Source organism: Lemur catta, chromosome 20, assembly GCF_020740605.2.
Source record: "Lemur catta isolate mLemCat1 chromosome 20, mLemCat1.pri, whole genome shotgun sequence".
NCBI lineage: Eukaryota > Metazoa > Chordata > Mammalia > Primates > Lemuridae > Lemur > Lemur catta.
This window is the reverse complement of record NC_059147.1, coordinates 19,429,269-19,498,194: the sequence shown is the minus strand read 5'-3', so window position 1 is coordinate 19,498,194 and position 68,926 is coordinate 19,429,269. Positions and strand designations below refer to the sequence as shown.

The following is a 68,926-nucleotide window of genomic DNA, read 5'->3' as shown; positions in this document are numbered from 1 at the left end:
TGGAGTTCCTCCACGCTGTCCCTCTAGGGGGTGACAGACCCCGTGGAGTGCGTGGAGTTTCCTGTTGCTGTCTGCTTTACTTACCTTGGGGACGAGTCCTCAGGTGAAATGTGCCCAGCCAGGTGAAAGGGTGCGTTTGATTTTATGTGAGCAGAAATGCAGTCTGCATGTGTGTAAAACCAAGAACGCTGGGCACGAACAGCTCAAAGCGTCTGTGTGAAACTTTGACCCGTAACACCGTGGCTGCCAACGTTTAATATAAAAAGTGAGTTGGCGACCCATCTTTCGAGTCCTCTCACCAAAGGAGGCGTCCTCTGGCCTTTCTGAACGGCCCCTGACAGCACTCCTGCATAGCGCCTCTGTTCTCTTTCAGGCCACAGGGCATCGGGACCACTGGGAACCCAGGATCTGTTTGGCAGGTTTATTTCTCAAGCCCTAGAGCCGGGTGGCCCGGGCACTTCACTGATCTAGGAATATGAGTGAAGAGAAGAAAGGGGCCTCATCCCATACGTTGAGGGTTCGCAATGGACCAGAGGAGAGGAGGAATGTGCCAGAAAGTTCTGGTATTTCCAATCAGCCTAAGCAACAAGGGCAGCAGCAATCGGACAGTCCACATGGGATGCCCCAGGAGCCTGAGCAGCCCCCAGACCACCTGGACTCCCCGAGGAAGGACCAGCCTGTTTACAAAGAGTTGACCAATGTCACCCAGAAGCAGTGGAAGCGCTGGGCCCTGAGCAGATCTGAGCTCCAGGCCGCTTATTCCTCTGAGGTGGGAGTAGGAGACGTAGCAATGGCTGGCCCAAGGTGGGTCTCGCTTGAATAAGACTGGGTGGGGGCGGCGAGCCGTCCTGGGTGCAGGGGACACTGGCACAGGCCTCATGTGTCACACACTGTCTCCTCCCTCTCCCCTCTGTTCGCCATAGCCGCCTATCACCAGGATCTGAGTTTGGTAAGTACCTGCGGCGGTGTGGGTGGGCGGGGGTGGCAGCCCAAGCTGGGCCACAGGTGCAGGCCTAGGAGTGGCCCCGTGTCAAGACAGCAGCCTTCTCTCTGTACGGTACGGGACGACTCTGCTGCCGGACACCCTCTGAGGCATCAGGTGGGTGTCGCCGTTTTCCTGCAGGCCAGCCTCACTCGCCCCCTCCCAGTGCAGAAGTCTTGTCACTGCTCAGCACAATTGTAAGTGTCTTACTTTGTTCTATTTTATTTTATTTTATTAACACTTAAGAGCCTTTCCCACCTACCCCTACTCAAGAAGCCATGTGTCCGCACTCTCACGCTCGGTCCCACAGGTGAAGGGTGTCCTGGGGTTCCTGCTTCTTTTGAACTAGGCCTCCTCCCCTCATCCTGAGTAGGGCTTCTGCTCGCAGTGTCACTTCTTCAAGAGCTGTGACCTAGGGAACCCAGAGCCAGGCTCTGCTGTTGGATGGATGACTGGTTCGATGGATGGATAGGTGGATGGAAGGATGGGTGGATGATGGATGGATAGATGGATGGGTAGATAGGAGTTGGCTGGAGCACAGGGGCAGGCTGGCCCCGTGGAAGGCAGGGCCATGGCCTCTCATTGCCACCTGCCCCTCCTCCCCAGACCCCTGTTCCAGATAATGTTGTGGTTACACGGAGCGCCCCGCGGAATTCCTGGAAGTTTGGCACACTCTGCCATGGAAGGAGAGTCTTTGCTGTTGCCATCAGTGGTTTGACACGCCGTGTGTACACCTGTGGCACTGGCTACATCAAGGTGTGGGACGAGAGTGCTCTGTATGCCAGGGACAAGGCCCCTCAGGCCCAGCTGGATTTTCAGGTGCGGGGTATTCAAGCAGGCCTTGGGGACCCCAGACAGGGCTGCGGGGGGACATGAGAGTGTGAACCGTTCCTACAGGACCCACATGACTGTGTCTTCACCTGCAAGCTGTTCCCCGATGAGCAGACCCTGATCACAGGGGGTTTGTCTGAGACCCTGACTCTCTGGGACCTGGCACCCACGCCCCGAGTCCGGATACAGCTGCCCACTGCAGGCTCCATGTGCCCTGCCCTGGCTCTTTCCCCTGACGCCCACCTCTGCTTCGCTTGTTTCAAAGGATTTGTGGAGATTTGGGATCCGCACAACCAAATCTTGGTCAGGTATGGCCTGTCTGCAGAGCTGCTCAGGTGCACCCGGGGGGAGGACTTGGCGAGGAGGCCTCACCTTCCCCCCTCTGCAGCAGGGCGAGGCGGGTCGGTGAGGGGGAGACATCTGGGCTACTCCTAGGAGCTTCCTGGCCTTGCAGCTTCCAGGGGGCCCCAACCAACTAGTGAACCTCTGAGTTGTTTTCCCACCAGGAAGCACAACATCCCCAGATACGGGTCTCGAAGGATTGACATTGCAGGCAACACGTTCTGGACGGGAGGCGAAGATACCAACCTGTATTCCTGGGACCTGAGGACCTACCAGATGCTGCAGCAACATCACATGCAGTATGAGGTACCTGGCTGGGCCCTGGGGGAGCTGTGCATGCCAGTTTCCAAGTGGCTGGGCACAAAGGGTGGCGTTGGCAGCTTTGAGTGCTGACCCCAAACATTCTTCCATGCAGATCCTAAGTATTACCCATGACCCCAGTGAGGAATGGATGTTAGTGGGCTTGAGAACGGGCAGTATTTTCATCTTACACACGTATCGGGATGAAAAGTTTATGACTGGCTCAGAAAAATACCTCCAGCACCACAACATCAAGTTCGCCTCCTCTGGTGGGTGAGAAGCCAGGTGACACCTCTGGGTGTCCTGATTTGAACTAACTCGCCTCTCTTCATTCTCTACCCCCATCCCTTTCCTCTTCTGGCCCCCGCTGTCATGGGACGGCAGCTTCCTACACAGCATGGCAGCCCGAGGACACAGGCAGACAGAAAGGGCATGAAGCCCCATCTGATTGTCCTCCCGTTCAGTGACACTCACCATGATCCTGTGTAGGCCAGAGGGTGGGAGCAGATAAGGCAATGGCTTGGGTTGTGTCTCTGATTGTCATAGACAGGGAAACTGAGGCAGAGAAAGAATTGCCCTTTCCATAATCTAGTCGAGGACAGAGCTGGAACTAGCTTGCAGGCTCAGTCTCTGTCCTCTCCATCCATTCTTTCCTTCTCCAGGGAGCTTTTTTGTGACCACAATGGACGCATCCATCCGCTGCTTGGAGGCATCTTCTCTACAGAAGTTGTTTCAGGTACTGGAAGGAAAGGTTCGCCAGCTCAGGCACTCACAGCGTGTGACTCAGACCCCAGGGCGTGCTGGGAAGTCCCTCAGAGAGACATCCAGGGCCAGTTCCTAGAGTGGGGCAAAAAGGACTTGAGGTCCTGTGGACTCCCGGGCTCCACCCTGATCCCAGGACCTGGCCCTGTCTTCAGACTGAGCCTTAGTCTACGCCAAGCCTTGCAACGGCCCCAGGTTGGAGCCTTCATGTCTGGCCCAGGCCTTGTCTCTGTGTATGATCCCTCTTCTGGTCCCCCCTTCCCTCTAGGTAGAGGAGCCTTTCGAAATCCTGTGTTGTGAGATGTTTCCCAACAACCAGTATCTGATCACGGGCTCCAGGAACAGTGCCACAGTTTACCAGCTCTTGTACTGAAGGTTGGGAGCCACGGTTGTGCCACGTCCACCTTGGGGCCAGCGTGGCTGAGAGGATGACCTCAGGGTGCTGGATAACTTCCTCCTCAGCCTTGATGGCAGGTCACTGCCCCTGCCCTGTCCTGCCCCAGCCTGCACTCCCAGAGTGTTATTCCATGGCTTGGGGCTTCTCCCTTTATTTTTCTACCACTGATTTCTGGGCTTAGATGTGGAAATTTAATGAGGTCTGGCCTCTGACTGGCACCAAATGCCAGAATTAGGCTCAGGACCTCTCAAGAGTCAGGTAAATGAGATTATCATAAAGTAATGAATAAAATAGCAAAGCAAAAACCAGAATGGTGTGGATGCGTGTCCATTTCTTTCAAATAACAGACTCATTGAGATGGGTTACTTATACCTCCGTTCGGCAAATTTCAGGGACAAAACAGTAAACTTTTTCTTAAAGAGCCAGATAGGAAATACTTTAGGCTTTGCCATGTGAGTTTAGTGGCAGCTACTCAAGTCTGCTATTGCAGCGTGAGAGCAGCCATAGATAATCAATGAATGAGTTTCATAAGTAAAACTTTATTTGTAAAAAAGTTACAGATTTGGCCTGTTCAGTTTGCCAGCCTCTATTGGAGCCGGTGTGCTTCTAACGTAAGTACCATAACTGGCATCCCTGTAAAAATAGGACACAGGGCATAGAGGCCACCAATAGATCTATCCTGCTAGTAACAAGTGGCCTCCAAAATTTATAACGAGTGTCCATCCATGAAAGAATGGACAAAAAAAATGTGGCATGTGTATGTACGTATACACACACACACATGATGGAATATTATTCAGCCGTGAAGGAAATTCCGACACATGCTACAATGCAGATGAAACTTAAGGACATTAAGCTAAGTGAAATAAGCCAGTCACAAAAGGACAAATACTGTTTGATTCTATTCATTGGAGGTACTTATGGTGGTCAAATGCATAGAGAAAATGGAATGGTGGTTACCACGGGCTGAGGAATGAGGGGAAGGGGAGTCATCATTTAATGGGGACAGAATTTCAGTTTGGCAAGATGAAAAAAATTCTGGAAATGGATGGTGGTGATGGCTGGACAACAATGTATGTATTTAATGCCACCAAACTGTACACTTCAGTGGTTAAGTGTACACAAAATGGTTAAGGTGGTAAATTGTATGTTATGTGTATTTTAAACAATTAAAAAGAAAAAAAATCTTGAATTATAAAGACCAAATTCAGAATAGTGGTTAATCTCTGGGGAGGGAAGAAGAGAAATTGGATCATGAAGGGCCTCAACTCTATCTGCAATATTTATTTCTTGAAAAATATGTCAAGATTCATCAAAATTTAAAAACTGTGTGCTTCAGAGAGCACCAGAAGAAAGTGAAAGACAACTCACAGAATAGGAGAAAATATCTGCAAATCATGTTTATGGTAAGGGACTTGTATCCACCACATGTAAAGGACTCTTACAACTCAACAATAAAAGACAACACAATTTTTAAAAAGAGGCAAAGAATTTGAATAGACATTTCTCTGTAGAAGATGTATAAATGGCCAATAAGCACAAGAAAAGATGCTCAACATCTTTCACTATTAAGGAAATAGAACTCAAACCCACAGGGAGATACCACTTAATGAAAAAGACATTAACAAGTGTTGGCAAGAATGTGGAGAAATTGGAATCCCTCATACATTGCTGGTGGGATTGTATAATAAAATGTTTAAGCCACTTTGAAAAAGTTTGGCAGTTCTTCAAAATGCTAAACATAAATGACCATATGTCCTAACAATTCTACTCCTAGGCATACGTCCAAGAGAACTGAAAACAAAGACATGTAAGTTGGGAGGGTAATAATTGGGAGTGTTAGAGTAACAGAATTTTTTTTTTTTTTGAGACAGAGTCTTGCTTTGTTGCCCAGGTTAGAGTGAGTGCTGTGGCGTCAGCCTAGCTCACAACAAACCTCAAACTCCTGGCTCAAGCCATCCTCCTGCCTCAGCCTCCCGAGTAGCTGGGACTACAGGCATGTGCCACCATGCCTGGCTAATATTTTCTATATATTTTTAGTTGTCCCGCTAATTTCTTTCTATTTTTGGTAGAGATGGGGGGTCTCGCTCTTGCTCAGGCTGGTCTCGAACTCCTGATCTCGAGCAATCCTCCGGCCTCGGCCTCCCAGAGTGCTAGGTTTACAGGCGTGAGCCACCACGTCCTGCCAGAGTAACAGAAGTTTAAAATGCTTTCTGGAAATAAGGTAAAAGTCCCAATTAATCGCAGTGTTGATAAATCAAGGAGCACTGTAATCTCTAGGTTAATGCCAAAAGAATATTAAGTGTACAGCTTCCAAACTACTAGAGGAAAAACATTGGAATAATAATATATCTAAAAGGAATCCAAAAGAAGAAAAAAGAAATCTAGAGAAAAAGAAAAAAAAGTAACAAAGAACAGGCATAACAAAAGGAAAAGCTTATTAAAATCATAAATTTAAATCCAAAAATATCAGTAATTAAATGTAAATGGACTAAATATTCCTATTAATCCGTAGAGATCAAATAAGTGGATTTTAAAAATCCCAACTATGTGTTTATAAGAGGCTTTAAAACATAAGGGCACAGAAAGCATGACAATAAAGAATATAAAAAGATACTTCATGTACACACTAAAAGTTAATGTAATATTAATATTAGACAACATATACTATAGAACAACATTTGAGATAAAAGTGAACACTTTATAACTGTTCAATTCACTAGGAAGGCACAAGAATTCTGTTTTTATGCATTTGTTATTGTGGCCTTAAGATACACTTAAAAAAATCAGCAAAACAGACAAATTTACCTCTCACAGTAACCAATAGTTCAAATAGACAAAAAATTTGTAAGTATAGAGGAGATCTGAATACCATGATTAGAAAATTTAGAACAATGCACACAACCACTACAGAATACACATTCCCTCACATACACACATATACAAAACGACCATTTACTGAGCCACAAACTTCAGAGGATTTAAATTTCATAGAATGTATTCTTCAGCCACAATGCAATCAATATAGGAATAAATAATAAAAAAAAACACTAGAATCTCTGTATTTTGGAAATTAAGAAATATACTTAATAACTAATAGAGAACAAATCACAAAGTAATTAGAAGCTGTTGTGAACTGAGTAATGAAAAATGGAAAGATTCGGCTAAAACTAGAATTAGAGCTTGGCATCAATGCCACGCCCCACCCGGCTCTCTCGGTCACCGGAGGATGCGCACAGATTGCCTGGGACTTCCCGGCTCCCGAAAGCTGGGTCTGGAATGGAGCTGGGTTGGACAGTCCCCAGGCAGCCCAAAAGGAAGGTGGGGGCACGGCCTTGCTCCAAGCGGAGGCAGGTGGGTAAAAGAGATCCAAGTGGCCTAAGACACTGACTTCCAGGAATGTTGCAAAAGGAATCGAATCAGCAACACCCAGTGCCCGTTTCCCCACAGTCGCGCCAGCACTGCCTGTTTTCTTATTTGTGGATTTTAATTCCTGGGAGGAGGGAGAAGGGACAATGCTAATTTCACTGCACTTCTTTTGTCATGAATGAGGTTGAGCCGTTTGTGTGTGGACCTAAGCTGGGTCCACCGCTCCTGGACGCCTGGCTTTACCCTCTGGTCCCTGGGGAGGGAGGACACCTGTTCTCTCCAACGACTCAGACGTGAGGGCTTTGCTGGGTGACATCGCTCAGCACCTCCGCTGAATGTTTATTATAATGGGCTTTAAATCAGATCGTAGCCCAGCAAAACAGCTGTGCCCTCTCTGAGGCTCGAACTCAGGACCTTCAGATTATGAGACTGACGCGCTGCCCACTGCGCCAAGAGGGCCCGTGCTGGCGACACCTTCCCTACCTCTAAAGAGAAAATGCCACAGCCTTTCCGCCCGCCGAGCCGCCTCCACAGCGCCGCCCTCTCCCAGCAGAGACCCGGTGAGTTCCCGGCCGCCCGGCAGAGGCCCGCGGTGTCCCCGCGCGGACACGCGGGGACACGCGGGGGAGCGGGTCGCTCTGGCGGGAGCCCCGCGGGGCCTGGGCGGAGGGAGGGCGGCCGCAGCCGTGGGGACCCGGGGGGGGGCGGGGCGCACGGGTCGCCGTGGGACGTCGGGCGGGCGGACCCGGCCGGGTGGGGACCCCTGGGCGGCCGGGCGGCGGCCGAGGCTCGAGGCGGGGGCGGGGGCGCGGTGGAGGGAGGGAGGGAAGATTCCGGAAGGTTCTCGGATGTGAATTCGGTAGGAAAGCGGAGGGAGGAGGCTGTGGTTCCCTTGGCCTCGGCAATTGATAGTTTGTTTTTCCCGCGTCTCTTTCGTCACACACGGGGGCGTCCCGGTGCGGGGCGGACGAGTCGCAGCCCGGCCTGTGCGCAGGGCTGTGCAGGTCCTCGCTGGGAGAAAAGGCCGCGGGGACAGGGGACGCGGGGACGCGAGGGCGCGCAGAGCATGTCGCCACCTGACGCCGCTGCCGCGGAGGCCCGGGAGGGCCGAGTCCTGCCGGTCCCTTCACCCCAAACCGTTACAGGTAAGACCTCGGGCTTCCCAGCTTGTTCCTTTTCCACGCCCGTGTGGCATTTTTGTTTGTTTTCACCAGGGTGATGATGTATTTTAATACCCGGTGGGGCTGGGCCCCTTCACACAACTCCTCACACACACTTGCTCTTCTTCTCTGGGTTCTGGTCCTGCACTGGGGACAGGGCTCAGGTTACCTCTCGTACAGCTGGTCACCCCGAGTCTTCCTTCTCTGATCTCCTAGGGCACTTCGGGACTGTCCTGGGGTTTGAGGGGGCCCTCAGTTCTTCCCCGTGTGTCGGCCCTGTCTTTTCCATTAATCGACTGGGACCTCTGGTCTGGGGACAGGGTCTGAGCCAGCCCTGGGCACACCACATTCTGCGTGCTCAGAGGATGGGGGAGGGGAGGCTCTGGCTCGCACCCCGCAGCCACCCTGTGCGGCCATCCTCTGCTGGGTCTCTGGACAGGGTCGCCTGCAGTTTCTGGCCCTTCCTCCAGGGGGCAGCCTTGCGCTGCCTCTAACGCCCAAATGCATGGCAGTGGATGCCAAAGGCCCTGCCTGGGAGACCTGGAGGCAGCTGTGACACTGGCCCCTCGATCTTGAGACCCTCTCTTCCCTCTCTGGGTTTGTTTCTCCTCTATGAAATGGCAGGGCCGGTCTCTTCCAGCCTGGTCTAGGACTCCCCCATCCCATAAATTCTCCTTTGGCTGTGGCCATGCCACATGGAGACTGGGGACCTACCTAGTCCTGTCGTTTCTACCAGCGATCTGGAAGCAACTGTGTGTAGTCGCTAGAGTGAGATGCCTCTGTTCATCCCCAGGTCTGCCGTGATTAGCCGTGTGACCTTTGACAGGTTGTCTTAACCTCTGTGTTCCCATAAAACGGTGATCATACCCGCATCTACCTTGCCGGGGTGCTAAGGGACATGTTATTATAGAAGGCACGGAATACGCTGAGCACAAGAAGGCAGCAGCAGTTGTTCCTGGTCACTGGTGGGGTTGTGTGGCTACTCCAAGTCAGAGCACCCCTCCTGCCCAGGCTGGGCACCACCCCCCACCCCCTCCCCGTCACTGCCTGGTGTTGAGGGGCCACTTGTTCTCAAGGGACCTCATAGGAAGTAGGAGAAGCCTGCAGAGCTGCCACACCCCGTCCCATCTGTTATATTCCTCTGGTTCCCATCAGGGTGACTAACGAACGCTTGCTATCCATCCACAGGAAAGGACATATTTACACTGTAAAATGTATCATACATTTCTGTTTTGTTTTTTGAAGTGGACATAACCTTAAGGTTTTACAGTCTTCATAATAAAACAAAACATGACACTTAGAACTAATCACTTGGCCCTTTCTCTTCTTCTCTCTTCCCAGTTCAGAATGCCTCCATCTCCTCACAGCCGGCTCCTCCTCCATCTGCCGCTGGGCTCAAGGCACTCAAGCCTCGGCACCAACTTCTTTGTAGTTTTTGCCTTTTTCTGGAAAATCAGTTTAGTCTCCCCATTATAGCCACTCTGCTTCCTGTCACAACGCCGCTTTCCCTGGGCATGCGGAGAATCCGTGCCCTTCTTGTACTGTGTCACTTTGGAGGGTTGGTGCTCACCACGCAAAAGTCCGGCAGGTTTTAGGAACATTTGCCATGTGGCAGGAGCAATGTCAGCATGGAAAGCTTTCATTAATTTCTTATAGGGCTGGTAGGAGCTAAACTAAGAAGCAGGTCATTCTAGAGGAGGAAACAGTTTGGGGGGTGGTCCTTAGAGTGGGCAAAACAGTTTTTTTTATCCCCCAAACCTCAGATTGTTATCTGCATATGCCCTCTTGGGCAAAAGGAAGTTCTTATTTGGGGAAAGCTTGGAGTGTATTATCTCCAGAAAGTCTAAACGGGACTGCAGGTGAAGGAAGGTGAGGCGAGGGAGGTTCTCCCAGCGGGGGCGGGGGTCTCCCAAGTGCGGGGGGGCATCTTTGTCTTGTTGTGAACGTGGACATCGTGGAAATCACAGGCAGCCTGTGACAGCCAGCTCCTTAGAGGAGAAAGGTTTCCTGGTGGGACCTCAGCTGTGCCAGAGAGGAGGCACGCACTGCCCCGCAGGCTCAGATGACCCCTAGGAACTGGCGTTGAGGCTCCCAGTCTAGACCGGGCTGCCCCGGCGGGAAGAGGAAGACCCCACAGGGTGGCTGGTCGCTGGTGGGAGGGAGACTTGGCCTGGTCTGGGGGTCGGGCCAGAACTCTGGCGATTGAGGGTGTCTTGCAGGAAGTCTCTGATGACGGCTACTTCTCAGAGCTGTTTGGAGGGACACGGTTTGCCGAGGAGTCTCTCTCTTTCTTGGTATGTTTGTCCTAAAATATGTCTCAAGGTGGTAGCACCCACCTTCTCTGTGGCAAGAGCTCTTTTTGACATCTTGTGTCATGAAGGGGGATTCATGGGTGTTCTTGCAGAGAACACAGCTCTGAATTTTATCAGGGCTGCCTTATTTTTCTAATTTTTTATCCAGGTCTTGGGTTTTGGTTATTTTCTTTTGGAGGAAAGATTTTGCTACTTTGCTTCCTGTCTTTTCCTTGAAAAGTAAACTGGTTTTGAAGATGCCGTGTTTGCTGACAGCGTTCATTTGGACTCTGCGGGTTTTTGCGTTGATTTTCCGGGAGAACATTGGCCCCGCGAAAGAAATAGATGTTCTTTCAGTGCGGCAGTCGCTCTGCCAGTCCCTTGTCACCGATGCTCTCCCTCAGCGTCGTTCGGGAGGCTGCATCTTGTCACCTTGTTCGTTCCTTTCTTTCTCTTTCAGGGCCACGTTGCTCTGCAGAGCTGTGGTTTCCTACTGATGTTCTTCGTGGATGTCACATTAGTCGTGTTCAGGAGAGCACTGAAGAATCACCTTCTGTCAACCGCTTTTCTTGTTCTTCCAGGTGTCGCCTGCCTGTCTGACACAGCCTTTCTCTGTTTTGCCTGGAAGTATTCCGTGCGTGTTCCCACGGGGGTTAGCAAAGACTCCAAAGTCATCTGCCACCTGACTTGTCAGCGACTGCAACTTACCATCCCGCTGGGCTGCCGCGCTTCTCCCGGCGTAATGTAACCTTTCACAAGTGCATTTCCTTGAGTCTGACCACAAAGAACTTGGAAGACTCTCTGAGATGGCTCACAGCACTTGATCAAGTCATTAAAGCCGCTTTGCCTCTTTCTCTCGTCTTCCCTTTCCTGTTGGATTTCAAAGCCTCTTCTATTCCTCCTGAGCCCAGTGGAGGTCAGATCTGCACGTCTCTCCTTTACATTTAAGTTCTTTAAAGCTCTTCTTACCTTGGAAAGCGTTATTCAATCTTGTGTAAAATCTTGTAATATTTCACAATGTCTCTATCTTCTCTTGCTCCTCGGGTTCCAAATGAACCAGCAGATTGCCCGGTAGAATTGAATTTGATGTGTTCAAGCCCAGGCGCTTCTTCAGACTGATTCCTGTTTTGTGCCCTGATGGCCTCAAAGAATGTCCTTGAACTTTGGATCTTTTGTTTGAAATCTGGCAGTGCATTTCAAATGAATTTCGTATTTTTCCTTCAGATACGTTTTGAGAAGTCAGTTCTTTCTGGGGGTAGGTTGGTCTTTGCGTCAAGAAGGAAAATTGTCCTCCCTCTTTCAGTGGAAGCCCAGGCTCTAGGATCTGCAAAAGGGGATGTCACTGGGGCAGCTTCTTAGACTGGTAGAGAGGACACAGGTGCCCCTGCCTCAGCTGTGGCTGGCCTCTGTTCCGGGCACTCTCTTCCACAGAAGAGTGTCTGTCCGTGGCCTCAGGGGCAATGGCCACAGGAGAAGAGTCTTGGTGGGGGGGTATCCTGTGTCCCCAGCCTTTGTCCCCATGAGCTGCGGCCTCCCTCCAGGGGAAGAGGCGAAGGCGGGGGTTACTACAGTGCCCCCAGACACTGGGCAGTGGGGACCTCATTCCCGTGGCCCCTCCCTGGCTGTGCCCCTGCTCTGACACTCCACATTTCTCCTCTGGCCAGCGAAGTGGGTCTGGGAGGCCGACCTTCTCTAGGGTCCCTGGGCCTCAATGAGCGGGACCCATGGGCCTGGAGCAGTGGGAGCATCTGTATGGTTGGGGGCCACCAGGCTGGGGCTGGTGGGATCAGGGACACATGAAGAAGGAAAATATTGGCCCAGAAAAGTTTCCTTTCTGCAGCATGGAAGCCTGAAGACTGGGTTTTGTCTGTGGACCCGCCACAGCTTGCAGTGTATTTTTTCCCAGTTAACACTGCCCAGGTTTCAACCAAAAAGGGGCAACATTGGCTGTGTTCTGGCATGATCGAAAGCACTGATAGACTGCCTTTATTCTTGAGGGCCAACTGGGGGGGAATAAGATCCTAGGGTCAGGGTGTTTTTTTCCTCGAGGGCCCCTAGTTAATTCTCTCCTAGCATTAAATGTTGCGGAGGAGAAGTCTGAGCACAGCCTGGTTTCTCCTCCCTTTAGCAGAGGCTTGATACAGGCTGTTGGACTTACTCTTGCTCAGTTTCAAAGTCCAGTGTGTGTTCTTGCGTATTTCGTGGTGTAGAGGCAGTGTGGGTTGCGAAGCCAGTTATAAACCTTCTGACTCCATCCCTGGCTAATTGTGCAGGCTTGTGAATTTCACATCCCTGTGCTTCTGTTGCCTCACCTACCACGTGGGGGTGAAAACGGCACTGACTTTGTAAGGCTCATTGGGGTGATATTCATAAAGGCCTTTGGACAAGGCCTGGGACGTAGTAAGTGCTCAGTTAGCCATAGATGGGCATTATTGTTAACATCCTAAAGCAAATCTCACACAAATAACTTATAAACATGTCAAAAAATTATTATAGACTCCCAATATCAAGGGAACCAGCCAAAGGAAAGACTGGGTTTCTTTTAGCCTTGTTGGTAGTGAGTTTCCACGGGAAGAAGGAATCTTGGATAAAGTTGTTTTGGGCAAGAATGACTCATTTTACAGCCCTGCAGAGCTGTAGTTTCTTCATCAGGTATTTGGAGGTTGGGGTCTGTGTTACAGAGACCCAGGGTTAGTGTGCAGAAATTCTAGGTGTAGAGCCTAAATGTACGGCCACAAAGTTCCCCATGCTTTCATTTGGGGACATTTTTCTTTCTCACTAATTCATATTCCATATTAATTCTTCCCAGTGTGCCCCCTGCTTTTATAAAAGCTTACTGAGACCTAATTCACGTATACAATTCACCCATGAACATGGACAATTCAGCAGTTTTAGTGCATTCAGTGTTGTGCAATGTTAGCACTGGCAATTTTAGAATATTTTCGTCACCCCCAGAAGAAACCCCATACCCATTAGCAGTCACTCCTCATTACCCACCCCCGCCCCAAGCCCTAGGCAACCAGGAGTCTACTTTGCATGTCCATAGATTTGCCTTTTCTGGACATTTGATATAAATGCAATCATATGATATGTGGTCTTCTGTAACTGGCACTTGTCACTCGGTATATGGCTTTCAGTGTCCATCCGTGTTGTAACGTGTACCAGTATTAACACTTCATTCTTTTTTATGGACAAATAATGTTCTATTGCATTGTTATATCAAAATGAAGCTATTTTAAAAAATAACCAGCAAGAAACAGGAGATGGGGAAGTATAAATGAAACAAGTCTGACCATATGTTGGTAATTGCTGAGGCTGGGTGATGAGAAACAGAGGTTCGTTTTGCTATTTCTCCTTTCCCATGTGTTTCAAATGCTTTATAATAAAAATTTTACAAAAATAATTAAAAAATTAAAGCACCAGGCCCAGATGTTTGCACAGAAGTGTTCCAGCAAACCTTCATGTGCCATCATTCTGAGGGTCTATCGCCTTATTGTCCCAGATTATTGAAAATGAAGGAAAACTTTCTAACTCTTTTTATGAGGCAAGAATAATATTGACACCTAATCCTGATGACGAGACACTAAGAAAACTAAAAATCAGTATCCCTTATGAATATCAATGCAAAACACCAAGCAAAATGTTGGCAAACAGAATCCAACACCACATTAAGAAAATAATAATTTCCTAAAACAAAAAAAAAAGGCCAATCAAAAAACAACTGAAAAATTTGGAGAAAATATTGCAACACATACCACAGACAAAAGGAAAAAATACCTAATATGTTGAGAACTCTTAAAAATTGAGGACTGCAGATGAAACACCCAAAAGAAAGATGAGAAAAGACTTGAACAGACCATTCACACAATCACATTGCAGTGGTCCTGAAACACACGCCTGTCTCTGTGATCAGCGCTGTGGACAAAAAAGTAAGAAGACAGGGTTCTTGCCCCCAAGGAGTTTTGGTTCATTGAGAAAGACGCAGGCTGGGGGCACTGATCTAACGAGGCAGAGGGAGGTTAAATTCAGTTGGGGGCTGGTGGACTGGAGCCTGCAGGAGGGCGGGCTGAGCCGTTGGACTGTCGGAATGTGGGGGAAGGGGACAATTCGAGGGGCAGTTGGAAAGCGGTTTTGAGCAGAGGGGACCGTTGGGATGAAGCGGCTGTTGGAGAAGGACCATCAAGGGAGGGAGGACAGCACTGTCACCTCGAAGAGGCGAGCTGGGAGCGGACGCTGGTTTGAGGAGGTAAATCCTGTATTTCCCGTGCTTGGGAGACCAGCAGAGCCACAGCGACCTAGACTTCTGGGACTTTTGGAGAGAACGACCGTGCTGCGCTAGTCACTAATCTAGGGACTGGGGTCAAGCTGCCTGACTAGAGTTGGGGGCTGGAAGTTGGGGCTGGTTGGGTTTCAGGGGAACACAGATGTCCACATGGCTCTATGTCTCTGGCCTCGGGACATGTGGGTCTGTTGGTCAAAGGAGAAGCCTCCCTCAATAGGTCACAAAGGCTCAGAACGAGACTTGACATTTGGCCCCGTCACTGTGGGAGGAGGAGTTAGGGAGGGAGAGAGTGTGGAGCGAGGGTTGTGGAGTGGCCAGGGCAGAGCCCTGGAGGGGAGTGGTTAGCAGAGGCTCTTGGCCAACGAGCTGACTCAAATCCCTGTGACCCTCCTGTGCCAGCTCTGTCCTTGAATTTTCTCACCTTTACATCCCGGAGCCAATCAAACTCATTGAATAGCATTATTGTAGGACTGAATGGACTCACATATGTAAAGTAATATGTGTGAAGCACTCAACTAATGCTGCCGTTAATTAGGGGCAAGAAGAGATTGGAGGAGCCACTCTGGGGGCCACTGAAAATACAAAGGCCATGCACAGTCACAGACGCCTTGGGAACAGCAGGCAGAAGAAGTAGAATGGAGGCGTCACGACATCAAGCACCAGCTAGATGCCAGGTACGTCACATAGATTGTTACAGACAGGTCTCACTGTAACCTTATGAGGGAACTTCTATTGTCATCCCCACCTGCGATGTAACAAGCTCAAGGTCACCGGAGTATGACTTACATTTCCTGTTCTGATATGGACCTTAAGTATTAAATGGCCTTTGGGTTAAAGGCTGGTGTCCCTTAGGGATGGTCATTTGCAGGGCACCTTCCAAGGGCCAAGGCTCTGGCAAACGCTGGTGACCTTGAGATGAACGAGCCTTAAGGCACGTCCTCAGGGAGCTCCCAGGTGAGGGTTCCTGTAGCCTCTTCCTCCTTGTGCCATCTCCAGTACACAACAGGATCAACATCAGAAGGTCTTTCCAAGGCCCAGACTCCTCCCCAGCTCAAACACCTTCTGTGGCTCCCTGTGGCCTCCAGCCCAAGGTCTGGATTGACTTTACCTGGCTAAAAGTGCTCTGCCTGCTTTCAGGGTCTGGTCAGTGCTCCAAGCCCCTGTCCCATTCTGGCTTTATCTGCCACTGCTGCCCAGCCCTTACCTGTCCTCTGGGCTTGTGGACCTTTCCTGCCTATCAATATCCTTCATGGATCTTAGTCTTTTGGTCTGAAATGCAGGCCCTCTCCCACACAGCCCAGACTGCAGGAAATCTTCCCAGGTGACATAGGCATACCGGTCTTTCTCTTCATTCTCTGTTTTCTTAGAGATGATTCTTCACCATGACTCAAGGTGAAAGTTGTGCTTGGCTGATACCACCTGTCTCTGTCCTGAGTTAGATCTGAGGAAAGAAGCCCCTCTAGCCAGGGACAGTATCTGAGCCATCCCTGAGAATCCCCGCAGGCCCCTGCTAACAGGTCTGGGGAAGTTCCAGGACCCCACTAAGCTCCTGCCACCACATATTGCCATCTTGTGCCCAGGCCCCCCTCTGGTTGCAGAAGCAGGGTGCCGCGGGAGAAAGAGCCCGGATTTGAAGTCAGAGTGTCCAGGAAGTCTGTGCCATCTTGCCCAATACGTGGCCAATGACCTTGAGCAAATGAACTCTTCCCTCTGGACTCGAACTATGGATATGGCATTGGACCGGAGACTCCCAAGAGCCTTTTGGGTAACTAGGACCAGAAGTTTCTCAAACTTCAATGTGCACATGAATCCCGCTAGGGAACCTGTTAAATGGCAGATTCTGCTTCCGTGGGTTTGGGCTGGACCCTGAGATCCTGCGTTTCTAGCAAGCTCGTGGGTAACTCTGATGCTGCCGGTCCGCGAGCCTCGCCGTGAGCTGGTGAAGGTCTGGCCCTCGCTCTTCCGCTTCCTTCTCCATTTGCCTGGTGTTAGGGTCGCACCCTAAGAGCACATTTAGGGGTAACATTAATCGGGTGTCGAGCAGATGTGGGGGGAGGGGATGGGTGTATACATACAACATAATGAGTGCGATGCGCACCGTCTAGGGGATGGACACGCTTGAAGCTCTGACTCGGGGGAGGGGGGAAAGGGTAATATACGTAACCTAAACTTTTACACCCTCATAATATGCTGAAATAAAAAAAAAAGGAAAAAAAAGAATAAAACATCCGGATTCGTGTGGGTGGGAACCTTATCAGTAGTGTTTAAAGCTCCGGAGAACTTGGGCAAAAACCTTTCCCTCTGCTGCCCCCTCGTGGCCGTGAACTTGAGCAACGCCTTTGCCTCTGCTGCCCCCTCGTGGCCACACTGCTCATTCACAGTCAGGTCTCCAACTCCAGCCTTTTCTCCAACACAGATGGGAACAGCGTAACGAGCAAGAAAATAGTGCTGCTGCGCACGTTGCACGGACTTCCCTGTGACCCCAGGACGCCTCCGCCATGGGTAGGCTCGGTCTCTGCCCTGATGTTGAAGATAACTCTTAAACTAAAGGCGTCAGTTCCAGGTCCTGGGGGTAGCCCGCATGAGTAGGGGAAACTCCAGGTGGCTGGGTACAGGGGAGATCCAGGACAGCCGGGGCTGGAGGGACGGTGGGGACAGCGGCCAGGGGCTGGGGCCTGGCTCCCAGCATCCGCGCCGGCCAGAGCCCGGCGGCACTCGGAGGCCCCATAGTCCAGGGCTTGACGTGTCTGTTTCCGTTTCCAGTGACGTCTCACACCAAAGCCCAGAGTGCCCGCCACAGGAAAGCAAAAGGCTCTTGCTGATTTTGATGGGCTGGGCTGGCTGTCAGAAGGCCCTTGGAGACTGAGAAGAAAGGGGTTTTCTGAAAGGTCCTTAGCAGGCAAGTGGCAGGTTCAGGGTGAAGACCCAGGCTCCGGGGACCCAGCTTGTGCTCCATCCCTGTCCCCTTGCTTGGAACGCTGAGTCTGTGCTTGGGACCCACCCCAGGTGAGGCTCCCTGGCACCTGTGGTTGGCTGGGCACTTCCTTCTTGCTTGTCTGGGAGGAAGGATTCTGCCAGAACTGGAGACAAGTCCCGAGGCCAGGGGAGGCAGCCGGTCCCCAGGGTGGGTCCTCCCCTGTAGGAGCTGCAGTGACAGGGCTGCCCTGCTGATTGGTCACTGCAGGGGACAGAGACAACCTTTGCTCTGGAGTCTCTATAAGCACATTCTTTTTTTTTTTTTTTTAAAGACAGGGTCTCACTGTCACCCCAGCTAGAGTGCAGTGGTGTCATCGTAGCTCACTGCAGCTTCAAACTCCTGGGCTCAAGTGATCCTCTTGCCTCAGCCTCCTGAGTAGCTGGGACTACAGGCACAGGCCACCACAACTGGCTAATTTTTCTATTTTTAGTAGAGACGGGGTCTCACTCTTGCTCAGGCTGGTCTCGAACTCCTGGCCTCAAGTGATCCTCCCACCTCAGCCTCCCAGAGTGCTAGGATCACAGGTGTGAGCCACACGCCTGGCCAAACACACTTTTTATAATGTCTCTTCCCCACTCCCAACCTTGAGTGGCTCCCAACTGCCCACTGGGAAATGTTGCTCGGGACCAACCCTGCCATCCTGATCAAAGCTGCCGCGCACTGTGCCACAGACGGTCCTGAGCCTTCCACGCGACACTGTGGCTCTTAGCCCCCCTCCCCCTCCCCCTTCCCTGCCTCTGCCAGCAGGCTCAGCATGAACTTTGAACCGGCAGAGAAACCCCTGCAGGCACGACTCCTTTGCACCTGTCCTTTTCCCCTGGGCTAGGCTCTCTTTCTTAGGGGAGAGGGTGGTCTAGGTTTTTCAGAATCTCCTGCAGCAAGTACGTAAATAAATACTTTCCAAGTGTTGAATTCTCAAGTGTCGGGACTGCGGACAGGCTTGTGCAGGATTCAGGAAACCAAGTGTTCATTGGGAGGGTCAAGGTATGAGGCTGGGAGTGTTGTAGCGAACCCCACCAGACACGGGAGAGCTGGGTGGATTCTTGGGGTGCAGAGCGGCTGTGACAGTGGTGAGTCAGGAGGGAGGGAGGAAAGGGAGGAAGAGGAAGCAGCTGGGACAGGGGGAAAAGTGAGGGCGCCGGCTGTGCCTGTTCCCCTTCAGAAATGCCTTTCCCCTCTCTTCCACGTCTAGCTCTGTTTCTTCTGCAAAGCTCGGCCCAGACACCATCTCCGCCACCATCTCCCCTCTGATGGCTCTCCCTGGCGTTTGGTCCCCCTTCCTACTCCCCCAGCCCACTGTACTCCGTCAAATCTTTGCCTCGTGTTCCTTTGATCATCTGCCTCACTCGAGAAACTCCAAGGGAGCTGGAACCGTGTCTGGTCACATATGGGCCCCAAAGTGCCCCAGTCCCAGTGGCTGGGGCGTGGAAAGCCACCAACAGCTGATGCTGAGTGGGTACGTTCCGGGATGCCGTAGGAGGGAAGAAATGTCTTGTTCATGGTGGGCATGATTTTTCCATCAGCAGGGATCCTAGGAATTCCCCAGAGGTTGTACAGAACAGAAGGAGGAACTTCCCAGAAGGGGGGGGTCCCCCGGATCCAGCCCTCGGCTCTCCTGGGCGGGAACCACAAGAAATCTCAGGCGAAGACCTAAGGTTTGGCTTGTTCAGCAGTCAGCCGGCAGGGGGCACTCGGGCTCCACCCAGGGAGCCCACGTGGGGCCCTGCAGTCCTGCCCTCTGGACCAGCAGCTCAGAGCTCCAGGGCATGGCTGGCTGCAGCTCCTCTGTGCCAGGTTCAGGGTCGAGGAGACGCCCGTCCACACAGCCTGCTCTCTGCAGCAGGAGGAATGAGAAGGTTCTGAGGAGGCTGCCTGTGCAGAGATGCAAAGCGGCCAAGACTGACTGTGTGATCTTGACACATTCACTTCCCCTTCCTTTGCCTGTTTCTGCCTCATCAAAGGGCGGGTTTCATCCCTCCCAGCCTGTTCTGGGGTTGCCCTTAGGGGTCAGCATCAGGGGAATCACCCTTCTGCTGCAGGGCCCCGTCCTGAGCTGTCCCTTTCCCGTCCCCTTTCCAAAGCCACCTTTGCACAGCCATGGGGGTGAGACATCCGGCCAAGGAGAGGCGCTGGGGCCCTCCCAAGGGATGAGCCCGAACAGGGCCCAGATGTGGATAATACGATGCCTTTTCTGTTAGTTGTCAAGACGCACCCGACAGTGCGATGTGTTGGTTCTGGTGACACTACTGCCCTGTGACAGTAAGAAATATCCAGAGAAGGGAGGCATGTCAGACTCAGACAGGGTTTGTCCTGGGGAGGGAGGGGCCCAAAAGGAATAGCAAGGTGGTGGGAAGCTTAGCTTTACTCATTACGAAAATTGGTCTGGTGCACCTGTGACCAATGGACGACATCTGCTAAATCTGGTTGGCTGTTGTTTCCTGAAACAGCAATTTTAGACTTGAATGTGTGTATTTGCAAACTGGAAGACCGAGTTGCCTGTGAACACAGTTTGGTTGACGCAGGTTCCTGACTGTCACAGGCCTCCAACAGCTGCACAGGTGTCATTGTGTTTGGGGGTTTCAACAGTGATCAGACCAAAAGAGCCAGCATCAGGCTGTGAAGACAGAGGAAGAGCCTGTGGGGCTCAAATTCCAGAGCCCGGGGTCAGTGCCAGGCCACAGTGTCCAGCCGGAGGAGACAGCAAGGTGGATTCCTGCAGGACCGCCAGCCCCGCCTGGCCCCCAGGCAGCCTCTTGCTATGAAACAAAAGCAGAGAGAACCTGAGGGGACTGGGAAGAGGTTTAATGGAGGAAAAATAAGGCAGCCTCAGGGATTCACCTTTACTCTCGTTCCATTCATTTCCAGATATGGGCAGACTGCTGGCCTCCCCGAGGAGCACAGAAGGGGGCCAGGTTTGGTGACGGTATGTGCACAGGTGATGGCTCCTGGCACTGACTTGCTGCTCCACGTGCGCTGCTCACACTCACCGGTGCTGACCGCGGGCCCGAGGCTGACGAGCCTGCCCGAGCTGCACCTGGGAGAGATTCAGGTTGTGGTCGGCTTCCCTGCAAGTGCCTGGGCCCGAGGAGGGAGCTGCCTCTGCTCCGTACCTGGTGTCGTCCACGTCCGTGCATCCTCCAGGAGAGTGACTGTCACTGGTGAGGGCTGGCCAGGTACCTTCAGTGACTTCTCCGTGCAAAGGCTGAGCCAGATGTACAGTCTGAGGGCCGGTCTCGGGTCAGCTGGGATCCCACTGCACGATTCCACAGGGGTCCCGGAACCTGAGGTGCTGGGGGTTGTGTCACCTCAGAAAGGTTATCTCTGTCTTCCCCTCTGTCCCACGGTGGTCGTCAATAGTCCTGACCCGATCTGGTGGCTGCAGGGTTTCAGGGAGGTCGTCATATATGCAAAAGGTTCTTTGAGCAGAGTTCTTTTACTTATAAAGAGGAAAAAAATATTGGAATTCGCCCTAAAAAGAGTATCTGATCTCAGTATCTTTGGGTGTCTGGGATGGAGGGGTGTTCATGAATGGGCGGCAGGGATTGATGAACTGTCCCCAAACCACAAAGCTTTGTATCTGTGCGTGTAGAAATGTTTTGCTCCTCTGAACTAAGACGCTCAGAGGCATCGTGTTTCCAGGTTGGATGCCGAGGGGATTTTAGGCGCCTTTGTTGTGGGCCAGAGTTTCTCAGCCTCGGCACTATTGACATTTGGGGCCGAATAATTCCTTGTTTTGGGGGGCTGTCCTGTGCATTGTATGATGATTAGCAGTTTCTCTCGCTCTGTCTGCTAAATGCCAGTAACACCCTCCACCCCATCCCCACCCCAGTTTTGACATGAAAAATGTCTCCAGACATTGCGCAATGTCCCTGGGGAAGAGAGTGGGGACAAGCTTGCTCCTCGTTGAGAACTATTGCTTTGCCATGTTCCCTGGGGACTCAGCCCTCAACGAGTGGTTCTTACTCACTGTGTTGAAGTTTAGCAAGATTTCCCTTCTGAACCCTGGTGATCTCTGCCTACTTCTGTGCAGTGTCTGGAGGACCCCGTGGCAATCCGGGGAAAGGGCTTTTTCAAAGTCGATGGACTACAGATATTCCCGACTCCAGCCCCATTTGACAAAAAGTTCTGGTTCTTGGACCTGGCAGGTCAGCCAGATCAACTGGAACTTGGTTCTTTCTGTCTTTTACAATTAGTTAAAAGAGTAGGAGCTACGCTTGAAACTAAACCATGGATTCTCTGGGGAACAAGATCTTGAGGTGAACTTCTTTTGTGGGGAATACATTTTTGTTCAACCGCAAGCCTCAGAATTGGTAGTTCCTCATTCGGGGGAAAGACCAGAGAAGGGTCTTAAGGAGAAGACCCAGCAGGAAACAGAGGTGGAAGCACTTGAGGTCCCCAATATTTAGGAGGTGGTCTCAAAGATCAGGGGGGAGGGGTGGATCTGCTCCTGGGGCACCCTGGCTGTGGGGAGGCTATTTGACACTTTTTTTTTTGGTGGTTATGTTTAATCATCCTCCATAGATGGATAGGGTTCTCTTTCTCTTGTTTGACTTCCTGTACTCCTGCTCTAAAATCTCCCTGGTAATTCCAAACCTCTTGAGGATGTGCCACTGCTCTGGAGTGAAGGCTGTTGTTCCAGACATTGGAAGCTTTTTTCTGAGTGTCTCAAGGAGCTGGCTTTGGGGCAGTCCTCCCCTTAGGGGTTTACCAGCACGATAGGTCCTCATGGTTGAGATTGTCTCTGATGCATGGCACAGGACAATAGAGGCGAGCTTTGGAAACACGGCTGGTGCAGCAGGGAACGCCTCCAGGCCTTAGTGCAGGGAAGCAGATACTAGCTTTTGCATGGAGTCAGTGACCCCAAGTGCAAGGGTCAGCATGGAGTGGGCTCATGGGCGTCGGGCTCCATAGTACTGAGCATGGTCACTGGAGCCCCCTCTGTGATCCCGTGGACCTGGGCCATCATTTGTGCAGATGGTGAACTTGGTGCTTAGGATCCCAGCTAGCACCTTGCAATACCACGGTTGTGCCGCAACCAAGGTAACTTATGCCGAGGTGGCTTGAGCTGGGTGAGGTGTGTGCACCACAGAAACGCGGCTGGCTGTTTGTGAGGCATTGAGGAGGCTCTCTGCAGAGTGGAAGTGACTGTTTTCACAGGACTCCCTAAATAATGGTCTTAGGATGTTGAGAGCAGCATGATCTAAACCAAATCAATGTTGTAGGTCATCACCATATTGGAGATTCCAGTTTCCCATATGAGCGTCGTAGCCACAGGGCCAGGGCATTGGATTAGGAGTTAATTGCAAATGGCACCTCCAAGAAGTGGAGTGTGTGGCGTCCTCTCATTTCCTGTGCATACAGACCGCAGACATAGCCAATGACAGGGCATTGTCCACAGGGGGGCGCCCCGATCACACGATTCTCACTCAGAAGAGCCAGGGAGGGATGCTAGGGGCTGGGAAGCTGTTGGTTGGCCTGGCCATGGATGATGCTTCATCTGTGAACTGAGTTGGTTCCTCCTTAATCCTTTGCAGCTCTTCTGCACTTACTTGAGGAAGTGAAGGGCAGCAAAGCACAGACACGAGGTCAGGAGAGATCTCAGATGAGCTCTGGGCCAAGGTGTAGGGGCTCCCTCAGCAGATGCAGTCCCCAGGCGAGGCTGAGCTTCCCAAGGGGGATGAGGAGGACGGTGCATTTGCCTCATTGTTGGGGTGGTCTTTAGAGTGGTAAAAACAGTTTTTTAAAAGCAATCCCAAACCTCAGATTGTTGTCTGCATATACCCTCTTGGGCAAAAGCAAGTTCTTACTTAAGGAAAGCACAGATCGTGTTTTCTCAAACAAAGGTTTAAGGGGGAGCAATAAGTGGAAGAAGTGGAGGCCGGGGATATCTTCCCGGCGGGGGCGGTGGTCTCCCCAGTGTGGGGGGGGCATCTTTGTCTTGTTGTGATCGTGGAAATCATGGAAACGACAGATGGCCTGTGACAGCCAGCTCCTAGAAGAGAAAGGTTTCCTGGTGGGACCTCAGCTGTGCCAGAGAGGAGGCACGCACTGCCCCGCAGGCTCAGATGACCCCTAGGAACTGGCGTTGAGGCTCCCAGTCTAGACCGGGCTGCCCCGGCGGGAAGAGGAAGACCCCACAGGGTGGCTGGTCGCTGGTGGGAGGGAGACTTGGCCTGGTCTGGGGGTCGGGCCAGAACTCTGGCGATTGAGGGTGTCTTGCAGGAAGTCTCTGGTGACGGCTACTTCTCAGAGCTGTTTGGAGGGACACGGTTTTGCTGAGGAGTCTCTCTCTTTCTTGGTGTGCTTGTCCTGAAACATGTCTCAAGGTGGTAGCACCCTCCTTCTCCGTGGCAAGAGCTCTTTTAACATCCTGTGGCATGCAGGATGGCTCACGGGCGTTCTTGCTGAGGACGCCGCTCGGGATTTTACCAGGGCTGCCTTGTTTTTCTAATTTCTTAACCCAGGCCTTGGGTTTCCTGCTTGCCATTTCTGCTTCTCAAGCAGCTCCTGCTCTTTCTGCTTCCTAATCAGCTGTCTGTCCCCCGGCAGGACTCGTTGCCGACGGCCTTCATGGGGGCCATTGGCGTGGTTCTGAGGAGTTGTGACCAAATGCAGGGTACACACAGGGGACGCTTGGCCTCCTCCCCGGCTGTACTTACGCTTTCGACACTCGCCCAGTTGACGCCTCCTCTCTTCCAAACCACTCTCTTTCTTGCTCACTTTGCTGGTGTTGCAGAGCCCTGACTGCTCGTGGCCTCCGGACGGCGTGCGTCAGGCTCCTCTGAGTGTTGGGTGGAGCACGGGCTATGCCTTGTCCTTGCTGTCCCCGCTCTGGCGCAGTGACACCTCCTGCCCGCCTTTGAAAGGGAAGAAGATAGTCTCTTTCACACCATGGCAGACGACATTTTGTCCTGGGATCATCACGCTCCGGCTCGACCGACTTTGTATTTTCTCACCCTGGGATTCAACCGCTTTGTGACTTGTGGCACGTTGGATGTTGCAGAGGGCGGGCCGGGGGCAGGGGGACATTTACCCTCCAAGCCCCGTCTCTCACTGGGTGAGGGACACCCTAGTGGCATTGACGCTCCAGAACATGGGGCCTTCCTGCTTTGTGGCGCCATTTCTTTAGACTTTTGTCTGTGGCTTTTCAGCTTCTTAACAAGGAACCCGGCTGAGGTTTGAGCTGCTTAGTCTTTGATGAAAGGTTGTGTCTTCGGAGGGGTGGGGATCTCCTGACTTCAGCGATTGTCATGAAGCCAGAAGCTGAGAAAAGTCACACCTGAAAGGCAGAGGCCATCGCAGCCCCTCCCTTCAGGACTCACAGGGGCCCTCTGGTGAGACGGGGGACGGGGCTCCCCTCCGCACTGCGTCTCTGGGGGCAGCTCTCACCCCTTTGGCATCTCCCTGCCATGTGTCCCGCCTGCGGCAAGGCCCGGCTGTCCCACCGTTCAGTTTCGGAGGAACCTGCTGGGGCTCCCTGACCCTCCCAGGCTTCATGCTGCGGGGAAGCCGGGGGCTTTTGCGCTTTAGAGTGTAGTTTTGCATGCTCAGGAAGGACTCTTGCAAACTTTAATTTGGTTTTTAAATTAATATCCAGAAAGCTCGCTCTTCCTTAACCTTAAAGTTCAGTTTGCAATTTCTGCTCTGGTAGTTTTAGCAAGCCCTTTCAAGGGGAGTTGGTGAGACTGTGGGTCCCTTTGGGAGCAGTCAGTGATGACAGTCTGGCTCCTGCTCACGACATGCCCATGGGTCCCAGGCTGGGCGGCACAGACGGCGCCGGTCCTGTTCTGCCCGGGGCCGGCTGTGGATGACGCCTGCCTCTTGCCACACTCGGGAGGGGCCTGCGACCGGTGTGGCCACATACAGCCCTGTGCTTGGATTAATGCTCTGCTTGTGGCCATCTTGAAATTCTTAAGGACTTTTTGAGGAAGGTGACCACGCATCCTCTTTTAGCGCCGGGCCCTACACATCACTGACCTGGTCCTGGAGGGGCAGTCACAGAGCAGAAGCGTGTCCACAGGCAGAGGCTGAGGCCCTGAGGGCTGTGGGAGCCATCCCGTGGGATAAGGGTGTGGCACAGGGACCCAGGTGCTCGGGAAGACACAGAAGGGGAGGCAGAGAGGGAAGCTTCCCGAACAGGATGGGTGGGACGGGGGAACCAGGCATTCTGCACGGGATTCCAGCAGGCAAGAGCTTTGCTGTGATGAATCGCTGTCTGGCCAGACAGGGGTCCCCACAGGCGGGCATCAGGCTGCTCTTGTTCTTCAGGGACCCCCCGTGTGAGTGGAGCATGATACAGTTACATTAGTGTTACCTGACAGATAAAAAGTTGCCAAGCAGTGAGCAACTTCATGGCTGAGCCGAGTGACCGTGGGGTGTGTTTCTTTGACAAGCAGCATGTTTCTGGTCAGGGGCGTTGGTTAAGCAGAAGCCGGAGGGTCGCTGGGAGCCCCTGACTTGTATTTCTGCTGCTGGTTTAAGGTAACGGAGCATGAGCCGCTGGGGATGTGGCACTGAGCCCCGTGACCACACTGTGGGGTTTTTTTTTTTTTTGCTCCCACTCGCCGAGGGCACCCTGGCTTTGCAGCTCATAAGCCTGGATGATGTGCCCTTAACAGGATGAGGGCGCGTTGGTCCCACCAGCCACTCTGTCCTTCCCTGCCTGTTTCTGCGTTCCTCACTGGTGGTGCTGCCCACCCGGCCAGCATCCCCGCTGTGGCCCTGCCACCGGACCGGTCCTTTTGTCAGGGTAGGTGGGCTGTGAATGATCAGTGTGGTGTGCTCGCCACCTGCCTCCCCTGTCCTGGGATGCCTCTCCCTCCGTGGCTGACTGTCCCCGTCACCCTTGCGTGGATTTGCCGGAGAAAATCCTCCAGGACAAGGCATCTTCAGGAAGGCAGTGATACTGGGGTCCCAGGAGCAGGTGGGTCTCTGTAGGGTGTCAGCTGGGCAACTGCAGCGGCGTGAGGAAGCCCAGGGGTGTTCTTCTCTGGGACAGGGTCAGTGTTGGCGCCTCTGGTGCCGAGGGCAGATTAAGCACACTCCACAGTACATGGCGGGTTGTTATCGATGGTCTCTGTGAATCCTTCTCTTGTTGTTTTATTCTCCTTTGAGTCAGATTTCTCACTCCTGGGCCTTCCTTTGCCACCACAGGCAGCCAGTTCTGGTGTGTCAGTGGGCACCATTTTTAATGTTCGAACAAAGCCCTGTTGCTGTCGTGTGTGTGGGCACTTCTAATTCACATGCGTGGTATCATCCTACCATTTCTCATTCTCTTCCCTTTCCCATTCATCACTATGTTTTAAGACCTGACCTTCCTCTCTATGGTCTTAAAACTTATTGACACTACCCAAAGAGCTTTTGTTTATGTGGGTTAGAACTGTCGATATTCCCTGCATTAGAAGTTGAGAGGAAACACTTAAGAAATCGAACATTTGTTTAAAAATAGCAATGATGAACACATTGCATGTGCATAGAAATAACACTTGAGTGTTATTATGACAATAGTTTTGACTTTGCAGAATCCCTGTCCTAGTTAAGTGTCAGTTTGTTCTAAAGTATGAAAAGGTACTATAAAGACAAAACTCGGAAAGTGAGTTTTATTTGTGCTGCTTTATAATACCCGAGTCTGAAAAGAAACTGCGAGAGGTGCTAAAGTTTAGCAAAATCTGCTCAGGTTTGATGGACTCGCCCCCTTGGTTGTTGATTAACACCATTGCCTGTAATACAAAGGGTTATTCTGGATTGCAAAGATTCTGTGTCCTATCAGAATATTTTATGGTGTTTTATGTTGAAGTTGTAATTGCCTAGAATAGATCATTTTAAAATACAAAGAACAAAAATTCCTCACTTATGAACAAGCTATATGCATGCCTCTTTGTTTATTTTACCATTCACGTCTTCATAGACTTTAAAAAAAAATAATTGAGATGTTGCCTTTTGGAAGCGTGCAGGTCAGTGGCTTTTTAGTGCATTGCTGGGCTGTGCAAATATCACCACTGTTTAATTCTATCTAATTCCAGAACATTTTCAAAATGACAATCCCATACTCATTAGCAGTCATCCCCCCATTGCCCTCCCTGCAGCCCCAGCCCCTGGCAACCCCTAATTTCCTGTCTCTGCGGATTTGCCTATTCTGGACATTTTGCATAAATGGAATCATACAGTATGTGGCCTTTTATGTCTGACGACTTTTACTTAGTGTAATGTCTTTGGGGTTCATCCACATCGTAGCAGGTATCCATCAGTATTTCATTCCATTTGAGGCTGATTAATATTCCTTTGCATGCATATGCCATGTTTTGTTCATCCTTTTATCAGTTGATGAGTATTTAGAATGTTTCCACTTTTTGCCTGTTGTGAGTAATGCTATGAACAGTTGTGTGCAAGTTTTTGTGTAGACATATGTCTTCAATACTCTTGGGTCTGTTTATTTTTAAATGCTTTCTTATTATAATACTTAAGTAAGTGGGCAACCAAGGATTGTTTCTCAGGCATCTATGACCATATATTAGCCAAGTGTCCAAATCTCCTCTGACAACTCTTTAGATTTTTTTTTTCTGAGACAACGTCTCGCTCTATTGCCCAGGCTAGAGTGCCGTGGTGTCAGCCTACCTCACAGCAACCTCAAACTCCTGGGCTCAGGCAATCCTCTTGCATCAGCCTCCCAAATAGCTGGGACTATAGGCGTGCGCCACCACACCTGCCTAATTTTTCTATTTTTAGTAGAGACGGGGTTTTGCTCTTGTTCAGGCTGGTCTCGAACTCCTGACCTCAAGCAATCCTCCTGCCTTGGCCTCCCAGAGAGCTAGAGGATTACAGGCGTGGGCCACTGCACCCGGCCTAACTGTTTAGGTCTTGTGTTCCCAAATCAGACAGGAAAAAATGAAAGGGAAATTTCAGGATATCTTTTACCCCTATAATGTAAAATGATTTCCCAGAGAAGCCTTGGAAAATTATAGAGATTTGTTCTTTTGCTAGAAGTAATTAGGTTTGTTTGATATGTTCCTATTGCAAGATTTGCACGGGAAGAATTGTCAGATCAGAAGAGACACTCAGCCTTTCCCAGGTTAAACTTATGTAAACAAAGTGTTATTAATGAGTTATTAAATATTTTAGAAGTGGTGTGTTTTATGGGAAATCACTGGCAATTTGTTAATGCCTTTACCACCCAGAATATATTTACCCTCAGGGCAAACACAGATCCAGACTCTTTTGAAACAGTTTAAACTGTACCTCGATAGAGAAGGTTACTGTCCTCTGTTGTGATATTCTTGGTTATGGTAATAAATTAACCGCAGCTGTTATATAAAGTCTCTGCTGTCAACAGATAGCTTTTGCTTGACTCTGATGCTTGCCTGAAGGCTCTGTTCTAAGCTACAGGCTGCAGTTTGTGTCATCAGTGGAAAAGGACAGTCACAGAGCCTCATGACCGTACCAGGTACTTCATTCAGACTGTCCACACTTAAAAGAACAGACTCATGAGTGCAGGCATCAGAGCTGACATCACTTAAGCGATTCTCAGATTATTAGCAGTGGACTGAGTTAGGATTTCAGGACTCTTTTTAATCCAGAAGCAGATGGCCTCATGAAATCAGACTGCTAATCCAAGATCCAGCACAACATGAATTGATTACATAGGACTGTGGAAAGCCACGTGGGAATTTCATTATGGTTAGTTGTTTAAACTGTTGTTCATGTTGTTTTCATGTTCTGTTTTCAGGTTACGCAAGAAGCATTTTCTCTTCTTTAGCTCCCTGTAATCCACAACAATGTAGTGGACTCTGCCTTTGTACACTCAAATAAAACATTTAAAAATGGCATTTGATTTTCACTGGTGTGCAGGGGTATTTCGTTGTGGTTTTAATTTGCATTTCCCTAATGGCTAATGATGTCAACCATCTTTTATGTGTTTATTTGCCATTCACATGTCCTCTTCAGTGAAGTGCCAGGAGGTAAGATTTTGAAAGACACTTGGACACCAAGCTCCCCTTTCTACAGATGGGGGACTTGAGATCCATGAAAGGGGTGTTTGGCCAAGTTCCCACAGTAGACCGTGGTCTCTGAATGGAAACAAAGGACAGGCACAAGGAGGGCTGAGAGCACTGAGCAAGGCTTCTGGGCAGTTTCTGGGACTCCCATCTCTTTAGCTTTTGCTCTGCCCCACCTTGGGGTCAGTGTATGCAGGTCAGCTGCATACACTGCAGGGGACACAGCTGTCCCCTTGGGGTATCTGCCCAGGTCGGAGGACTCACACCCCCTCAGCAGGAGGCAGTGCACCCGGTGGGCACCTTGTCTGAGGGACGGCAGGGGTTGGTAGGACTTCTGAACTTGGAACCACCTGAGTCCCTGCGAGTCCTGGGGAAGCCACAATCGCACACCTGGAAGCAGAGGAAGCGTACTCTGACCTGGAGGTCAGAAGTCCAAATTGGGGCTCAGTTGGCTGAAATCAAGGTACCAGCAGGGCTGTGTTCCTTCTGGGGGCCTCGGGGGAGAATGTTTGCCTGCCTTTTGCAGATTCTAAATGCTACCTCTTCCATCTCCAAAGCCAACAACAGCTGGTGGAGTGTCTCTCCCACTGTATCTCTCTGATCTACGTGTGACGGCCCTCGTGGTTACACTGGGCCCACTGGGCAACCCAGGAAACCCTCCTGTTTTCAGGTCATCTGATTAGCAACCTTAACTCCTCTTTGCCATGTGAGATAGCATTCACCACACCCAGGGGTTAGGATGCAGGCATCTTTGGGCACCATTATTCCCACAGCCTGCTTGGTGCTTGGCCCCTGAGACTTGATTGTTCTGGGGAGGAGAGGGGTGTGAGGTGGGGAGGAGCAGACGCCCTGGGCACGTGGGTTGAGTAGACATGGACAGGAAGAGCAGCGTGTGAGGCAGCTGCCCTTGTGGGCTCCTAGCTGGAGGAACAGCCCAAACCTCCATCACCTGGGCAAAGTCCTCTGGGGACACCATTGCCAGGGAGGTGGTGAGCATAGGGGGATGCAAGCGCTGCAGCCCAATCAGGCCAGGCCTTGCTGAGAAAGGGCATTTGAGCCAAGGCTGGAAGGAGGAAAGGGAGCCACACTGCAGGCTGGGCAAAGAGTCCAAAGTCCCAGCAGGCCTGTGGGGGCCCTTGGTGAGTGGGATCCTGCTCTCCCTTGAGCTTTAGTTCTTGATGCTCCCGCTGAGCTTCTGCTCTGTTGAATGACTTGCAGAGATGAGCCAGGCTACCTCTGGCCTTGGGGCCACTGTTTATGCTAGTTTCCCCCCCCCCCCTGCCGTACTTGGTTCTCTTTTCTCTCACCCCTTCTCCTGACCAAATCCTACATTATTATTATTATTTTTTTTTTTTAAGAGACAGGGTCTTGCTCTGTTGCCCGGGCTAGAGTGCAGTGGCGAGATCATAGCTCACAGCAACCTCAAACTCCTGGGCTCAAGCAATCCTCCTGCCCCAGCCTCCTGAGTAGCTGGGACTACAGGTGTGTGCCACCATGCCTGGCCCAAACCCTGCATTTCTTCCAGGTCTCAGCTTATTCATTACCTCATCCAAGAATTGACCCCCGCTCTCAATCTAGGTTACGGGTCTCTTCCTGTCCCTTTTTTTTTTTTTTTTTTTTTTGAGACAGAGTCTCACTTTGTTGCCCAGGCTAGAGTGAGTGCCGTGGCATCAGCCTAGCTCACAGCAACCTCAGACTCCTGGGCTTAAGCGATCCTACTGCCTCAGCCTCCCGAGTAGCTGGGACTACAGGCATGAGCCACCATGCCCGGCTAATTTTTTTTGTATATATATTTTTAGTTGGCCAGACAATTTCTTTCTATTTTTGGTAGAGACGGGGTCTCACTCTTGCTCAGGCTGGTCTCGAACTCCTGACCTCGAGCGATCCACCCGCCTCGGCCTCCCAGAGCTAGGATTACAGGCGTGAGCCACCGCGCCCGGCCTCTGTCCCTTTTTTTGGACCCACCATTATCACCTCGTCACACTGAGTTGTTCATTTCCTCATCCCAGGCTAAGCTGTCGGCAGCCAGGTGTCACATTCATTACCGTGTCCCAAGCATCCAGCAGGGGCCTGGCTCATAGTAGGTGCACAATAAACATCCGTGAGATGAACAAACTCGATTATCTATTCAGTCGTCACGAACACAAGTTGTGGGATCAAATCTAGTTGCAGAAGCTTTACGTTTCTTTCCCCAGATCCCAACTAGATTTTGTTCATTTGTGAAACGGGGATTTATTGGGTGGCTGCCGTTTTGCTGCGGGCACGCTGCCCAGCTCTGGGAACCCGGTCCCCCACCCACTCTTGGGAATTTCCCTCCCTCATGCCACACTTCCGGGTTCTTAAGGAGGAGCCACCCTCCCACCTGCTGGCCACAGGTGATTGGTCAGACATGAGCACGTGACCTCGGTGGGCCAATCAGAGTGCCTCCTCCTTTCATTTTTGAAGTGGAACTAAGGGGAGAGGCGCATGGACGTGTCGCCTGGAGCAGATTAGTTCGTTCAACACGTGTTTATGGAGCGCCCACTGTGTGCTTGGCGTAGTTCTAGAAGCTGGGGATACAGCCAGTGGAGGCCATGTCTCCTGCCATATGGAAGTTATCAGCCCGAGAAAATAAACCCATCAATTAGAGTACAGCGGGAGCGAGACGGGAAGAGTCCTGGCAGTGTTGTAGTTCCCAGTTCAGGTTGTCCGGGAGGACCTTCCAGATACAGGAGAGAGAACAGCTTCTGTCCACTAATTCTCCTCTTTGCCTGAGCTAGTTAGAACTGGATTTCTGTCACTTTCCATTCAAAGACCTGATTACTGCAAAGATAATATGTTCTGAGTGGCTCATGTCCCAGGGGTCTTGGAGCTGTTATTATTCCATCATTCCCTGAAAGGTTTCCCAATTTAAATTCAGGATCACACCCACCCTCTTGCTCTGATGATGGAGTCATTCATTCATTCATTCATTCATTTATTCACTCTTGCATCCATACGCTGCTCCAAGGACACAGCCCCCACCTCAAGGAGTTCCAGTTATCCTTGGAGGACTTGGGCACGACAACAAGCGGTCTTTGAAATTGCAGCGCTCATTCATCTCAGCAGCATCTGATACCTCTGATTGCTTCCTCCATCGTGAGACATAGTTCTCACTTGTCTTTCAGGAAACCACCCCTTCCTGGTTTCTCTCTACCTCACTGGCCATGCTGTTTTCCCTTCCAGCTCTCACTGTGGGAGGGCTCAGAGGTCATTTCTCAGACCTCCTTTCTGTTAACTTCCTGGGGGATGTCATGGCATTCCCACCACCTAAAATCCCATCACTGCATGGATGTTTTACAAATTCGTATCTCAACCTCTTCCAGAACTCCCGGCTCACATATTCGGTGCCTACAGACACCTCCATCCATCTGAGTGTGTCAGACATCTTCCAACCGCCCCTTTTCATGGCTTGCCCCTCTCTCTCCCTGCCTTGCTTTCTGTCCTCGGGGGCTTGTACGGACTCCACCCACAGGCTCCTGGCCCTCTGGCTTCAGGGTGGGATCAGGCAATGTGGAACCCTGGAATGAAGGAGATGGGACAGAAGCGGGGGTGGGGACATGTGGCATTCACTCCGTGAGAGTTAACCTGGGGCTGGGTGTGTGCTCAAACCAAACGTGTGACATTCTGCGCAACTCTCTCCTCTGGGTCTGGATGTGTTTCACTCCTCTCATTCCTTTGGGCCCAGGGGTGGAAACAGCAATTGCACTGTTACTACTGCCTTGTCACTCGCTATCCCTGACCAGTCCCTTGTATTTCACCCACATGTTTGTGAAAGATCTTTGTGAACAAATCCTTCTTGAATGGTAGAATTTGAAGGTGCCATCTCGTTTCTGCTGGGACCTGGGCTATATTAGCGATTGATCCTGGAGGTGACCTTAGGAAACAGGGCTTGGATATTCTGGGACGGGGCTGATCAATTATTCAAGAAGGACAGAGATCTCCTCCTTGTCAGAGGGAAGTGGAATGTGGATTCTCCATAGCAGGTGGTGGCAGCATACATCCTCAGATTATCACTGGCTGTGACAGAGCCCACAGGCAGGTGGAGGGTGAGGCATTGAGATTTCAAATAGTTGTGGCACTTAGTTTCTATGGCAACGAAAAGGCATGTAAATATTTCAGAGTCATCTGGATTGTTCTTACGGCCCTAGAGAGCACACATGAGGAAAAGAAAAATTTTAAAACTGCAAACGTACTATGAAGAGCACCCTTAAGAGCAAGAAGACATGTAGGATGGCCTTGAAGGAGTCTCTCCTCTCCAGGGGTCAAAGGGCAAATATGGCTGAGGTCCACGCCCAGGTGCAATGACACGGGGCAGGGAGAGGTTGGGGCTTGGATTTGAAGCCTAGAGCCCTGTGAGTGCCGGGAGGGCAGGGTCAGGGGCTACTGCTCCTCATCTAGGGGGATGCTGGCTGAAAACTAGGGGTCAGACGGGGACTGTACTTATGGGACAGGAAATACCCTTTCAAGCTGGCTTAAGTAAATAGGGGTCTTTTGAAGGATACGTAGAGATGGCAGCCAAATCAGTAATAGGAAGCTCATCAGGGCCTCATGGGAGCCAGGATGTGATCAGACCGTGGTTCCCCTCCCCCCTATTCTCTCTCTCTCTCCCTCCTTCCCTCCTTCTCTCCCTCTGTTCATCCCTTCTCCTTTGCCTTTTGGTTTCCCACCTGTGTTTTTCTCTGCCTATTTTTCCATTATCATCTGACTGGCCCCCTCTTCCAGGATCTTAGCTTCTGCTCTTCCAGCATCCAAGACCCCGCTTGAGATTGCCATGGCACCACCTCTAATCCCACCCAACTGCAGTGCCACAACCTCTGCCTGACAGCCCTGGATTCAACCTCAAATCCCAGGAGACCCTTGGATCAGATGTCCGCTCCTGGCCCAATCAGCTGTGGACAGGCAGGCAGGGGTCGGAAGGCTCTCTGGGCTGTGTCATCCAGGCTGTGCACAGGGTGGCTTCTCCCAGAAGAGGGTATGGCTGGGAAAGAAACGAGGGTTACATCTGACTCAGGAGGCCAGTACCCTGGGTGGTCTGTTGCTCCAGGTCTATGTGCAATTGAGGGCCATTTCCAAAGGTGACTTTGGAGTCAGACCAGCCCATATTTGAGCCCTTTCTCTGCCACTTAGGAGTTACGTCACCTTGAACAAGTTACTTAATGTCTTTGAGCCTTAGTGTCTTCATGTGAAAAGAGTATCCATCTCATAGTATTGTTGTGGGATTAAATGAGGTAGTGTCAAAATGCATCTTGTAGATAATCAATAAATGATTGCATTAAAAATCAATTATTGCTGATCTAGGATCTCGCAGAGCTCTGTGGACCCAAAGGCCAAACTGGCCCCACACCAAAAGGCATGTGAGCAGGTGTTGCAGGGTAACTTGCATTTTGAGGAGGTTAAGCGTGTGGTAGTCTAGAACTTCTGGCTGGAGGTCCCTCCTGCTTGGTGGGGATCACCCAGTCCCACAATTGCCACACCCCACTGGTATCCCCATTGTAAAGGTAGGCGATGGTTTAGGACGCGGATCTGGTGGATTTGAACCTTGGCTCTGCCTGCAACTGACCATGAAATATGGGTCTTATTACTTAACTCTTGTATCTTCAGTTTCCTGTCCCGTCCAGTGGTGACAATCACAGCACTTCTCTCAAACAACTAAGACAGATACTGCAGGTCAACTGTTTAGCACAATCCTGGGCACTCAGCAAGATTTCAATGAACTTGAAACTGCTGTTATAATCTTGGAGACGTAGAAACATAGAGAAGTGACTGAGTTGGTGAGGGGACAGGCAATGAATGATGAGTGAAAGCCGTAGATAGAGTCTTGGGGTCCTACACCCCACTTTGGTGGTCCCAGCACCCTCCCCCACCCTCAAGAGAACAGGCCCTCCCTTTGTCAAGAAGAGCTGCTAGCTGCAAGGACAAGCTGATGACTTGACAAGAACTGGGTGAGCTTCCACAGCAGAACGTTTCCATTTTATTATCTGTAAACTCTTCTTTGGTAAAACAAGAAACCCAAAGAGAACAGGAGCACGCGGTGCACAGACGGCGAGGAAAGGGCAGGGCCCTGCACACACGGGAGCTGGGAGAAGACAGCTACACCCTTAGCAGGTGGCGGGTGGAACTTGGACTTTTGGGGCAGGCGGCAGCATGAGGGGAAGGCGGGGGGAGCGAGAGGGAAGAGTCCACTCTGTTGGACACAGAAGCCGAAATCGTACAGCGAAGGAGCTCATGCATCACAGCGGAGAGAATCGGGGCCCTCCCACCTGCGCCCCAACACTTCCATGCAGGTGGTGACCCACCGCAGGGAGCGCGTCCGTCTGGGCAGGACTGAGTGGAGGGGCTCCAGGGAAGCCCGCGGTGGCCCGTCCTCCAGCTCTCCGTTCCTGCGCTGCAGGCTGCGTGTGCGGGGTGCAGGGGCGGGGCGGGGGTGCTCATGAGCTCTGGGTCTGGGTAGAAGTGTCGGGGCAGCAGGGGCAGGATTTGGGGAGGTGGAGACGCAGCCCCTGTTCCGCACTTTACACGGGGGGCTCGCTGCAGAGCACAATCTCCAGGTCCTTGCGGTAGAGCTTCCCCGCCTCGGCCAAGGACATGACGCTCTTTCTGTAGCTGGTGAGCTGTTGAATGTTCATTTCCTAGGAGATGCAGGGAGAGGGTTAGAGCAGGCTCAGGGGATGGCTCCAACCAAAGAAGCCACCCTACACACGCGCAAGCACACCTGCCAGCACCTTTCCCTCACCCCGTCCCAGCGTCAGTGGCTTAGAGGAACACAAGGCACAGGCTTTGAGTCAGCCAGGCCTGGGTTAAAACCCTCTTTCACTTCCTGGCTGCACGGCTTTGGGGAAAGGCGTCAACCTTTCTGAGCCTCAGGTGCCTCATCTGCAAAATGGGTACACTAAGAGCAGTCACCTCATTGAGGTGTCCCGATGATTACATAGCACAGTGCCTGACACACGGCAAGCCCTCCAAAGAAAGCGGTAGCCACTGTGATGACTGTCATTATCTATGTGTAACTTGGGTGTATTCCTCTACGTCACTGGGCCTCCTCTTACTCAAGGCCAATCTGGGTCCCTCCAGGGGAGGAAGAGAATGCCAGGAAAGTCCCCTGGCCTTGTCTTCAGGCCTCCTGGGCTGTGTGTCCCCGCATCGCATCTGTTTAAACAAGGAATTCTAAATCCTGTCACCTCCAGCAACAAAGCTCACCACCTACGGGCTTCCTGTTGTGTTCAGAGACCACTAAGGCAGATGTCGCGTGAACGCAGGCGTGTAGTCTCATATAAAATGGAATTCCAGAGTAAACAGAATAGCAAACCTCATGTTGACGATATGCTATATGGTAATCATTTTGGGTACAAATAGCCAATAGGTTGGAAATACAACAAAGTCATCAACACTGGAAAATCACTTAACAGCTTTCCTTCCCTCCTTCCTTCCTTCCTTTTTTTTCTGTCTCTCCTCCTTCCTTCCTTTTCCCCTCCCCCTCATCCTCCTCCACTTTTTCTCCTCCTGATTTTGTTCTTTCACGTGTTTAAATGTGGCACATACTCTTTTTTTTAATGCTTCTCCTTCCAGGCCCATGGCCATTGCCTCCCTTCTGTTGGTGAGAAAACCGTGGTACAATCGTCTCACAAATGTCCCCAGTCCCCTGCGCCCTGGAGTCTAATTATTGACCTGGTTCATTGTCCTATCACCTCTCTTTCAGTGCTCAAAGGTCTTTTCTTTTTTTTTCCCCATCATTTCAGAACATCGGGACATCCCCACGTGTTACTGATTTCTGGTTTGGTGCCACCAAAACCCAAGGGCACTCTGCAAGCATCTCTAGCTTTCAGTGGGCTGCAGGGGATGGGGGCATCTTGCCTAACGTTGTGAAGTCCCTGGAAATACCACCTAATTCATAACACTGGGGCGTGCCCGAGCTGTCTGCCATTCAACTAGGAGCCAAGAAGGGACCCTGGATATCAATTAACCCCAAGCTTGAGACAATTCCCACAGTGAATGTGGCCGTGAGAGGCTTAGTGGCATGAGCGGGGGGAGGGGTTCCTTACTTTCTGCATTTAGTTTTGCTTAAAACTGGGGAAAACTGTAGTGAGTTGCCATGGCCTCAGGAGTGCTGTGAAATACCGAAGTTCCATCCCATCAGCCTGTGCCCCCAGGATCCTCAAATATTAATCAGCTCAGAAACCTTATCACAGCCCGTGCAGGCACCAGCAGCACGGAATGCGCATCTGCTATGGGTTTGCCAAAAATGGCCTTTCGCTTCCCAACTCAGGTGCTGCTATTTATAGTCACGCAGCTCGGTCTTTCTACTGGTTCGATCCCAGGTGCCAAATGTGGAGCTTGACACAGGTGGCGACTCTCAGGTAAACAGCGTTATTAATATCCTCTTCTCTAACCGTCAGAGCTGCCTGCAGACCCTGGCACCTGAATCTTTGCTTTTGTTTCCGTGGAGTCAACCTGTGCAGCTCTATGAGTTGTCCCTCGTGCTAATCAACAAAGAGCCTAGTTAGTTGGTGGCCAGGAAATTTGGGTCACTCTGAGATTTAACGTGTGCCTTCAGGATTCATCAACCTCAGGTGTAAGGCAGGGCTTTAGCAGGACGAATTAAGCCTCACGCACATAATTACACTTACAGATCTTTTCTATTCCGGTGCCCAACACTCCTTGGCCACCTACAGGCACATCAATAATTTTTTCCTAGAATTTGGTCCAGGAAAAAAGTTTGCTGAGTTCCAATACCTGCTGTGAGCATTTCCTTCTTCCTGAGAAGTATTTGCTTCCTTATTGTTTATTTTCTACCGCTTTCAAAAGCAATTGTAGGTACAAAAAAAAAATTGAGGATGAAATAAATGAAAGCTGATATTCAGGATAAAGATAAAGAGATGAGAAAGCACTTGGAGAGAGAGACAGACAGACTCAGAGGCTGCAGTGAATTTTTTTTTTCCTGAAATTGAGCATTAAATTTAGCTCTTGCTCGGCAGCCAAGGCAGTTAGACAACGCAAGGAATTACAGAGCTTTCATCGTCTAATTAAAGAAAGCAGCAAAACCATTTGCTCAGAGGAAGACATTTTTCTGGGAGGTGAAGGAAGACAGCTGCCAAGGCTTGTCTCCCGGCTGCTGTCCCGCCTGTCCCCTGCCACCCAGTGCACCACGCTGAGCCCACCTGGAGGGGCTCCCCGGCTACACCCGGGGGCAACAGCAGGCAGAAAAATGGAGTTCACTTCTCCACCTTGTCTTTAAGAGGAGCAAACTTTGGTGGCTCTTTTTGGCCCCAACCCCAGCTCCAGATTCTTCAGTTAATCAGTTCAGAATACCCTTCACTCCCCACTGGTCCCTGCCCTCCAAAATCTCTCTTTGGGTGCAAAGTCTTTTTTCTTGGCAATTTGGCTAACACTTCCGCACGCAGGGCCATGTCAAAACTGCCCCTGCTCACAGCAGCCAGCAGGTGGGTGCTACCCAAGTGTCCACGGATGAGCAGCGGATAAATAAAACGTGGGACGTTCACACAGTGCAATGTTATTTTGTTTTAGGAAGGAAGGAAGTGCTGTCACATGCTACAGCATGGAGGAACCTTGAGGATATTGTGCTAAGTGACATTAAGCCAGTCACAAAAGGACAAATATGGCATGATTTATATGAGGTACTTAGAGTAGTCAAAAATAGAGCCAGAAAGTAGAAGAGTGGTTGCCAGGGGCTGGAAGGGGGGGGGTTTGTTGTTTAGTGGGCACAGGTTTCAGTTTTGCAAGATGAACAGAGTTCTGGAAATGCATGGTGGTGATGCTTGCACAACATTACGAAGCTATTTAATGCCACCGAATCGCACGTTTCAATAGATTAAGATGGTAAACTTTATGTTATGTGTATTTTGCCACAATTAAATTTAAAAAAGGAAACACCGATCATTCAATCAACCAGAAATAAAACACCAAAAAAACTGCCATTGCCTCATTATGGCAGATCAGAGGGGGGCAAAATGCAGCTCTAGGCATTTCTTTCCACTTCTGGCTCACTCGCCCCTCCTGTGCCCCGGGGACAGGGGCCCAGGCCTCTGGGCTCAGCGCTCACCTTCTTGTTTTTCTCATACAGATCCTTCAGCAGGGCGTCCAGCTCGTGCTCATCAATGTAGCCGCTCCCGTCCTGGTGATGATGGGGCCAGAGTCAGTGCAGAGCTCTGGGGCCCGGGCCAGCCACCCCACCCACCCCAGGGAGGGCTAAGAGTCCAGCCTTCCTGTTACTCTGTTGTCATGACAACATAACGCGTCCCTCCCGTCTTTACCCGTCATGTCGCAGGAATGGGCAGTTCAGTGCCGACTGTGGGCAGCCTTGTGTTGTGGGGGTTTTCATTGGCATTGAAAACATAAATGAGGTTCGAGAAGCGTTTATTTAATTCCCTGGGCCCAGGGGCTATGTATGGTTTGCCTCCAAGCCTGTGATTACAGACCGCTGGAGTCACGTGGGCAGGGCACGGAGAGGGGACGGGGGTTAAGGGGGTCGTCTCACGCCCACTTTCTAGACAAGCAGCTGGCCCTCGTGCGAAAGTGTGAGCCGGCACCAGGCGGTACTTAACGTCTCCTCCTGTGGCCCCACCCCAGCACTGAGCACGACCCTCTTCCACTAGTGATTCCTGCTGCGCTTCCAAGAAAACAAACCCTTGGGCGCCGTCGGCCGTGGATGGGGAAGGACGTTTGTCCTCCCACGCAGCAGAAGATGCTGCAGGGAGAAGCCACAGCCCAGGCGGCCCCGCCGGAAAGCCCGTCTGCTCCTGCGGATGGAGTCCGGCCCTCTGGCCCGGGCTCCCTGGTCACGGGGCTTCTGCTGTTCCCTCCCACCCCACCGTCCCTCTTACCTTGTCGTAAAACGTGAAGATGGCGTTGAACTCCTCTGAGGTCAGCTTCATGCCCTGGAAGGACCCAGGTATTAAAGACAGAAGCAAAGGACCCAGGGTGTGTGTGTGGCGTGTGACGTGGGGTGTGTGCGTGTGGTGTGTATATGGTGTGTGGTGTGGGGTGTGTGTATGTGTGATGTGTGCTGTGTACATGGTGTGTGGTGTGCGTGGTATGGTATGTGTTGTATGTTGTGTGTGGTGTGGGGTTTGTGGGGTGTGGAGTGTGTGGTATGTATGTATGATATGTGTTGTATAGTGTGGTGTGTGTATGATGTGGGTGCGTGTGTGTGGTATGGCATATGTTGTGTGGTTTGGTGTGTGTATAGTGTGTGTGTGCTGCATGCTGTGTGTTGTGGGTGTTACCTGTGGTGTGTGTTAGATGTATGGTATGAGTTGTGTGCTGTTTGGGGTGTGTGTTGTGTGTTGTGTACGTGTGTATGTGGTGTGTGTTGTGTGCTATGTGAGGTGTGTGTGTGCTGTGTGTGCTATGCTGTGTGGTGTGTGTGGTGTGTGTGCTGTGTTGTGTGTGTGTGGAGTGTGGTGTGTGTGCTGTGCTATGTGTGTGTGTGCTGTGTGTGCTGTGTGCTGTGTTGTGTGTGTGTGGAGTGTGCTGTGTGTGGTGTGTGCTGTGCTGTGTGTGTGTGTGTGCTGTGCTATGTGTGTGTGTGCTGTGTGCTGTGTTGTGTGTGTGTGGAGTGTGGTGTGTGTGCTGTGCTATGTGTGTGTGTGCTGTGTGCTGTGTTGTGTGTGTGTGGAGTGTGCTGTGTGTGCTGTGCTGTGTGTGTGTGCTGTGCTGTGTGTGTGTGCTGTGCTGTGTGTGTGTGCGCCGTGTGTGTTTGTGTGCTGTGTGCTGTGCGCTGTGCTGTGTGTGTGTGTGCTGTGTGCTGTGCTGTGTGTGTGTGCGCCGTGTGTTTGTGTGCTGTGTGCTGTGTGCTGTGCTGTGTGTGTGTGCGCTGTGTGTGTTTGTGTGCCGTGTGCTGTGCGCTGTGTGTGTGTTGTGTGCCGTGTGCCGCATGCTACGCGCTGTGGCCGGGGCAGGAGGGAGGCGGGGCTCAGGTCCGAGGGAGGAGGCTGGAGGAAGCAAAGACAGCAGAGCGGCTGTTTTACCTGGAATTTGAGCAGGAAGTTTTCCTGAACAGGCAAGAGTCTGGAAAGAGAACGTCAGAGGGAGATTAGGAGACAGAGCACAGGGAGGACAGCTCGGCCTGGGGGACGACAGAGGCAGCGTCTGCAGTTATGGAAACCATCTGAGCACTTGGCAATCAGGAGTTACGGAAAGTTCGAAAAAGAGGGAGACAGACAAGGCAAGGTGTTGACGTTCCCACTTCCATCTGGCTTTGTCCTGAGCTTCTTGACACCCAGACCTGCCACTTTGCCCACCAATGATCTCAGAGATAGGGATCTGCAGGAGTCTTGTTACAAGTGACACCTTGCAGGGGGCGGGGCACTTACCGGGACATTTCTGAGAGGCCCAACTTGCCATCCCCGTTCAAGTCAAACATCCGTAGCTGTTGGGGACAGAAAGAGGTACCTGGGTTATTTGCTTTGACCTTGCCCTGCCATCTCCCCTTCTACTGCAGAGGAGAGGAAGGGGACATGGTCTAACTCAGTCATGGGTGGGGGACAGCAGGGACTTGGTCATGCCCCTCTCTCCCTTTTCGGGCACAGTGGACCAGCAATAAAGGCCCCCGCCTCTTAAGTTTTTCCTCTCCTGGAGCTGCAGAGGTTGCCATGGAGACAGATGCTCCCAGCCTCACACTGGCCAGCTGTCAGCTCAGTGAGGACCTCAAACGGTATGCGGGGCCATGAACTAGCACCCTTCTTGCCAGCCGCCACTGTGAGTCACTTCACCCAGGCCGGAAGGATCAGCAAACAAAAGGCTTTGCACACCAGAGTCTCAGACACCTGGGGCTCAGGTTCTGTGCCCCTGGGGAGGAAGGACATTTGTCTCCACTCACTATGGTCTGGGTGTACTCCTGGAGCTTGGGCTCATCGTATGGTCGGTTCGCCTTCTTCAGCAGGTCCGACAGGAACCCCTGGAAGACAAAAGATCTCCTCAGAGCTCCTGACCTATTCGTCCAGTCCTCATTCATTTACTTACTTGTTCAGTCAGTTAATGTCATTTTTGGAGGTCTGCCACTTCCATGGCTCAGCCAGTATCATTTCCTAATCCTGTAACACTTGGGGCGTGATTCTGAAAGCCTCAGTGGCTCCTGGGTGCAACTTGCCCCACAGAACAGGTGGTGGAGACTGGCTGTGCCTCCCCAGAACCCAGGACACAGGGCTAAGCCGTGCCTGGGGATCACTGGGCGCCCAGAGGAATTTGGGGATGGAACTACAAGCTAGAAGGCCAAGCTTCTGGGACTGCCTGGAGGATGCCAGTCCGGTGCTCTGGGGTGCAAAGCAATGGGGTTTGGTTGAACTCTGTGGCCCTGCAGCTCCGGGTTACTGATTTCACACGGCTTCTCTGAACACGCCCAACAATTCAGTGCCAGGCCTGGGTATTCCTAAGCAGACCAAAGACCTATGCTTCTCATCCAACATCCCCTCCCTCCCCAGGTTCCTTAAACCCCCTGCCACTCTGGCCTCACACCCTCCTCAAGGGGCATCCTACCTTGAGCTCGTTAGCTTCAATGTAGCCACTTCTGTCTGTGTCGTACTTCCGCCAAGCCTGCAATGGGAATAATGTCAACCTATTTGCAAAGACACATGGAAATCTACACACCTTCTTCCACTTCCCTTTAATGGGCCAGGCAGAGTCTTGATAGTCTAGAATATCAGAATGGGATGGGGTCACAGAGAAGGTGTAGCCCACTCCCTTCAGTGCCACAGAGGAGGAAATGAAGGACAGTGTCTTGGTCAAGGTCACACAGAGGAGGAGGAGAACTGCTTGGACAAGGTCTCCTTGCTCTAACTTGGTGCAGGCCTGGGTCCTTCTCTGGGTCCTCCAGGGTTGATGCTTTCTAAGGCACTAACCAGGCAGCTTCTACCAGGGCTAGAACAAGGATCTGATGGATCTTATTTTTGCTGAGTATATGAGATATCTTTTTGCTGCTCTGGAAGCTTCTCATTCTCTAGGTAGGGGCTAGAGGCAAGAGGAAGAACCTTTTGGAAGGGGCAGGAACAGACTTGGTTGCTCTTCCCTATACACCCTCCTCCCTCCTGCCATCATGATGCATATGGCAGCCACGTCAGATGCTGAAGCAGAATTGGTAGTATCATTAGTTTTTTTAGACTACTGCAAAGCCAAAGCCACTCCCCTACCTTTCTGATAAAAAGCATCCCATTTCTTTTTAAAGGCAACCACCCATCTCCCACTTTCAATCCATATGGTCCAAGGGAGGTTGACCCATCTTCAGTGGTAGGTTATGACCGAAACCTGGCCAATCAGATCCCTCCTGGATCTCATCCCACCCTGGTTCTGGGCTCTGATCTGAGTCCCAATTATTTGCTGCATGTATTGGATCCCTGTGAGGAATCAGGGCACAGCCTGCCGACCACAGCATCTGGGGGGTTGGGCTTTATCTCTTTGATAAAGAGAAGCAGAATTTCAGCAGGTGACATGGGCCTGACCACCTCTCTGTTTTGGCCATCTGAGCAGGAGCAGACATTACACAGGAGAAACAAGGAAAAATAGTTTTTGTGGTCTTAAGACATATGACAACATGTTTACAACTTCTTCTCCCTTCCAAAGGGGGAACCTAATTCCCCTTCCTTGAATGTGGGCTGGACTTAGTGACTCACTTCTACTGAAAAGAATATGGCAGATGTGACAGTGTGTGGCTGCTGAGACTAGGTCATAAGAGGTGTTACGGCTTCCTTCTTGATCTCTCTTGGACCACTTGCTCTGGAGGAAGCCGGCTGCCATGTTGTAAGGATACTCAAGCATTCCTACAGAAACGCCCGGCAAGGAACTGGGCCTCTTGTCGACAAGCCATGTGAGTGAGCCATCTTGGAAGTGTTGTGTCTTCTGGCCTCAGTCAAACCTTCAGATGACTGCTGCCCAGCTGACATCTGGCTTGTGATCCCATGACAAACTCTGAACCAGAGCCACCAGCTAAGCTGTTCCAACATTCCTGACCACAGAAACTGTGATATAATAAATATTTGTTGCTTTAGGTGGCAAAATTTGGGGGTTAATTTGTTACGCAGTAATAGGTAACTAATACAATGGTCCTAAGAAAATATGCATGTGTACAACTGCTCTGAAACCCCAGCCTTCTACGCGAGCCATCTGGTGGGGACAAGGGAATGTGATGAGAGAGGAAGTGACAAGGGGAGGGTGCTGCCTGTATCTGTGGCAGAGGCCTGGAGAACTCTGTTCCCCAAAATCTCTGATCTATTTTGGCACTTCATATTTGTTAGATTTTCTTTGAAGTTTTGTTTCCCTGACTTTTCTTTCCTTCTCCCCAGCTCCAAACTGCACCCCTGAATACCAGCCACACTTGCTTTCCTGAGAGTCAGCAAATCCTAATCCTTTCCCTAAATTTTCTTTCCTGACTTCCTCACTTCTCCACCTCACGTGCCCCTTTTATTGTCAGGAGTGTCAGGATATTTACAGTTTACTTCGATTTTATGGAAGGGTCTTTCTTTCATGCCAGCAAACAAGGCCAGGTAACTTTCATGGTATATTAGTGTTGGGGCTCAGGAAATTTGGTTCTGATTTTTTTTTTTTTTAGTTATGAGATAATGAGCAAATCCAAGCAAAAGGGTAGACTTGTACTGTAGACAACTCGGGTTGAGGGTACTTGATTAGAAGAGTGTTTTCTCTAGAGAAAAAAATGCCTTGGATTCCATCAAAATACTCCTTCCTGTGCCCAGAAGGGCGGCCCTTGAAGAGGTACTAAGACATGTGTGAGGGTTTCCAAATATGACTTGACCAACAACCTGCGGGTACACAGTGCGTTAGCATTTAGTTCATCTCAGTTGAGTCTTGACTGAGAAAAGAGGCAGACACTCTCTAACTTGCCTAAAAGGGAGATGACCTGAAGGGACCCCAGTCCCCACACAGAGCAAAGCACCAGGGCCACCTTTGCAGCAGGTCACCCTCCCACCTTCACCCTCCCTCCCGGGGTCCACCCGGCTCCTGCGCTGGCTCTGGGCTTTCTCGAGCCTTCCCTTCCCCCCAGCACCGTGAGTGGATCCATCACCAAGTGCATCCTCAGTCTCTTCTTATTCAAGGAAAAGAGTTCAAGAGACCTGCGCTTTGTGAAATCTCAAAGAAATCCCGAGGCGTGGATAAAATTAGAAGTTAAGATGTGCTGAGCCGCTGGGATGGGAACTACCCAAGAGCACAAGGCTTTCAGGGCTACTGGGACCGTTTCATGTTTCTGGCTGATAAAAATGGAACAAATGGGCACGCCCAGGAGGGGATGGTATTATATGCACAGCAGGGTGGGGTCCCGCGAAACCTGGCGGGGGCGTTTGCTCTGGTTATGCTGGACCTAGAAGGTTACAGGCACGTAGGAGTATGGAATCATGTCAGCCACAGAGAGGGAAACCACCAATGATTCTGAGAAAGAAAAAGAAAAGGAGCGGGGAGAGGGAGAGGGGTAGGCGGGTGCTTTTTAGTGTCTCTTTAAGCATCCCTGCCCCCTGCAAGCTGTCACCAACCGGTTTCCAGATCAGAGGTGGGACAGAGGCCAGTCTTTGGACTTTCCTCTTTCAGGAAAGGAGGGGTCAGGCGTAAGGCTTCCTTTTCTACATACAGAAAACTTGATACTCACAAAAGTAGCACCCTGACAAGTTGTGAGTATATGCAGAACTTTTTCTCCCAGACAGGCCAGAGAAGGACTAAGAACAGAATCTAGAATGTCAATGACCAGCTTAGGGAATCTTGCCGTCTTGAAAAAACCCGGAGAAAATCCTTTAGAGGACCATAGCATTCCATCTGTATCTGATGCCCAGGCAAGCTGCCACTTCTAAAATGGCTCTTCCACCCTGAGAACTGGTCCTCTCTGGCTGACTTTCTGTCTACCAGAGGAACTCACTGGCACTCGGGGGTCTGGGCTGGCTCTCCCGTCGTTTTAGGCAGTGAATCACGGAGAGCAGATTACCGGTGGCTGGAAACGGATTTAGCCCAATGAATGGCAGTGACAGTCACATTGCAGGCCAGCCATGATTTATCAGAGCAGGCAGTTTGTGCGGTGGGTACGGGTTGAGTTTCAATCTGAGGGACACATATACCGAATGGCTTCGGGGCAGAGTCCCACAGAAAGAGCAAGAAATAATTGGTAGTTTGCTGGACATCAGGACAAGTAATATACTTGGTTGAACTGTATGGAGTTTCCAATTTTTGTAAGTGAAAAGTTGTTAAATATCAGCAATTTCATGTGGTTCAAACTATTGGTAAACTATTACTCAAAAGACAGTTGAGTTTTAATGTCATATTTTACACGAGGATCTCAATGAATTGCTATTGTAAAGAGGGTGATGCCCATTTTAAAGGGGGCCACTGAAGCCCAGATCACAGTCAAAGATCAAATCTGGAAGATTCTGGAAACTGGAAATTTCCACTGGGCTTTTTCAGCTTCAGATGGTACCTAAATCTGTCCTTCCCAGGCCTGCGCCCTGGAACGCTGACTTTGCGGGACACTAACGTTATCATTGGGTGGGGGGAGATCTTGGTGCTAAACTGAATGAAATGGGTTTCTTTTACTTGAAGGATTTCTTAGGACTGTATGTAATACACAAACGTCCACGACAAATTCCCAAAAGGTCGATGAAAGTATTTCATCTTTCAGCATTTCCCAAATGGACTTGACCCCAAGCTTACTTCTTATCTTAGTCCCCACACTGTAACATGCACACACATCACCTGGGCATCTTGTTAAAAGGTAGGTTCTGCTCCAGTGGCTCAGGGAGTCTGCCTTTCCAATAGCACCCAGGTGACACGGATGCCGCTGGTCCACGGACCACACTTTGAGTAGCAGAACTCTAAGGAGTTTAGCATCCCCCGGGGACCATCCCCAGGCAGGGGAGGAAGGCAGGCCCCAACGTGCAGAGAGAGAGGGCAGCACCTTGGCCTCACCTCCATAAACTCAGCGCTGGAGCCCACGTGCTGCCTGAAGCAGAGGAGGAAGTTCTCTTCGGTTGGCAGGATCTGCGCCAGCTGTGGGGACACAGAGAACGACACCAGCGTTACAGAGGGACCTGCTGGGGGCAGAGCAGACTTTCCTGTAGGAAGGATGGGAAGAGCCAGTGGTTAGGGACCGAGGGAGTCACATTTGCTCCACGTTCCTTCCTTCCTTGGGAAAGGGGCTGGTAGCCTTTCAAAGGGGAAGAAGGATGTTCTGAGAAGTCCTTCCGGGTTACCCCACCCTAGGGTATGGGCAGCTAGAGGGACTGAAAGTCACACTACTTTAAAATGCAAGAATCAGGTTCAAAAAAATACTAGATGATTCTCTGCATGTAAAATTCTGAAAAATACAAACTAATCTAAGTAGATGGGTGGTTGCCTGGGGTAAGATGGCCTGCACCAGGATAGAGGAAACTTTGGGGGGGTGACAGAAATCCTGTATCTTCATTGGGGTGATGATTTCATGGCCTAACATCTAAACCCATGGAATTTTACAAATTAAATGGATGCAGTTTATTACACAAACATTAATACCTCAATGATTAGATTTTTAAAAAATATAAGTACTCTCCTATAGCAAACATTGCTGGCTGCCCTCCCAAGTGGCCTTCCCCGTTTCTAGGCTCCCAGATTCTTGGGTCACAGGCAAATCCTGATTAGTCCACATCAGTTAAGTTTGATCATTCCACCCCTTGCCAGTGTTTGGCTTTCAGGTAGGCATGTGACCCCATTCTGGCCAATGAGATGTGAGGGGAGGGCTGCAGAGGGAACTTCTGGGAAGTGCCTTGACTTAAGGTACCCTTTCTGCAGCTGGGCATGGTTGCATCTGGATGTGATGCCTAGAACCGCTGCAGCCATCTTGCCACTAACAGAACCAAGAGAACTGCAGAGAAGCAGAGCTGGAGCCAAGCCTACCCTCTATCTTCCTGTTAGGAGCTTCTCACAGTGGTAAACTGTGGCCCACCAGACAAATATGGCCCCGGGATTGTTCATAAAGTTTTATTGGGACATGGCCACGCCCACTCATTTATATATCATCTGTGGCTGCTTTTGATGGCAGAGTTGAGGGGCTGTGGCAGAGACTGGATGGCCCACAAACCCTAGAACATTTACCCTAATCTGTGTTTTTACAGAAAAAGTCTGCCAGCCCTGGTTTAAGCCACCTTGAGTCTACAGTGGCTATTCTTGGTGCCTCTCCCAGGTGCTCTGTGACCAGGCTGGCGCTGTCCCTCAGGGGCTGAAAGGCTCACAGAAATGCCAGGCTGGAGCTTCCCCAGTGGGGAAGTCCTGCTGGTCCCCTCCTTGCCCAGAGAGGGGCACCCTGCATCCAATGACTGATTGACACGGGGGTACAGCAGACCACCCCCCTTGCCTCAAGGTGGGTCCCCTCTGTGGCACAACCCACACTCCAGAGTCCCCATGAAATTAGGCCAAGGCTCGGCTCCAGCTGAGATGGCATCCCTGCCTACCTCCCTCCCCACCCTTTCCTGCCCTCTCTTCCCTTCTCTTAAGAGTTCTCTCTCAATAGGTCATATTTGCTGTCACAGGCTGTGCTTCTAGGGCACCTGACCTCAGGCAGCATCCCAACCAATACACCATGTGCCACCGTCATTCTTGGTTCAAGAACTGATTGCCAGAGGTGTTTGGCATGCATATGTGTGTATGTATTTATGTATAGATGAATGTATATGTGTATATATAGTATATATACATTGTTATATATAATATATGCATATCTATGTAAGTTACCTATGTAAACCATATAAGTGTACATTATATATTTATAATCTTAACAGATTTTGCCTTTAGATGCCTTTAGGTGGGGCATGGACCCTCCTGTTCTCGAGCCTTCAGTTCTTACTGTCTTAAGCTGGGTTCTCACACAGTTGCAATCCCTGTTGGTTCCTGAGGGCACTTAAGCTCTCCAGCTCTGTCTTAGGTGTAGTTTGTGGATTCCTCTTTCCCTCGATGACACACAGGAAAAGCCCCACCTGCTCTCTTTGGTCAGCCCATGTGCTGGCAGCAGGGGAGAGCTTTAAGGCCACCACCTATCCCAATCCCCGGAAGGATGCTCGTGCACAGGAGCGGGGACACAGGGCCCTTTCCACATGGCGCTTAACCAGCACCCTGGGACTCACCTCTGCCATCTCAATTTTCCCATCCGAGTTCTTATCGTACTTCTGCATGAACTCCTTCATCTTCTCCCCAAAGTTGTCACTCTTTGACATCTGTGGAAAGTCAAAGGGGGCTGATTTTGCTGCTGCTGTGTCCCACGTGATTCATGATCTCAGGGCAGCAGTTTCGGAAATCATCTTGCGTGCTGGGTAAGTGGGCACGAAACCAAGTTGTGCCGACGCTCTGGGTGATCAGGGCTGCATCTTTTTCCTTTTCAAGATCCTTCCAAATGGAGTCATCTCCTCTTGGAGGCTCAGTCACATCATTTTCAAAGGGGGACAGGACATGTGGGTATGCTCTGTACCACGTAATTAAACATGCCCTTCTGCCTTTGAGATGGATTAAACCACTCATCAGAAAGGTTTGGACTTATTCCCACTGCTCAGATGCAAGAATTGAGGCCCCGAATTTTACTGAGGCAGCTTGTAATGGAACCCAACTTAATCCACTGCCCCCCAATAGGTTCTAAGCACCCCACCACAGCAAGGTAGATTGCTCATTTTCTTCTTTATAGACTAACTGGCAATTCCACTATATATATATATATATATTTTTTTTTTTTTTTTGCTCTGATTTTGTGTGCAGAGGAATATGAGAAGAAAGTCATCGCATAGCTGAGCGGTAATTTAAATAGTCCATTCAATTATTCTGACTACTAGGAAACAAGGATCTTACTAAGTTCCTTTAGCCCACTGCTGCCTATCTCAGATACAAGACTCTCTGAAAGTCTTCAACCCTTTCTCTGGTTTGAGATGCTGCTGATTATTTGTGTTAAGGAACTCTTCCTTTTCCCTAATCGATGATGAAGTCTCCCTGCGGGGCTGGTGCCTCACCTGTACTCGAGTGCTGTCTTTCAGGGTGGTTGTGTGCTTCCTAGGATTGGGCCAGGGGAAATTCTACCCACTCTGGGAGTCTTTTCTGAATTCCTTCTATTGCTTTTTTACCATTGGAACTGGTATCAATTTGCCAGCGTTTATTTGTTTATCAATATTTATTTCTTTATATTTATAAGTGTACATGGTCTGACCTCAGGCACTTATCACAAAGGTGGTCATCCTAGCTAAGTTTTACAGTGGTCCCCAGGAGGTTAGTAGCCTGTCTATTTCACACAGCAATGCAGCCCAAGATGACTTCCCTAGAGGTCACCCAGTAGGTATGGCCAGAACTTGAAATCCTGGCTCCTGCATCTAAGGCCAATATTCTGTCTACCATATAACAGTTGCTCTGAGAACCAGTTCTGGCTGATGTTGGTTGGGATCATTGTTGACAGACTTGAAAATCACCCCAATGCCATCTGAGGAAGGGAATGACTGAGAGAAGCATTTTAGATTTGAAGCGCTTCATAAAATCACATTTGTCCGCCGAGCCTGTGATCCTAGAATCAGTTCTGAAGCCTGTGCTTTCTGTGATCCGGGCTTCGTTATCCTAGTGGTGCGGGCTGATGGGGGAACTGTTGATAAACAAATCCAGGGATCACCTCCAACCCTCTTAAGCCCAATGCTTTGACCTCCTTCTCATTGGGGTGCGCTGCCAAGCTTTGAACCAACAAGCTCACTGGTGGATTTGTGACTCATCTCCCGAACTGCTCCCTGAAGAGCTGCAATAAGCTATGGATTGGCCAACAGACATGCAGTAGGGGAGAGAGAAGAGACCCTGAAAGGACCTGGGGGAGCTGGTGGGAAGGGGTGGGTTTGACTCCATATATTCTAGAACCACACATGGGGACCACAACAGACCAGCTCCAATCACCTTAGCTTTTCGATATTTCGAACACCTCCCCCAAAAGGCTCTAGCAAATTCAGTAGCACCAGGTTGGAACCAGAGGAAACAACATTCTTGTCATTAAGGGGTTTGGACGTGATCTGGAGGCACTTCGGGCAGGCTCAGAAGGTCATGACGCCTCCACGAATGAGGCCAGCCGGTGCCATCTGGTTCAGATACTGGCTCAGAGCAAGGCTCGATTTTTCTCTGGGTCCTCACTGTGGATTCGAGTCTTTGTTATTCTAGAACAGTGGTTCTCTACTGAGGACGAGTCTGTTCCCAACCTCCACCCTGGGGACATTTGGCAATGCCTGGAGACGTTTTTGATTATCATAACTTGTAGGAGGGTCTACTGGCCTCTCATGGGCAGATCCAGGGATGCTGCTAAACATCCTACAATGCACAGGACAGCCCCCTCCCCTAACAATGAATTATTCGGTCCCAAACGTCAATAGTGCTGAGGCTGAGAAACTCTAGTCTAGTATAGAGGCACTTGGAACCTCCCAGGCATCCATCCAATCTGGAGTCACGACACTTCTCATCTTAGGGAGGCTATGCACTCTGTCCCCAGAGGAAAAGTACTATTTACACATGTGTGCACAGACACAAGGCTTTGCAGTTTGGGGAGGGTTCATCAATCCCTGGTTTCCATTCTCAATCCCAGAAGCAAAGGATAAGGTACTCTTAGGGATTATTCTAATTGTTTAATTTTTACAAATAACAGAAAAATGTTAAGTATCAAGATTTAACTTGGGACAGACAGTGCTCAAAGCCATAGGTCAGGGTGACAGAAAACCTCTCAGAATGGGAAAGGGGCTGGGCTTACCATGCCAGAGCCTTTTCTTGCCTTCTCCAGCTCTTGGAAAAAGTTTTCAAGTTCTTTACCTTCAATGTACCCATTTCCTGTAAGGACAGAAAAAAATCAATTAACCTCAGAGCTAAACAGTAGGACTAACGGAGGTGGGGTGGGGACGTCAAGGGCTTCAGGGAGAACGTCTTCTCCCCACTGGTCCACAGCCGGCGTCTAGGCCAGCAGTGTTAGGGCCGTGGGTCCTGCCCTCGGGGCGTCTGCGCCCACAGAGATCCCAGATGAACAACAGCGTGTCCCTGGGAGATGCACTCGACAGCTAGGGAATGCCAGGAGCAACAGGCAGAGGTGAGCAGAAGCCGGCGTCTGCGGCACCTGTTCGTCACCGACTGGACAAGCGCTAGGTGCTGCAGGTGTGGCAGGAAGTGAGTCAGCAGCATTGAGGGTCGTCTGCAGGTGGCAGGCCCCAGGCAGAGGCAGAACTGAGGTCCCTGGGGTTCAGGAGGTGTAGCGGGTTCCCCCAGAATCCGTGTCCACCTGGAACCTCAGAATGTGACCGTATTTGGAAATAGGGTCTTTGCAGATGTCATTAGTTAAGATGAGGTCATGCTGGATTGCGGCGGGCCCTAAATCCAATGGCTGGTGGCCTTGTAAGAAGGCCATGGGAAGACATAGACACACGGATGAGGGCCCGGTGAAGATGCAGCAGAAACTGGAGTGATGTGTGCACAAGCCAAGGGACACTGCAGGTGGCTGGCAGCCACTAGAAACTAGCAGAGAGACACGACAGATTCTCCCTCAGAGCCTCTCTCACAGGAACCAACCCTGCTGACACCTTGATTTCACACTTCCAGCCTCCAGAAGTGTGAGAGAATAAATTCCTGTTAAGTCACCCAGTTTGCGGTACTTTGTTGCAGCTGTCCTGGGAAACGAAAACAGAAGGGCCCAGAGAAAAGAGAACGGCAGGGCGTCTGTCACAGGATGACCCCTGGCCAGACTTGGTCACAAGAATCCAGGATGGAAGGGCCAGCCCATACCTGGTGATGAAGGGAGGGACTCTGAGGTCTGTGCGTGCAGATTCCAATGCAGGTTCTGCTCTACTTACCAACGGTGTGACTTTGGGACACTTATTTGACCCATCTCATCTGTGAAATGGGTTATTATAGTCACATGGGATTTCGTATGTAAAGCCACACAGTCCATTATGAGTGCGCCACCGATGTTGCTATTGTTTGAGTTCAGTTACCAGGACACTTGCACGAAATCGGAATGGATTTGAGGAAAAAGTGAAATGGTTAGAACCAGGTCCCAAGGTCAAAGCCTGACTCGCAAGATCACGTAGGTGGTGACAGGTCCTTTAGGTTCTCACACCTTGAGCCCCAATGGCCTAGAGTCCAGGGCTGAGCTGAGTCCGTGGCCAAGGTCGCTGGTCTGTGTGGTGACGGGGAGGAGGCGTTTGTGGGGGGGGATCAGACGTGGCTACGGCTGTGCTTCCCAGACTTCACTGTGTACTGGAATCCCCTGGGGATCTTTAAAAAATGTGCTCTCTGGCTCTGACCTCTAGACATCCTGATGCAATGGCTTTGGGGTTGAACTAAAGCATTATGGCTTTTTTTTTAAAGCTCCCCAGGTGATTTCCACGGACAGCAAAGTTTGGAAACCATTGGCCTAAAGTCAAGTTCCAAATTTGACCTAAAGCTGCTGAGCAAGATTCCCATAGAGGAGATTCAACATGAACGGGAAGAGGGCTGAGGGCTTTCTTCAAGGGCAAATGGAATCGCAAATGGAAAAAGAAAATAAAATAGGAGCATTGACCCTGGCCTCTGGGGCATGGGGGTGGGAAGTCTCACCCAGCCTTTCCTTCTAGTGCCCCACCCCTCCCGAGAATCTGAATCCTGAATAAATACCCTTAGAGGCACCGTCTAGTGGAGAAGATGCCACAATAAATATGGTAGGGTGAAAAACGCATGAGATAAATGATATATTTTTGTCTGCAGGGAAGACGTGTGATTGTAATGGTGGGAGAGTGAGACTTGAGTTCCCTTTTACCCTGGGATGGGGTAGTCGTCTTTCTTCCAGATTGTTCTGCACAGCTTCTTGGGAGAGTTGGAATTTCGGGAGCTCGTGGTGCCCGTGAGGACTGCTGGAGTGGGGTTGAAAGGCGGAGGGAGAGGGGCTTTCTAGGCAAACAGGGAGAGCGCTGAGTTGGAGGAACGAGTAATTTTTCTCTCCCTTGTCACTCTCCGGATTAGGGTTAGTTAGGGTTAGGGCTCTTCTCCCATTGCTTAGGTACAGTTTCTTCTTGACTGAGAAGGCGAAGTTCTGTTCTTCTCAGAGGCTTTCTAGGGTCAGACAGGGAGGCGGAAAGCCGAGCTCGGCTCTGGGTCCACCTGCGGCTTCCAGAAGCCCGAGGCCAGGCTAGGAGGTGGGGCGCGCAGAGCCAGCACTGTGCATGTGCATCATGGCCAACGAGGCAGTAGCCAGGGCCAGGCACACATGAGTATGTGTTTGTTTCATGAGGGCATTAGGAGGTGGCTGAAAGGAACTCGGGGGTGGGATCGGGGGCAGCACGCTCTGCTTCCAAGTGCAGCTTCCACTGATCTCTGACCGGTCCCCCTCGCCACCATCCCTCTGTCCAGCTCCTGCTTGGCGCGAGTCCTTGGTGCTCTGCAAAGTGCCGGCCCCCAGCGAGCCTCAGAAACGCCGGTGGAAATTACCCTCACGGCTGGGGCTGGAGCCTCCTGCCCGGGGTGGGAACACCTCGGCCCTGGGCTGCTTTCTTTAGGCTGGACAGATTTGGGGGAGCAGAGGGAGGCCAGGGCAGGCAAGGCCAGCCCCGAGCTATGCCCGCCCCCCACCCCCTGCAATCAGAACTGAAAGCAGAAAGATGGAAAAGCACAGACCTGTAGGGGCCGCCTTTCTTTGGGTTTTTTCTGGGACTTAGAAAGAATAAGTATTTATTTTTACTCTATCGTGTTCTGGAAAGGTTTGAAGGAGGGTTAATAACCTCAAGAAACTCAGACAATCAGTCAGTGCCTCTCCCAGCAGGAAAGTTCTGGAGGTCAGTGACTCCTGTACCGATCGATGGAATGTCTTTAACTTTTCAAAGCACGTTTGCCCTCTTTCTTTGCTTTGGCTGATGGATGATTCGGGCCCTGGCTCTGGGTACGGCCTGTGTGGGTTGCTGGGGGCGGGGGGTGGGGGCTGGTGATGCCCAGGATGTGGCCCCTGCCTTCCAGGTGGTCACAGGCCTTCCAGAGACACAGCTCACGACATGGCAGAGTAGAACCCTTTCCTGGTCACAGAAGAAACTGAGGCACAGAGAAGGTAAGCAACTTGCTCAGGGTCACACAGTGAGGCAGGAGTAAAACTGGAGTGTCCCAATTCCTGCTCCAGGCTTCGTTCTTTCATTCACCCATTCACTGAAGCCTGGCTGAGCAGCCATTTGCTGTGGGCTGTGTGTGAGGCTGGGGGGACCAAGGCCAGCTAGACAAGGTGCTGCCCTCATGGGGCTTATGTTCTAATGGGTAGTGGGGGGAGGCCCAGGCAATCAGTGAGGAAATGGATCGGAACACAGTATTTCCAGAGAGTGTCGAGGGCAGTGAAGGAATGATGATGTAACAGAGTCGAGATGGACTTCCAGAGCTACTTGGATGGGATGGGCAGGGAAGGCCTCCCCAAGAAGCCCCAGCCACTGGCAAGAGCGCAGAGAAAGGGGGGAGTCAAAGTAGGGGCAGGCAAGGGGGCCAGGAGCTGGGACGGTGGCACTGTGGAACGCAGCCCCTCCCCGAGGCAGGCTTGAGTAGCGCTGGCAGCAGGAGGGGCCAAGGCTGGACGAGCCCTTCTCGCCACGCTGGGGATCCCCGACCCCCTGTGCACCCCAACAGAGGGACAGAACTGTGGTTCCACCCAACAAGCCTTTATTTTTGAATGGAGCAACAGTTCCACGTTGTGCCCAGTACTCAGGGAGCTATAACCAAGTTTTAGACATGGGCCTGTGCCCCAGGAGCATTTAGTGGTCTGCTGGGGTGAGGCAGCCAGGCAGGCAGTGGAAGGCGGAGGGTGAGGAGCAGAGAGTAGACAGGAGGCAGGGCCGCAGGGCCCAGAGGGGACCTCCTCGCCACTGGGGGGAAATGGCCCACGTTGGTTTGGCTTCCCTCAAAGCGACTCCCCATCCATCTCCCAGGAGGCCCTATCGTGGGGGGCTGGGGCAGAGGGTGGGTCGCTGACATCCTCCTAGGGAGGGCGTTGGCACTGGACAGATGGTCTCTTTTTCTATGACCCTCTTAGTAATAAGAGCAGTGCAGTGACTGGCCACCAAGCAAGTCTCATGCGGATAGGCATTGATAAGGATGTGGTTTCCATAGTAACCATCACTCCTAATCTCCTCATCAAACCACATCCTGGGAATATTAGGGAGAGGGGACAAGGGGAGAGCCAGGGACCCTGCATCATTCCTTAGTCTGCTCTTGCTGCCATTCCTTACCACCACTGTGCCTCAGTTTCCCCAACTGAAAGTGAGACGATGCTTCTTTACCATCAGTCTGCTCACAGAGCCTTGCAAGGCCTGGCTGAAGGATGCTCCAGCCCACAATGGAAAGAGACCTGCTTGTTTCTCCCTGCAGCTTTTATGTACAGATTTTCTAAGAGTTGAACAGTAAGAGGCATAGTTCTCCCACCAGCCCTATGACTATCCCTGTGGTGTTGTGCAAGTCAATCTCTCCAAGCCTCAGTTTCTTTATCTCTAAAATGGGCATAACTGTTTCTGCCCTCTCTGCTTTATAGAGTTATTGTGAGAGCCAGACAAGGTAACATTATGAAAGCAAATTTCACATTTGCAAAAATGTGAAAATGCAAAATCTCACATACATAGCAGGCATCATTTTTATACTCTCTCCTCTTAAGGTCTGTGAATCAATTCACAGGTGTAAACCCTTCAGCCCAGAGAGTCCCAGCCCCGCTTCTTCCTTTAGAGAAAACTGGTTCTCAGTCCAGGCTGTGTATTAGAATCACCTGGGAAGATTTTAAAACAATACTGTTGCCCGGGGCCCAGCCCCAGAGTTTCTGATTTAGTTGATGGGATGTTTTTAAAGCTCCCCAGGGGATTCCGATGTGCAGTCAACGTAGGAACTGCTTTAGAGCAGCGTGCCGAGAACTGTAAGGTACGTAAGGATTACCTGGGCGTCTCATTAGAGTGGTGATTCTAATACAGTAGGTTTTGAGTGTCAGGACTTGCTGTTTAGAGTGTGGTCTGTGGACAGGTAGCGTGGGAATTACCTGGGAACTTGTTAGGAATGCAGAATCCCAGGCCCCACCCCGGACCTACTGATTCTGACTCTCTGGGGGCGGCGCCCAGCGATCTGTTTGTCACACTGTCTTGGTGATTCTTCAACACGCTAAAATCTGAGCAAGCATTGGCTCAGTGGTTCTCAACTTGTGGCCTGGACCAGTGGCAGCATCAGTGTCACCGGGAGCTTGTTAGAAATGCAAATTCTTGGGCCCCACCCAGGGACTGCTGGATACCGGTCTCTGCAGTGGAGCGCAGACGTCTGCGTTTTAACCAGCCCTCCTGCACGCTCAAGTTTGAGAACCACTGATGTCGCGTCAGTCCCTTCCAGCACACTGGTCTGTGCAGGTCTCCACAACACCCAGGTCAGAGATGTCAAAGGAGAGGAGTTTTTCAGTTTCCGCACTTTTTCGTGAAGCTGCACGAGAAAGTGTCCACCAGGCCAGGCCACTTGTCTGTCTGTCTAGAGTTCAGATTTCTTGAGAGGCAAATCGCCTTCTAGCCTCCAGCCTGAGCACCCGGGACGGTCAAATCCCACCCTTTGGGGCATTTTTTTGGCCTCCCCGGCCTCTGCCCCAGTATTAATATCACTTTGCACGGTGCACACCACTTACAAAGGGCTTTCCGCTTCCTGCCTCATCTTCATGGCTCTGCTGGGTCTACAGTTACCAACCCCCATGTTAGCAGGGAGGAATTTGAGGGGGCAGGAGATTCAGCCACACCACTCACCGCTAACAGAGGTCCTGGACTAGCCTGGTTTCCTTCTGTCATCCCAGAGACAACCTCTGTGCAGATCTGTATTTTTTCTTGGTCTCTCTCTCTGTATCTCTTTCTCTCTCTCTCTCTCTCAACACACACATACACACACACACATTCTTGAAGTGGCTCCTGGAAAAGAAGAATAAGCCCCAAAGCAAACAGCTACCCGATGAATGTTTGGACACTTGAACTGCAATCTGTGTTTCTGAGCTGTGCTGCTTTGGAACGGTGGCTCTGGAGCTGGGCTGGGTCCCCTGAACCCGTGGACATCTGGCAGCCTAACGCTGGGCTGAGTCCCAGGCACAGGGGAGGCCAGAAGGACGGGGCAGATTGGGCGGGAGGGGAGACAGCAGAGAGCCAGAGAGGAGCGGGGGAGGCTGAAGCCAGATGCCCCAGATGGGACTGGCCTGGGGAAGGAGGGCTTCGAAGCAATCTGCAATGGCAGGAGAGCCACTGTTCCTGAAGAGCCTCCTTGTGCTCTATTAATTCCAGCTCCCTTGGTATTGGAATAGATTTCCCTGAGGGGTCTCCTGAGCCCTGGAAACCTCCCCCAGGGGCTCAGCTAGTAGAACCGCTAAAGTCTGGAGGGGAATAAACAAGCAGATCGGGGCAGGGAGACGCCTGGGACCCACTGGGCTGGTGGCTGCCCTGGCAATGCGGGCGGGTGTCTTGTTTGTGAAATGTGTCCCCTATGCCACCTCCCGGGGGAGCCTCGGGTCTGCACAGAACCAGCTGCCTCCCCGCCGCCCCGGCTGGTGCAATGACTGTCCGAGAGGCAGGGGGATGGCACGAGATCCCTCCCAGAGGCCCCAGCATATGGCTGGCAAAATGCAAACACTCCACGATCCAAGGACACTGTTCGCCAAACAACTGGGGAGTTGGGGGTGGACGCAGGGGCCCACCCCAGGTGGGCCAGGGGCTGCTCCTAAGGGCCTCAAATCCTGACATCATGCCACCCCCAACTGAGATGTGCACAGACCCCCAGACATCCACTAGCAGGGTTAAAAGAAGGCCCCCCCTCAGGCAACTTTCACCTTGGTTCCCAGCACCAGACCCTGTTGACTTTAATGGGCCAAGAACGAACCATTTTGATAGATCCAATGATTATCTTATGAATAGCACAATTATGTTGCATTGTAAATGTTGTAGTATTTATGTAAATACTTGATCTACACCATGTATTTTGTCACCCTGTTGGCCGTGGCTCCCGTTTTAGCTTTCCAGGAGCCCCCGTGCAGTGTTCCAATGCACGGGAGTCCCTCGCCACCTGTGAGAGGTGTCACTGTTCTGTCCTCCCCCCCCCCCCACTGGGGACAACAAATCAGCAGTGACCGGCGCCCTGGGAGAGCCTGCCTGGGCACTCCAGTCGGGCCGGTGGTCCTCAGGGGTGTGTGGGCTTGGAGATTACTTCTGTCGGGGCCACTGGGTTTCAGAGGACAAGGAAAGCAGACTGGGAAGAGCCTTCTTTTGTTCTCTGTGGCCCTCCTGTCACTATTTCCAAAGTCCCTGAGTGCTGAGAACCTCAGTGGCCCACATGGATAAGGAACAGGACTCAGTCCCTTTGAGAACCCCCTGCTTCACCAGGGCCATTTGGAGGCAGACAAAAGCCCAGAAGAGTCTAGGCAGATTCCCCCACCCGGAGATGCACGTATATTTCCTTTTGGGGGAGGGGAAGGTGTCCATAACATTATTTTCTTCTTATGTCTTTATTGTTTTGCAGCCTACACAAGAAACACATGCATTTGTAAAAATTTGCAAACTCTACAGAAATTAATTTAGAAAGTAAAAGAAAAGGCCCTTTAATTTTGTCTTACCCATTCTTTAGAGAGAACCACTATTCGGTTGTATTCTACATACTCTCCAGCATACACCTGTTGTTAACAGTAAAAATGGGCTTATGCTGTAACTGTGTTCTGCTACAGTTTTGAAAACTATCTTAATAACACATCTTGGACACTTTTCCCATGTCACTACAAAAGCTGCATGTCACTTTTATTGGTTGTATAATATTCTATTGTAGAGATGACCATAATTTATTTTTCTGTTCGCTAATGAAGCACATTTCCCTCCCCTTAAAACTTTCAGAATTCCAAGGAACTCTGTAATAGACCCTCTCATTCAGGTAACTTTTTGCACATGTCGTATGTCCACGTAGGCTAGCATGCCTGTGTAGGCTGGATTCTTGGAAGTGAGTGGGTCTTTCTACTTGGTCTTATGAATCTCTGCTTGCCTCGGAGAGAACCTATCTCATCCCTACGCTCTTCGTTGCTTCTAAGGGGGTAGCAAAAGCAAAGGCATGTCTCTTCTAAGCCACAACTTTGCTTCTCCTGGGATTGTCAGTAGAATAGGAGCCTGGTGGCTTGTCTGGTCAGGAGCACAAAGAGACGGCAGTGTGAACTCTGAGCTGGGCATTGCTCAGCCACTCGGATCTTGCAGAGTGAGAATGTTCCTGATAAAGTGACCAGGAAGCCACAGAGCAATGGGCTCGGACATGTAAGGCCACATCAGGGTCACTCAGAGGGTGGAGGTGACACATAGAAGAGCCCCAGACCCCACCAGGGTCATAGGGTGGGCTTGGCTGTCATCTTCCCTACCTCTGCCTTTGAGAGACAACACCTGAACCCCCCAGGATGCGTGGCCTTGGCTGGCCACTGAGGGAGAGTCAGTGGAGTCATACTGGGGACTAGCAGACTGGATTCCTGCCCACCCCTCCCTGCTGTGCTGTGTGATCTTGTGAAAAGAATCTGCCTCTTTGAGTCCCAATTTCTCCCTCTCCAAACCCATGCTCCTTCCTTTCTCCACCACAAGGCTAATGAGAATTTTGGAAATAATCTGACTCTTTGGGCAAAGGCACCAGCATCACGTCTCCTTCTCCTCCTGCTTTGGAGTGGGCTGAGTGAAGGGTCAGAGCCCCCTGCCTCCCTCTCCCCGGGATCCAGCTTTCTCCCAAGGTCTCCTTGTCTCTGTTTTCTATGGGAGTCTAGAAGGGGGTGGGCAGGTGGCGCCCGCTCCCTGGTGGCTGTGATTAATTGGGCTCTAGCACGCTCTCTCCAGGGGCCTGCTGAGCTGCAAAGGAGAGTTCTCCCAGAAGTCTTTAAGCTCGGGAGCAGCAGGGGACTCTCAGAGTTGGGAAGAAACCCCAGGTTGAAAACAGAAGCCAGACTTGGTAGGAGAGAGGCCCAGATGGGGCGGAGAGCAGCTCAGGTGGTGAGGCGTTGGGCTCACCTGCAGGCGTTGGGTGCTCAGGAGGGGAGGGCTAGGGAATGAGGACGGTCAGGAGCGAAGGTGCGGAGGAAGGAGGCCCGAAGCCAAATTCTGGATCCTTGAGTGGAATTGCAGTTTGGCTGCATGAGGATTTTCCCCAATCGCCTCTTTGCCATCTCTGGCATTTAATCCATGGTCCCTCCTTGAGATGTCCTGAGCTGGGACCCCCAGAGGGCAATGGGAAGCCTGGTGGACAAGGATGGCAGAAAGGAAGCACCAAGCTGTCCCTTCACACAGGGGCAGGTGTTAGGCAGGCACCATGGCTGTGGGGGGCTTTAAAGACTCTTGGGTCCAGTGGTAGCTTAGCTATATTCCAGCCAAGCCAAGGACCCACCTTTCCGGGATAAAAGGAACTGCCCATCAACTCACAGGCTGGGGTTGGGGCTCTTCCTGGGCAAATGGGAGGGAGACTTATACCTATCATTGTGGGGAAAAAAAACCCTCTTCCAACCCAAGCAGGTGCTCAGAAACCGGAGTGAGGAAATAGTGCTGGCTGGGAACCAGCCCCGCCACTAACTTGCTACACGACCTCGGGTAAGTCACTCCCTGTGTCTGTTTCCTCATCTGCACAAGGGAAGTCATGGTGCATCCAGCAGCCTCACAATGTGGGACTCAGGAAGGTGCAATTGTGTTTAGAAAAGTACAGCATCTTGGATAAACCTAAGGACCTGCATGATTATTGAGAGCGCTATTGGTTGTCCCTAGGAGCACAGAGAAAAGTAGAATAGTGGAGTCCTCTGTTTATAGCTGACTCATCTAGCAAGAGGCCAATGGTATAACCTTGGCCGCCTGGTAACTTTCCTTGAATCATGCAAGTCTCTGGTGCAGATAAACTGGCAGGAACTTCCTTAGGGAATGTGCATGTCATCTGGAATACTAAGAGGCTGCAATCCTATTATAGCCCTTTTTACCAAGGGAGTTTTATGGCACGAGCCGGGGATTGGAAATACAACCCCTTCTTGGCTCCATTTTACAGATTTTACAACCTTCCCACCTCTTTCAATAATCCATAGACACATCACAGTCCCAACCCAGGTATTCAGATGCCCAGTCCTCTGCCCCTCCAGCTTTCTCAGTTGGCTCCAAGGAAACCAGATTTCACCATTAGCATCCCCAGTCATTAACCCCTGCCTCCCCATGGCACTCTAGGCAGAATATCTCTGTTTAGCCACCTCCACGCCGTGCTGAGGTGAGGAAGGGAGGAGGAAGAATGGACCGAGCCATCATCTGATACTCCATTTCCCAGCCCCCTCGCTCTCAACCCCAGGATAAACACCTGAGCCACCACCCTGCCAACCGGTCTGAGATACCAGAGCATTTTGGATGCCGATCTTAGAACCTCAGAGAGGGAAATCAGCTCACTTTTATTTTTTGGAGTGATAGAGGAAAAGTCTAGTAATATAAACCTTTAAGGGGGGGGGTCCTCCCTTTATGCTGAAGTCTGGCCACCACAGACTTAGAATGCCAGTGCTGGGAGCTGCCTCCAAAGGTCATTCAGTCTGGCCCTTGATTTTGGGGTGAGTCAATGTCAAGACCACACAGAGCAAAGAGTTGGTCACAGAGGCATTTAAGATTATCTCCCCCCGGCCCCCAGGGAGTGATCAAAAGCACCCTGAGACAGATGATCACCATGAGGGAACAGGTCTGGCGCTGGCCCTAATCCTGCCCCCGCCACACCCCCTACCACCGTGGCTGGGAAGCCCACATGCCCATGGGGAATGGCAAATGGATGGAGGAGGCCCAGGAGGGTGTTCAGGGTCCCACATGCTGGTCTCCACTCCTGCTCCCTGCCAGCCAGGCCGGGGAGGCCAAGGGTTTCCCTCCAGGATCCCACAGCTTGTCCCAGTCTCTGGAATGGGGACGGGGCTAACCGGGCACTCCATAAAAGGGGAAGAAATGAGTGGGCTTTGGAGACCTGTGGCTGCAGCAGCTGAAGGCAGGAGTTACCCTGAAGGGAGGGGTTGGGGGGATGGCAGGGGGAATCTTGGGGAGCATCTCCAGCCCAGGCCCCATCTCTGGGAAAGCGCCAACTTGCCCAGAATCAGGCTGCAAAAGCGGGTGGGCTCTGTGTCGTCTATGTCAGGGAAGAAAAGTTACTGGCACTTGTCACCAGAGGCAGCCGGATGTCTCCCAGACTCGAGACCTCCCCCCAACTCCAGCAGGCTCTGCGACCAGAACACGCCGTGGGGACAAACGTCCACCTGCCCTCATCCGGCGATGCCCCCTGCCCCTCCACCGCAGGTGCCCTGGGCGCCGATGGGCATAGAAGTTGGGAGCTTTACTGACCGTCTGCGTCAAAGTGCTTCCAGATCTCCAGGAACTGGGACGCCGTCAGCTCGGCCAGGTGCAGGTAAGGGGGCTGCTGCTGCGGGCCAGCCATGGCGAGCGGCTCGAGACCTCTGGCGGCACCGCGCTCGCGCTGGGCGCCGGCTCTGCTCGGGCTGGGCTCTCTGCCCGCGCCACGCCGCCCTTATATACGCGCCGCGCCTGCGCCCGCGCCCGGCCGCCGGCAGGGGGCGCGCGCGCTCAGGGAATCCGGCCGGGGCGCGGCGCGGCGGGGGCGGCCGCGAGGGGCTGGCCTGGGTCCCCGGGGGCCACCGCGTCTGCGCCCGGACCGCTCGGCGCCCGGCAGGGGACCCCGGAGCCTCTCCGCAGAAAACGGGACAGAGGCTGCCCTCGCCTCCCCTCTGACCGTCTCGAGTGCAGCCATCGCCGCTTGTTACTGCCCGCGGTAGCAATAATAGTACCAGTAGTAACAACTGCGATGCTAATACGAAGTTAGCAAATATTTAGCGCTCGGACTTCGGAGCTCACGAGGTCTCTCTCATGCCTCCGCTCACCTGACCCTCCCACAGCAGGGAGAGCAGGGACCACTTTTCCGATAGGGACTTGAGACTTAAAATGATTTAACGACTTGCCCGGCAAATAAGTGGCACAGCTTAGAATTTGAACCCAGAACCCTTTCCACGCTCCGCATGGCCACGTAGTGGAGCCCAGACTGGCGGAGAGGCCACGCGTCCTCCAGGCTTCAGAGGGGAGCAGCTGGAATCCGCATCCCGCATCCCCGGGGAGCGAACGGGGCGGGGGGGTTGCGCCGTCTGTTCCATCTCGTATGTCCTTCCCCTGGGAGCCCCCCCACCTCTGGGACTTGGCTCACCCTGGACACGCTCTGGGGCCTTTTAGACATATGGCCAGGGAGTGGCAGAATTACATCATCCTGGCCTGGGTCTTAACCTCATCCACCGCCCAGCTCTGGCCTAGGGATGTTCTCAGCTGGACAGAAGCAACTACTGAGCGCACATCCTGAGGACAGCAGACAGGACTCCCCAGGCAGGGCGCTGGGCCCCCTCCCCATCCTCTCTGGTGATCTGATCCCTGGGGGGTCTGTTCTGGCCTTAACCCCAGAATGACAGCATCATCCCTCCTTTGTCCCCTCTCCACCACAGAGTGACTGAGACATGAATCCATGCTCATTAACACGTGCTAATGAGTGTTAGCTGCTGCCTTCCAAGGGGAGAGCGAAAGGGAAGGAGTTGAGAACCAAAAGGAGGTCGCTAGGGGAGAGGGGACAGTGGTCCTTTAGGGGGAGGGGTGAGTCCAGAGTGAGTCTCCAAGGGGCAATACTGAGTGCAGGTTCCAAAATCACTTGCTTTTTGCCCAGGTCACACGTGTTTAGAGTTATTTGCAGGAACAGACCGGGAGAGAGGAGTCATGAAAAGCTTGCTTCAGATGCCCCCTTGTGCCTTGCTGCCAAAGGAGAGTCCTGGGCTGAGAGATTCACCAGAGCCACTGGGTCTCTTGCCCTGCCTCTAGGGAGGATGGCCCAGTGGTTAAGAGCAGGCACTCTGGAATCAGGCTGCTTGGGTCTGAATCCTAGAATAAGCTGTGTGGCCTTGGACAAGTTATAGAACCTATCTGTGCCTCAATTGTTCTCTTCTGCAAAATGGGCATCCTTAGAACTGTTCTGAGGATTGGATGAGTCAGAGCTCCCACTGCCCTTCATGGAGCCAGTGATCAGTGGTTGGTTTGGCAAGAAATTTCTTGGTCAGCATCCCTCCCCTGGGGTAGCTAATGGCTCCTGGAGGGGTTGACCCCAAAGTGAGGCCAAGACAGATGCTGTCTCCAGAACACAAGCTCTGAAGCACCGTGCAGCACAGCCTCTCACATGGCCAGGCTCAGCCTGTCAGCTCTGACACCTGTCATTCAGGCTCCTCGGACTCGCCTTCCGCCCCCTCCCCTGTCCCCGGTCCGTGGGGTGAGAGAGCTCATCGCTGGCTCTCCCAGACACATGCCCATGGAGGACAGACGAGCCCAAGCAAGTCCCTTGGTCCTTTGTCCTCAAGTTGAGTCCTGCAGAAGCAGTCACATGTAGGAGTTCTACGTTCCTGCCCTGGAGGCAGAGGGATACGTGTTCAAAACCCACTTGCTGGTTGGGAGGCCTTGGGCAAGCTACTTCGCCTCTTTGAACCTTAGTCAAAATCAAGGTAATAATAATACTAGTCTCACAAAGTCAGCATAAGGACCCAAAATAACATAATCAGGAGGTTAGCTAGCAAGAACCCCGGTAAGTGCTTAGTTAAAAGGTGGGTCTTGTTTACTAACACCGGATGTTAGGAGGAATTTTTCTTGTTCTGACATAGCAGCACTTAGGCCACACCTGGAAACACAAGAGCCAGACACTTCCTATCTGTGTGGCTCACTCAGCCTGCCCCTGCCACTGCCACTCCACTGCCACTGCCACTGCCAGCCAAGGCCACGGACTAGCAAAGGGGTGGCCTGGGTTGGAGAGCGAGGGAGGAGCCTTGGCTTTGTGGGGATGTGTGTGCAGCATTTGTGGCTCCCCTGAAGCCATGTCCTGCTGGGGGGACTTCCAGAAAACCCCTCCAGATGCCTGCAGTCAGGGGACGCTGGCGAGCCACTGGCGCTGCAGTGGGCGGAATTCTGGAGTTCGGGCCCCACGTGAAGAAGGGCTGGAGCTCGCTTCTGACTTAGGGCTGTCTGAAGGCCTGTGGGAGCAGCCGCGACTGTCCTATCCTGCGTCTAGGAGGAAGACAGCAGCCACCACGGTTCTATGCAGCCTTTGGAGGTTGCCATGGCTCCTGGGAGAGGTGCGTGGAGCTTAAAGGAGGAGCCTAAGCCTAAACCTGCGGGTGTTCAAGGTGTCCTGGGTGTTTGAGGACGCTAGGACGGAGCTAAAAACTGTTCCAGGAAACCCTTACTCTGCTGCGCAGAGTCTGTCTGGCTCCCCAGAGACCAGCAGTGGTGGCCAGAGCCCGGGATGCTCCTGCAACCCACAGGGACCCGATAGGTAGGACAATCTCCTCCTCTCCACCCCAGGAGGAGCTGTCTCAGGGCCAGCCTCGCCCCCCTCTCCAGGCTTAACTCTGGGGCCCCTCGTCCAGTTTGCTGTGGGATAGCAGGAGAGCTTTGAACTGGAGAAGAGATGGGAGTTTTAAGCTGGACCGGACCAAGTTTAGATAACTGAACATGTGGGGAAAGCACAGACTTAGATGAAAAAATCGTCAAGGGACAGTTGAGTGTGTTCTAAAGCAGGGACAGTAGAGACAGACTCATGCTTACGTCTCAATGAATTGGGGCCCTTGTCAGTATTTTTCCATGCCTGAGGTTTTGCTCTTCCTCCAGGACTGCCCCTCAAGTTTTATTATGATGATGATGATGGTGGTGGTCGTCATGGTGACCACAAGAATACCTTTAAATGCCTTTACAAAGGGCTTTAATGTTTCTTGCTTTGTTTGGTCCTCACAGCTAGCCTGTGAGGTGTGCAGTGCAAGAACAGGGCCCATTCCAAAGGCAAGAAAACCAAGGCACAGAGAGATTAACACCCAGCCAAGACCTAGAACCAATCGAGAACACTTTGGCTCCTCCAGTTTCCCCGGGTATGGAGCCCTTGGGGACCAGGTGCCGAGCTCCTGGGCACTATGTATGAAGTTCTTCCCGGACCCTGGCTGCTGGAACTGCAGGGCCCCTCCCAGCGTCAAGGAGAGATGTCATGTCCATTGTTTCCAGGATGCCCCGATGGCTGCTTCCTCCTTCTCCAGAAGAGCAGGTTGAGAACCACCCTCCCTTTTGCATCCACAGCCCACCAGCCACATCCTGAGTGCGGCGATCCGGCACCAAGCATTGGCAGGAAGACTTGCCCGACACTGGCCCTCTGCCCCAGGCCCCCAGAATCCCACTCCCAAGAAGGGAGGGAGGCCTGGTGACTGTGAGATGGTGAGATGCCAGAGAACAGATGACAAACAACTTTCCAGCCAGTATCCACTGGGCCGCGGTAATTGGCAGAGCTCCGCAGAGCACCTGGTGTTATTTTGGAGCACATCAAAGAAAAAACGAGAAACCCGACCTGGTTCCTCCCTCTGCCTGGAAACGTTTCTTTCAGATATTGCTTCTTTGGTCTTTATAATGGTCAGGCCTAACTATCTTAGTGCCAGAGAGCTGGCCTTGCTTCCCAGAAAGGAGGATGAAAGGGATGCAGGAGCCCAGCAGTTTCCATGGAAACGGATTGAGGTGGTGGGGAGAATAGAGAATCCAGAGGAACCCAGAGGTGGGAGCAGGACTTTTGAATAACTCGGTCTGAAGCTTGAGATCCGTGGACAACTCCCTCTGTGCGAAGGGTTTGGGTCACCATGGTAGCAACAGGAGGTGGAATAGCAGTGGCTGGGGGCTGTTGAGTGACCTTCCCCCAACAGGTAGGAGCACACCTGATGGCTCAGGCTCCAGAATCCCACAAGCCGCTTTCAGCAACTGGATCTGCTGCATATTGGCAGTTCTGCCCCACGTTGGCTGTGTAACCCTGGGCAAGGTGTCCAGCCTCTCTGAGCTTTGATTTCCTCACTGGTAAAATGGGGACAATCCTAGTAACTACTGCGTAGACTTTGGGAGCATTAAGAGAGGTCATTACCTCTGCATGTAAAGAGTGATGCAGGACTTGGGATATAGTAAACATTCAAATGTTACTTACTCCAAAGGAGAAAACTGCAAGCAGCTGACAGGGAGAATAATCCAGTGAGCGCAGCCCATCCCCACCCTGGCCAAAGCAGTTGGTTCAGGGAGAGGCAACGAGAGCTCATATCCCAGAATGTGAAGGAGCTCCTGGCACTCCCTATTTGCAGACAGTCTGGTATGAAGCTGTGAGGGCTGGAATTGCTGCAGCCATCTTGACACCATGAGTGAAGAGTCCAGAGTGGCTAGA

At 51.6% G+C, this 68,926-nt stretch overlaps 3 protein-coding genes, 1 long non-coding RNA gene and 1 other non-coding gene across 7 annotated transcripts; 3 read left to right on the top strand and 2 right to left on the bottom strand.

Moving 5' to 3' along the window:
- The first annotated feature begins 475 nt into the window (after positions 1-475).
- TLE7 (TLE family member 7) lies at positions 476-3,678 on the top strand. Its single transcript, XM_045533301.1, has 9 exons — positions 476-804; positions 924-949; positions 1,040-1,179; positions 1,589-1,801; positions 1,880-2,121; positions 2,320-2,461; positions 2,571-2,724; positions 3,118-3,191; positions 3,486-3,678. The coding sequence occupies exons 1-9, from the start codon at positions 476-478 to the stop codon at positions 3,588-3,590; spliced, it is 1,425 nt and encodes a 474-aa protein (XP_045389257.1). The 3' UTR covers positions 3,591-3,678.
- Positions 3,679-7,369: 3,691 nt separating this feature from the next.
- Positions 7,370-7,442, bottom strand: TRNAM-CAU. Its single transcript has one exon. It is a non-coding gene; the product is annotated as a tRNA-Met (tRNA).
- Positions 7,443-9,853: 2,411 nt separating this feature from the next.
- On the top strand, positions 9,854-11,657 carry LOC123625463. Its single transcript, XR_006730509.1, has 3 exons — positions 9,854-10,012; positions 10,363-10,437; positions 11,016-11,657. It is a non-coding gene; the product is annotated as an uncharacterized LOC123625463 (long non-coding RNA).
- Positions 11,658-16,612: 4,955 nt separating this feature from the next.
- On the top strand, positions 16,613-29,508 carry LOC123625462. Of its 3 annotated transcripts, none has more exons than XR_006730508.1 (3): positions 16,613-16,661; positions 17,133-17,218; positions 20,559-21,161. XR_006730508.1 is itself a non-coding variant. In XM_045534004.1 (3 exons), the coding sequence occupies exons 1-3, from the start codon at positions 18,944-18,946 to the stop codon at positions 29,496-29,498; spliced, it is 582 nt and encodes a 193-aa protein (XP_045389960.1). In that variant the 5' UTR covers positions 18,866-18,943; the 3' UTR covers positions 29,499-29,508. The 3 variants fall into 3 exon arrangements, 2 of the variants coding, with proteins under 2 accessions (XP_045389960.1, XP_045389959.1); XM_045534004.1 differs by lacking the exons at positions 16,613-16,661; positions 17,133-17,218 and adding exons at positions 18,866-19,149; positions 29,416-29,508 and having other exon boundaries at positions 20,559-20,851; XM_045534003.1 differs by lacking the exons at positions 16,613-16,661; positions 17,133-17,218 and adding an exon at positions 18,866-19,149 and having other exon boundaries at positions 20,559-22,170.
- A 6,141-nt stretch (positions 29,509-35,649) lies between these two features.
- CALB2 (calbindin 2) lies at positions 35,650-64,154 on the bottom strand. The gene is made up of 11 exons (XM_045534002.1): positions 64,000-64,154; positions 52,422-52,498; positions 49,798-49,887; positions 47,612-47,692; positions 43,196-43,252; positions 42,540-42,617; positions 42,034-42,089; positions 41,689-41,728; positions 40,543-40,596; positions 39,762-39,833; positions 35,650-36,333 (listed from the first exon to the last, which is right to left on the bottom strand). The coding sequence occupies exons 1-11, from the start codon at positions 64,091-64,093 to the stop codon at positions 36,217-36,219; spliced, it is 816 nt and encodes a 271-aa protein (XP_045389958.1). The 5' UTR covers positions 64,094-64,154; the 3' UTR covers positions 35,650-36,216.
- Positions 64,155-68,926: the final 4,772 nt, after the last annotated feature.

Coding starts and splice junctions, on each gene's coding strand:
- TLE7 (XM_045533301.1), top strand. CDS start 476: ATGAGTGAAGAGAAGAAAGGGGCCTCATCCCATACGTTGAGGGTTCGC. Junction 2,462..2,570: donor AACATCACATGCAGTATGAG/GTACCTGGCTGG, acceptor TCTTCCATGCAG/ATCCTAAGTATTACCCATGA. Junction 3,192..3,485: donor CTCTACAGAAGTTGTTTCAG/GTACTGGAAGGA, acceptor CCTTCCCTCTAG/GTAGAGGAGCCTTTCGAAAT.
- LOC123625462 (XM_045534003.1), top strand. CDS start 18,944: ATGGCTCTCCCTGGCGTTTGGTCCCCCTTCCTACTCCCCCAGCCCACT. Junction 19,150..20,558: donor CAACAGCTGATGCTGAGTGG/GTACGTTCCGGG, acceptor ATTCATTTCCAG/ATATGGGCAGACTGCTGGCC.
- CALB2 (XM_045534002.1), bottom strand. CDS start 64,093: ATGGCTGGCCCGCAGCAGCAGCCCCCTTACCTGCACCTGGCCGAGCTG. Junction 43,253..47,611: donor CCAGCGCTGAGTTTATGGAG/GTGAGGCCAAGG, acceptor TTCCCATTGCAG/GCTTGGCGGAAGTACGACAC. Junction 42,618..43,195: donor TTGAAGCTAACGAGCTCAAG/GTAGGATGCCCC, acceptor TTTGTCTTCCAG/GGGTTCCTGTCGGACCTGCT.